At 43.1% G+C, this 60,948-nt stretch overlaps 3 protein-coding genes across 8 annotated transcripts; 2 read left to right on the top strand and 1 right to left on the bottom strand.

Moving 5' to 3' along the window:
• The first annotated feature begins 3,539 nt into the window (after positions 1-3,539).
• TP53INP1 (tumor protein p53 inducible nuclear protein 1) lies at positions 3,540-15,326 on the top strand. 5 transcript variants are annotated; one of them, XM_063172240.1, is made up of 5 exons: positions 3,540-3,622; positions 6,707-6,988; positions 7,498-7,849; positions 9,502-9,535; positions 11,878-11,978. In XM_063172240.1, exons 2-5 carry the CDS (start codon positions 6,877-6,879, stop codon positions 11,893-11,895), a joined length of 516 nt encoding a protein of 171 aa, XP_063028310.1. In that variant the 5' UTR covers positions 3,540-3,622; positions 6,707-6,876; the 3' UTR covers positions 11,896-11,978. The 5 variants fall into 5 exon arrangements, with proteins under 5 accessions (XP_063028310.1, XP_063028330.1, XP_063028293.1 ...); XM_063172260.1 differs by having other exon boundaries at positions 7,501-7,849; XM_063172223.1 differs by lacking the exon at positions 9,502-9,535 and having other exon boundaries at positions 11,878-15,326.
• Positions 15,327-25,622: 10,296 nt separating this feature from the next.
• On the top strand, positions 25,623-38,965 carry CCNE2 (cyclin E2). Of its 2 annotated transcripts, none has more exons than XM_063172285.1 (12): positions 25,623-25,690; positions 27,166-27,204; positions 27,293-27,401; positions 27,581-27,640; positions 29,569-29,720; positions 31,461-31,596; positions 33,411-33,557; positions 34,780-34,875; positions 35,612-35,746; positions 36,373-36,484; positions 37,135-37,289; positions 37,668-38,965. In XM_063172285.1, exons 2-12 carry the CDS (start codon positions 27,191-27,193, stop codon positions 37,767-37,769), a joined length of 1,218 nt encoding a protein of 405 aa, XP_063028355.1. In that variant the 5' UTR covers positions 25,623-25,690; positions 27,166-27,190; the 3' UTR covers positions 37,770-38,965. The 2 variants fall into 2 exon arrangements, with proteins under 2 accessions (XP_063028355.1, XP_063028364.1); XM_063172294.1 differs by having other exon boundaries at positions 27,584-27,640.
• A 15-nt stretch (positions 38,966-38,980) lies between these two features.
• Positions 38,981-60,109, bottom strand: INTS8 (integrator complex subunit 8). Its single transcript, XM_063172272.1, has 27 exons — positions 59,939-60,109; positions 58,523-58,697; positions 56,458-56,598; positions 55,967-56,038; positions 54,782-54,833; positions 54,374-54,556; positions 53,737-53,844; positions 52,929-53,084; positions 52,287-52,387; positions 51,804-51,945; positions 49,962-50,032; positions 49,648-49,823; positions 48,753-48,886; positions 48,039-48,149; positions 47,168-47,369; positions 46,498-46,619; positions 45,292-45,476; positions 43,855-43,888; positions 43,143-43,199; positions 42,998-43,059; positions 42,228-42,346; positions 41,153-41,256; positions 40,460-40,510; positions 39,757-39,830; positions 39,617-39,681; positions 39,467-39,510; positions 38,981-39,193 (listed from the first exon to the last, which is right to left on the bottom strand). Exons 1-27 carry the CDS (start codon positions 60,066-60,068, stop codon positions 39,077-39,079), a joined length of 2,988 nt encoding a protein of 995 aa, XP_063028342.1. The 5' UTR covers positions 60,069-60,109; the 3' UTR covers positions 38,981-39,076.
• Between the last annotated feature and the right edge of the window lie 839 nt (positions 60,110-60,948).

Consider the following 60,948-nt stretch of genomic DNA (forward strand, 5'->3'; position numbering starts at 1 on the left):
TTCTGTGTGGGAACAATGGGCGTGTTTATGTAAATCAGAGTGATATCAAACTGGTTTTTACACATTGTTTGGAAAGAATTCTTATTTATCTTTGTCTGGAGGATATATCTTGTCCAAAGTTTAGAGGGAGATTATTTTTTTAGTATGTGCAAGCTCTGTTTGGTGTGGTTCTCCCTCCTGCTACTCAGTATTTCTAATGCAGAGCCAGATCTGCATTCCCACGTACCCCTGAAACAGGCACGGCTGTGGAGCAGGGCCTCTCCCAGAGGCACAACACATGGCAGTGCTTTGTTGTAGGCTCAATGCACCCATTGTAACTCACAGGTCCTGTGGTAGGAAGGTCACTCTCTACTCCATGGCTAGACACACATTGTGCCTGCTAAATGCTGCTGTAGTATTTCATCCCAGTGGCAACCCAGACAATAGGTCATGCCTTGCATTAATGGGTAGGATCTTGAAAAATCAATATAATTCAAATAACAGGGGACTGCTGCCCAGCCATTTACTGTTCCCAGGTCTCACAGAGCAGCAATGGCTGTGCCATTAAGCTGCCACTGAGCACATAGAAAGTACAGTGTGCTCGCTGCTAACTCATACCAATAAATCCAGAATCATGCACGGGCACGTGTTACTGCAAATATGGATGGTTCCCTTCCTCCAGGCATCTCTTCAGAATATTTTTTCTAATACAAATATAAACATCAAATTCCTCAAAGGAAGGCCAGTTTCTGAGTAAATTTTTGTGTCTAAGCAACTGTATCTCTTTTGCTGAGGGCCTGCTCTAACAACCATTAGAATCAATAGAAAGGCTAATTTATTTTAAAGGCTTTGGATAAAGCACCTAAGGCCACAACGTGCCCCACTGCAACCACCTGAAAATTTATTGTTGACCTCAGTGAGTGCAGGATGAAATACCTGGGCTCTTGCTCAGCAGGTATTTGAGTCCACACACACAATTCATTTCCTTATAAACCATTCATATGCTTAAGTACTTGTCAGATATGGAACAAAAGTGTGATGGTTGCCAGGCTGAGAAAGAGAGTAGCTTTCAGAACTGCCTTTCTCCTGCCAACAGCAATGATATTTGAGAGAAAGAATAAGCAAGTTCATTGTTTCCACCATTTTGTTACAAGAGAGAATTAAGAAATAAGTGAAATGAAAATGGAAGAATTTGAGAGCAACACTACAGGAAGAAGAGAGCTTCTATTCCTTCAATTACTTCTCAGGGGGCTTTCAAAAATATAAACAGTGACTTTTTATCATCATTAGGAGTCTGTGTCTCAAATAAAACCCAAGCTTTCCTAGGGCTTGCCTACACTGGAAAAATACATTATGTTAATTGATTAACATTTAATGCTTAATGTAACAGTCAGTACAAACAAAGACAAAGGCTTTGACATTTTTTGTTGTTGTTGACCCAAGGTAACCCAGCTGCCAAACATGACAGTTCTTGTCTACACTAAGAGGTTTGTATCACCTTAATTAACGTGTTCTAACACAATGTAATTTTGCAATACAGATTAGTCCTTTGGGGCATTTATTCTGTACATTTAATTTTCTGTCTCGCCTATCTTGAATTTGCAGATATGTGCTGCTTCTCCCCTCCCCCTTCCTGCAGCAACTATCATTGAAAACTGAAGAGACTTTGTAAGCATTCTCATTTCTTGCTCAACTTATAAACTGAAACTCAATCAAATATACTATTTGTTTATGTCCCTTGATAGTGCTGATGTTATAAAAATAAAGTTGATCTTTTAGTTCAGGAATGGCTAGTTCTGCATGGAAAAGTATCATCAAATGCTAGCTAATTGAAACTTTTGCAAAAATATTGCAGATTGTACAGGCAGTCTCTTGGTCAACTCACACAACCTATTCCCAGCCACAGGAAGGCACTTTGCAGCATTTTTCCAAAGTCTACTTTATTTTGTTTTACATAGAGAAGCTTTGTCCTTACCAGAAAATGAAGGGAAAAAAAAAAAAAAGAGAAAGCAAAAAAGTAGACAAAAAAGATGTCATTAAACATTGAGGTTAAAAGATCAAGTTTATCTGGACTCTAGCAACTGACACACTCGTGCTGCATACGTAGTATTTTATTACAAAATGCTATTATTTTGTAATAAACCAAGTTCCACAGCACAACTGAAACTGTGAAATATCCTAAATTGGTAGGACATGTTGCATGTAAAATGCTCTATGCCTACATATCACTGATTTATTTCAGCATCTTCTGAAGGACAGATCTCTGCCCATTCAGCACTCACTGCAGTGTGAAGTGACTACTAACTTTCTGATATACCCAGTTATATTAAGTGGCTGAAGGTGTGCAGCACAACCACACCAGCTCTCCTGGACTGTAATTTCACTGTCTGGAAATTCCTTTCTGAGAAAAGAGCAGCTAAAACGAAAAGTGCTGCATTTCATTCATTTCCTCTTCTATCTTTTTCCTAAAAAGATGGAGTAAGTGATCTAGTGCATGAGTTCTCTAGGGCTTCACAGCCCAGCTAAGGTGCTTCAGCCTAATAAATGTTGAGAGATGTAACTCTTCTCCTATACTCTGCTCCCCTAAGACCCCACTTGGAGTCCTGGATCTAATCCTCAGGAAGGACATGAACCTCAGGACAAGAGAGATATGAAGTTCCTGGAGATCTAGCAGAAAGCTACAAAGGCGGTCAAGGGACTGGAGCATCCTTCTTATTAAGAAAGGCTGAGAATTGGCCTGTTCAGCCCCAAGAGGAGGCACCTGAGAGGGGACCTCACCAATGTCCATCAGTCTCTGAAGGGGGGGTGACAAGAGGATGGACCAGGCTCTTCACGGTGGTGCCCAGCAATTGTACAAGGAGGCAATGGGCAGAAACTGATGCACAGAAGTTCCACCTGAACATGAGGAAAAACTTCTTAACTCTGTGGGTGACTGAGCATGGGAACAGGTTGCCCAGAGAGGTGGTGGAGTCTCCCTCACTGGAGATATCAGGAATTCTCTGCACACAATCCTGTGCCATGTGCTCTGGGATGGCGCTGCCTGAGCAGGGAGACGGGACCGGATGACCCTCGGTGCTCCCTTCCAACCTCACCTGTTCTGTGATTCTGTGACCTGTTGGAGCAAGTTCAGAGGAGTAACACCAAGGTGAGTGGAGGGCTGGATCACCTCTCCTGTGAAGAAGAGGCAATCCCTGACAGAGCTGGGATTGTTTAGCCGTGAGAAGGCTCCAGGGAGACCATGAAGTTTTCCACGGTGGGGGTGGTGAGGCACTGGAACAGGTTTCCCAGAGGAGCTGTGGCTGCCCTATCCCTGGGAGCGCTCAAGGCCAGGTTGTAGGGGGCTGCGGGCAGCCCGGGATGGCGGAGCTGTCCCGGTCCAGGCTCCGGTAACGCCGCCACGGCCCCGCTCCGGCCCGCCCGATCCGCCCCAGTCCGCGGGGGCGGGGCGAGGGGCGGGGCGGAGCCGCCGGGCCCCGCCCCCTGCGCTGCCCGCCCGCCCGTCACGTGCGTTAGCGACAGGCGGCGGCGGCGCCCATTGGTGGAGGGGCGGGGGGGCGTGGCCGGCGGCCGGTCCGTCAGCTGCGCCGGGCCCTGACAACAAAGGGCTCCGCGGAGGCGCCGGGGCTGGGGCGGTGTGGTGTCGGTGAGTTCGGTGCGCGGGGGGCTGCGGGCACCGGGCGCGCTGCCGGTGGCCCGGGTGGGATGGGTTCCCGCCGTCTGAGCGGTGGAGAGCAGCAGCGGCGGAGCCCCCGTTTTCCCGTGCGCCCATCCCGGCTTCTCTCCGCTGGGACGGCGCCGGGGCCGGGGGCTTTTGGCGGTTTCCCGGCTGTGGAGCAGCCGGCGGTCTCGGCCGCCCGCCTCCCGGGCAGCCTCGGAGCGGGGCCGGGAAGGTGCGCAGCCGCCGCGGCTGTGCCGGGTCAGCCCGCGCCGCGGCCCGGCCGTGTGGAGCCTCCTGGCGGCGGCCGCGGGGCTGCGGGCGGGGGGCGCGGGGCGTCGGCGGCTGGCTCCGGCTCGGGGCTGCTCTGGGACCGACTCGGGGGTGGCTTCTTTGGTTGTGTTTTCTTTTTGCTTAGCGCATACCTCATCTCCTTTGCTAGGTTAGAAACAAACAAAAACCCATAAAAAAGGGAAAAAAATACTTTTTAAATTGCAGCGATATTGTTGACATTCATTCGGTGTGTTATCTGTAACAGCCTCTTAATCATTACTGTCGCTGAGTCAGTTGTTCCCAGGCTTGTGTTTTCCTGCCGCTGACAGCTCCTGACTAAGAACCCGAAAGCCTCTCTCGGTCTCTGTCCTGTTTTCCTCCCCGGACGATGGCCCTTGATAGCAGCCTGACTTCTCTTGTGCTGCCTGGCTTGCACAATAGCACACGAGCGTGGCCTTTTTAAAGGCGCTTGTCCAAAAGGATGTCAAAGCATCAACCACTTTCTAAATGTGCCGTGGTTTTAAGCCCAGCTGGAGATGAAACCAGGACAAAATGATTCAGATGTTTTTTTGGATCCTCCTTGGGGTGGGGGAAGGGAAAAATGGGACAAACTGCTTTTGATCTACAGAAAGTCATTTGTGGGTCAAAAGCTGAGCTTTGTTTAGCTCACATTCTCAGGAACAGGGATCTCTCTCTTAACTTGTTAGAGGGTAATTATTTTACGTTGCTGTGATGCCTTGGGAGCCTTACTAGGGGAGTGTGAGCTCTCATCTTGCTCCACTCTGCACAGAACAAAAAGGCAGCCTCTGCCTGAAGGTGCCTCCAGGCTTGATGTAGGAAAGAGACAACACACGTGTGTGGGAGTACAGGGAAAGCCAGTGCTGATCAGCAGCCACACAATGGCTTACTAGTTAGCCTAAAGAAAAAACAAACTCATTTTTTCATAGGCCTGGTGCCAGGAGAGAGTTAGGGAAGGATGTGGAAGGTGACTGGAAAACTACAGACTGAAACTTCCACTTAGAATTCATTTCCTTATCCATAGTAAGCTCTGCCTATAACTGAAGCACTCAAACCTTCTCAAGAAGGTGCTTGGGAACACTGTAGGCATTTGGCATTTCCTTAGGTAACGCATCCAGGGCTTAGAGACCTTAATGGTTAAATGTGTTTCCTGCTAGTAACCACTGAAAGTTGAACTTTACTGCAGTTAAAGCCACTTCTGCTTGCTCTGGGTATAGAAGAAGACAATAAATGTTTGCCTCTTTCTTCACATAATTGACTACTGTTGTAATTTTTTCTTTCCCTCTATTAAGCTGTACCATTTTTTAAGTTTTGTTGATTTTCTTTTGACTTCTGATAATTTTTGTAGCTCTCTTTAGGAGAGACCTAATGTTTCATTTTCAAGTGTGGTCCTTAAAAATAGACCTGTATCACTATTGCAGCTGAGCCTGTTGTTTCTAGTCTTGTGTTTTCCTGCAGTCAGTCATTTCTCTTGAGCATAACTTCTTGAGTTTCACTGTACCTTTTCATATTGCTCCTGAAGACTACTTTAAATTCTGCTCCTCTCCTCCTGTGCTGTCTGAAGAAGGAGGAAGCTGCATAAATGTGTACAGGAGCAGTGCTGCATGTAGCAAGTGCTTGTCCTTCCCTTGAACAAGTGGGTGATGGGGTCTGGTTTCCTGGGGTAAGATGACACAGGAGGCCAAACAGCTCTTTGGTGTGGCCTTAGAGTTCTAGGGTAAAGCAAGGTATACTGATCTATATATAAGTAATATTCTTCATGAGTTGTATCTTTTAGTATCTAGGTTTGTCCACTGTCAGGTGTCTTGCTTCCTTTCTGAATGCAGGCACTCATACTGTCTTACATGGATATATTCTTTCCTATTTAATAATCAAATAGGTATTTAATCAGTAATAATTATGACCTGCTGTGATGATTCAAATTTTGCTATGGGCAAAAATAACTTGTTGTTAAGTTGGTGAATATTTTTCCTCACGGTTTTTGCTTTTTTACCTGCTTTAATGGCTTCTATTTACTGGCTCATACATAAATATCAAAGGCAGTTCTGGGGTGTTTAAACATTCAGTTTCTTGGTACTAATGGGATTTTTCATCTTCACTGCCAAATGCAGAGGTCAGGCTTACAGTGACCAATTACATGTAGATTTAGGGGAGTGAATTGAGAAATAAGCACTGGGTTTAGTTAAACACATCCAATACTTTTCCATGTTCCTTCGACTCAGGATACCTGACTAGTTGGGTGGTTGCTGTGAACATGGTCTCGCTGGTAACTCTGTGGTGTACTTTGAACCTGAAGACAGGATGTGCCTTGCTACTGTGTTAACTTGCAGTCAGGGTGGGACAGAGAAGAAGCACTGCTTTGGGCTTGCCTGGGAGCGCTCACAGGGCTCCTCTGTGTCAGCAGGGGAGGTGAGTTGTCTGGAGCAGAAAACCTGCCCTTGCCCTTGGTGTCTCTCTGACATGGAGGGAGCTGGGGGAGTGTAGACACAAGAGTCCTATACACCTCCTCCCTTAGGAGAAGGGGGGACTGACACCTACACAGACCTTTTTTGGGGGAGGAGGTCTGAGACAAAGGCACTCAGCTCCCAGGAGAGACCTAGGATTGTGCTTTTTGTTTGTATCTAGCTGGGAGGGGATGGCAGATGCCACTGAAGCTGCCTCTCTTCAGGGAAAAATGTTCACTGGTACCTCAGACTGCACTAACAAGGGGCTTCTAATTTGTTTCCCTAGGGATGTTACCTGTGGTTTTGTCATTAAGATGCTTGTCATCATTTTTTCCAGGTTTCACGTAAACTGTTTACAAGTCATGCTTTTGCATGTCCTGTACCTAAGCTGATAAAGCATCTATGCACTTTAATCTCAAGTCTGTGCCACTCTGCTAGTAGTGTGAGCTGTGCCTTGAACCTTGGATATAAAGACCTACCAGCCAAAGTCTTGTTCCTGCCTTAGTAATGTTCCAGAGGTTAAATAACATGCTCATGGGAGAGATTGATAGCTTGTCCAGCCAAGAGCCAGAGTTCAGTGAGAAGGAAGATGACGAGTGGATTCTGGTTGACTTTATAGGTAAGATGTCTGTCAGACATGAGTTCTGCCTTTGTCTTGCTCTGGCTCTTGCTTGTCTTACTTCCATGTGAACAAACCAGCATATTGGGGAAACTTTATATCAGCAAAACCAGTGTGGGATTAGAGTGTAGGGTTGTCTTCCAAACAAATATTGCATGTTGTGTAAATTGGTGAGAAGAATGATGTCAGGTTTATAAGCCTGACACAGGCTTCAGCAGAACCGCTTGGACAAATAAAACCTATTTGACTTATTTCGCAATTATATAGCTTTACTGATAATGTTGTTTCACATGTCTAACATGGCTTGTCTGGGAGCTCCCTTTTCCCCTCCCCTGCTTTTAAAAAGTAAAAATTTGTGTATGTGCTAACAGGGCTCTTTTTTAAATTTTTCTTTTTTTATTATTATTATTTCATATCCCATTTCTGGCTGTGTGCGACTGTGTTGTTTTTGACCTTCTGCTATCACCAACATCCATGGTTCCTCTCCACTGATGACTGGTCCCCTGCAGCAGACACTTGCACTAATTGCTCCGTGGAGGAAGCAGACCTCGTTGAAGCATCGGCCACGGACAGCTCGCCCGTCTTCTCTTGTTTATCATCTCCCCTGGAACACTTGCCGGAGGCCAGCGAGTCCTGCTTCATCCAGTTTGAGTCATGTCCTATGGAGGAGAGCTGGTTTATTACCCCTCCCCCATGTTTTACTGCAGGTGGATTAACCACTATCAAAGTGGAGACCAGTCCCATGGAGAACCTCCTGATAGAGCATCCCAGCATGTCTGTGTATGCTGTCCACAACACCTGTCACAGCCTTAATGAGGCTGCATGTGGGGATGAGGAGTTTCACAGTCCAGGTAGCCCCAGGTATGTCTGAATTCTCTTGTCAAGGAGTTCTGCTGCTGAAAATATCTGGTTTCTCCTTGATCAGCTTAGACACTTAATACTGAATTTTCCAGCTTATTTCAGGGGAGGTGAATAAAGCATGAATACCACACAAGGTGTGTAGAGTGGTCAGGTGCCTGCCTGCTCAGAAAAGTGTTGTACAAGATGGCAGCGTTGGCAAACAGCTGGGTATGCATTTTGGCACTGCAGTGAATATTCATGGAGCCTTGTTACTTCCTTGCAGAGTATGTTCCAGTCCTGTATAGACTGGTGGCAGTTAACTGTATAGCCAGTAATGTAGATATGAAAGCACTTTGCCCCCTTCACGGCTATGTGTGTTTTTCATAACTGCTAGTCAGTATTCTTTCAGTCACCTTGTGAGATGAAACACAGAACTTTAATGATCCTGACAGGGAAGTAGCTTTGGGTTTAGGTGAGAGGCTTCTATGTTTTTTTGTTTTTTTTTTTCATTCCTCAACCTAGTGATAAGGACAGGATTAAATTTGCCCACAAGTGGCTTGTGGAGCAAAAGTAAACTGAAAGATTCCACAAAACTTAGTCCCCTCAATGTGAAAATCTGTGCTGCAGCCTTCTACTTCTAGCAAAATAAGTGCTTTTGGGTCCTGAAAATCTATCCATGTGGGTTTATTGTAGAGGCATGTTTGCCATGCCCTGCCATTCTTTGATGTTGGTGTATGCAGCTGTACCAGTACAGTGAACATGGCTGTATGCAAATAGAGGATTCCTTTGCCATTATGTCCCCGTGTGTTCATTGGGTTTGAAATAATTGGGTGTTTTGTGAATCCCAGTTAGTAACAAAGACTGACTTTTCATACCATCTAGTTCTTAAGTTTAGAAACAGTAGTACTAAAGAAAAAAAATCACAGTATACTGAGCTTTGATATACAGGAAGAAATTAGTGTAGTGCTTGAGTTGCTGTAGGTAGATGCCTATTGACTTGTCCAATCAGCCCCTTGCCATATTTAAGTTTTTAGCTCAAAGAAACAGGTGACTTTGAAATGACATACTGCTGTATAATGTTGAAATATAGTGCTGATACTATTGATCTTGGTGTGGGATCTGTATAATTATTTGGGGAGGACAGTTTATGATGTTAAGCATCAGGGTCTAGTTTAAGTTAAATTGGAGGAAACTATGAACAGACAGCACCTTTAAAATGAGAGTGAAGGAATCTGCAAGAGTGCTGTAGGCTGTAGGACATGCCCTAGCACTTTATCGAAAATACAATTTTCAGTGAATACTAACACTCAAAAGTTGGATACTGACTTTTCAGTCACTTGACCTGGGGATCCTGATGTAAATTCAGCCAGAGAAGAATCCTGTCTTGTGTTACACAGCACAGTTAAGCTGCTTCAGTGCCTGGGGAAGCTAGAGGTGTGCTCTTCAGCTGGTGTGTAATTAAGTTTCTTCACACTGAACTCTGCGCTGTTGCTTTATCAGAGGATCCAGGCTCTTGTACAGGATATTTTGTGTGATAACTGGGGTGAGACTTGGGTCTAAAGCTGAGGTAGACTGCAGAATTTGGGAACATTGGTTACACTAATACTAGAGTAAGTTTCAAAAGCTGTTATGAAGTCTCTAGTGGTTTAATGGTTGGCCATTTAATATTGTAGGGCCAAGAAAAGCTGCTTAAGGCACACTGGCACAGTAAGTACTACTGTTTTGGAACAGTGCTTTTTGTTTGATCAGGCTGCTAGCAACACTGCTTCCTTTAGAGCCTTGTCTGCCAAAGCAATACTGGTTTTAGGACTAACCTTTGTGCCAAATGATTACTTGATCAAGCCTAACTACATCTGCTTTAACAAGCCAAAATGCTAAGTGCAGAAAAATTACTGAAATGATTGGGTTGGGTGTCTGAAGCCTTTAATGTTTGTTGTGAGCTGTGGTTGTGTAGCACGATGAGCAGGACACTTCTGCTTTCTGGCAAAGTAGACACTGGAAGCACAGCAGCAAGTGCATGGTCTGGCTTAAGACACAGCCCCTCTAAAACTGCATTTTGACAATGTGATGGAGTCTCATCAACCCTGTTCTCTCAGTGCATGGAGCTCACTAGTGCCAGCCTACCAAATGCACCTAAGGTACTGAAAGGCTGCATTTTGGAAGAACCTGTGGATGTTTAGCTCATTCAAACCACCTCTGCTATCCCAGTGTCACTTTGATGACAAATAAAGTGTTGGTTTGCAAAGCATTGCTGGAAGAGTATTTGATAAGAGGGGGGGAAAAAAGCTAAAGTATTTTCAGCCAGCAAGTTTAAACCAGTTTTTCTCCTTTTGTGGAGGAAATCTCTTTTTTCATTTTAAATTCCTTTCAAAGCAAAAGGATGTTGTATAAACTTCCCTATTTGTCAGATTAGTCATATTTTTCCATAACAAAACCACAGCAGTTTGTATTAACAGTTGCTGCCCTTTGCTAGTTAAGGGTATACTTAGGAAATACAGGCTGCAATAACTGTGGTGTGGCTTCCTGCCTCTGTAATAGCTTTCCCTAGAAAGGCTTCACTTGCAGTTCCACCTCCAGCACTGTTGGATGCACTAAGGGATTGCTCCACAAGGAAAATAGTAGTCCCATATTTGCAGGTACCCTCATGTAAATTAAACTGGTGTAATCTGCAAAGAATGTCTTTACCAGGCACTGTGAATTGATCTGTGCTTGTTACTCACTTTTTGTTTGGTATTTCAAGTGCTAGGTATAGGATAATAACCCGTGAAAAATAGGGGAAGACCAGCATGTCACATATGACTGTTCTGCAGTCTCTACTCTTCAGTCATTCATATCAAACTACCTAAGGATCCAAAAGCAAGATTGGGATATTTGAAATAAGAAAAAAGTAGAAGGGAGGGAGTATTCCCTTGATGACAAGGAGTATTTCCCTCCAGTGTGCAGTGGGAGGAGGCAGAAGCGTTTACTTCATGTCAGGCACCTGCAGCCTCCCAGAGTAAGGCTACAAAGGGTACCATGGGGGCATGGCAGACCTGACTTATGTCTACAGAGACATCATACAATAATTGCTAGTTAAGCTCTTCCAGAAGAGACTTTATATGACAAAGTCATGCTAATGTTGACAGACAGATTTCCCAAGAGACCTCTTGCTCATGCCTGGACAAGTTCCTGGTCTTGCAGCCATCTTTCCTGGGCACCACTGACCAGTTGACAGCTGGTTGTTGGGCCCTGAGTGGGGAGAGAGAAGGCAAGAAACTCTGCTGCCACTGGTCTCACACCAGTTCTAGCACTCAGATTAGGGTTTTGCTTTATTTTTAAAAGGGCTAGGCTATTTTTAACTTTACTTTGGAAGTTTCAGGAAATGCCAGTGATTGTTCTGTCAAGTAGGGAAGTCCTTTTTCAGTCGCTGCTTGCATAGGCTGCTGTTTGTTTTTCACTAGTGCATGATGAAGCAAGGGTTTGCCAAAACTGCTGACTCACTGCTCATGACATTTAGGGGGCTGGTTGAGGAAAAATCTGAGTTATTTTTCATGTGTGTCACGACTGGTCTACCTTTCCATTCCTCTGCATGAACATTGTTTATTTGGATTTACTTGTGTGGCTGGCAATTGAAATGCACTTTTGTTAGTGTGCTTCTGTTTTCAGGCTGAACCACCAGTGTTCAAGACGATTTTAAACCAAACTTTGCCTAGTAGAAAACTCTCAAGTCTTCTAAAGGGGGAGCAGTGTGACACACATTGCCTTACATGTCTGATCTCTTGCATCTTGGGCTTAGGGAGGTGGTGTGGGGAAGAAAGAGCACAGTAGAGTAAGAGCCAAAAGTCCTAAGGCTGTTGTGGGGCCCCCACACAGAAAGTGATTTAGCAGCACTACAGGTTACTTACCAGTGTGGTAAGTGGCTTGACCTTACCTCAGCCCAAATCTCTGTCCAGTAGAATGAGGGTTCCCTTTTGAAGTGCTGGATGCTGATATCCCTGTTCTCCCCTTTGTTTTGCTTGTCCTTCCAATGCTCCTCAGTGGTGACTGATACCTGCTTGTTACATTTCTAGACAGGAGGCCCGAAATGAAACAGGACAGCGTGTTCACTGCTATGTCACGGCTCTTGCTACTAGTTCAGCTTTTCTGGAAAAAAGCAAGAGCTTTCGTCCTACCCACTGGATAAAAGAACATAATGAAAGACACTGTCTCAACAGGAACAGTCTCCGTCGCCAAAACCTCGCCAGGGATTGCCACTCTCGGCAAATCAAGCACAACGGACTGTTGATTCACCAGCCTTGCCAGCGTCAGTTCAATTACTGATGGCTCTTGTGGTTTTAATCTATGGCCTAATTGTTTCTTAGGTTGCTTTTGTTTTCATGTGTAGGTAAGTGTGGTCAATCTGAAGCTGATTGTCAATCCCTCAAACACGATCATAACTAGTGTTGCATTATTTTCAAAAGACGCGTAAATCTCCGAACATCTTGCATCAAGGTCTAAATGTTGATGTTAAATATCAATGTCTTGGAAGCCTATCAGTATGATAGTTTGTGTGCTGTTTTATAAACTTTGATGTATAGATGGGTTCTTAGTTGGTATTTTAAAGAAATTTAACTGAGATGGAAATCAGTTACATTTTGCATTAATCAAAACGAAGTTAGAAAATTTGAGGTTAGCCATGTGCTTTAATGACCAGTACTTGACAGCTTGTGTATCTGTCTGTATTCAGCATAAATGATTACTTTCTGACAAGGAAATTCTACAGCTGCCAGTGGATATTACATAGCTGTGCTGAGCTGTTTCAAGAAGGACATCTCATCTAAATTCCTAGAACTTACTTGTGTTAGTGGGGGCTGTGTAGGTGTGCTGGGTACTTGGTATGGATATTGAAAGAGGGTTAAATGTCCCACCAACATTGTAGCAGTACAATATGGCACCAGTGTTACAGATGTAGTACCTCACATGGAGTGGGAAGAAAAGTGAACCCTTGGGTAACATGCAGATGCGCAACACAGAACTGAACTGGGCTTTACCAGATAAAGTTTGAGTTTCTCTATTTCTGTCTTTGAAGCATGTATTTCCCCTACCCTATCTCATTTAATCTCTAGTCTAGGTAAAGGAGAAAGATGGTGGATTGACCATTCTTTTAACCTATCAGTAGCTGACTGCTCTTCAAAGAAGTCAGACTGATAGACAGCAATTTCTGAGCTACAAAATGCTATTAGATTGTCTCATATTCACAGATTGAGAGTAGCTCAGAAGTCGCTAGAAGGAAGCTTTTATTCAAAGTTCTCCTAATTTTCTCTCTTTTTCTCTATGAAAATGAAATCCAAGTTAATGGGGACTGGAAATGAAGGGCAGTGTGAGGTAGGGGGAATTGGATGCTGAGCTAAATACAGTGATAGCAATATATAAAAATTGATCAATCAGCTGTGGTTGTTCTCCTAGCCCACTGGAGGCAGAAGGACTTAATAGCAATTCCACGGGCCAACAGGAAAGAAAAGCCATTCAAAACTATCAAGTAGTTTTCTTAAGAGCACTGAGCAAGATGTTTTGGGAGTTGGCAGGCAGTGCCAACTACAACTACAGGTAAAGTTCACCTGTTAACAAAAGCTGTGTTAAACAGCAGCCAGTGGTATGCTGGACCCTGCTAGATCAGTCTGGGAAGTGGATTGAATGGGAATGGATGTAAGGAAGCAGAAATCTTCAGTGAGAGAAGGGGGGGGGAACCAAAAGTAAGTTTCTCTTCCTTTCTGGCAGTGCTTAATGTGATTTGCTGTTTTCCCTGTGTTTAGTGCCTAGGGCATTACAGTGTTAACATTACACTCAGCTGTGTCTTCCAGTAGTCCTTACACAGAAATTGGTACAAGGAGTCATGTGAGGAGTCCTTGAAATAAGACAAGGTCGATAATGTGAATTGTTCCAGACTTAAGAAGTATTTAAATTCAGCCAGATGCTTCAATTTCACTGAAGGAAAGCCCCAGCAATTCAAATTGACCTTGATGTAGTGGTACTGTTGCGTGTTCTGCAGCTGAAATTGTTGTGGAACCTACTTAGCATACAGGGAACAGCATTCATAGCCTATGTTTCGCTGCAGATGCCCTGCTTCACTGCAATTAGGATTGTCACAAAGGGATGTTGAAAATAATTAAATGTACAAAAGCAAGAGGTGCTTTCCTGGATACGCTAGTTTTTGGGGTTTTGTTGTTTGGTGATTTTTTTTTTTTTTTGACAAGTTGAATTCACGTGGACACTGAAAGAAAACAAAATTGGTCACACCATGATTTTCCGAAAGAGATATCTTGTTACTGCTGTTTTAGCAGTATGTGCCCATGTCCATACAACAATTCTCATGTGGTCCAAATACTTTGGTTTATCTGCAAATAGCTGTAGTTTCACCAGTCTCTTATCTGTTCACAAGTACTCTTACTTGCCTCAGATTATCTACCTACCTTTATCACTCCAACTTTTTGTCTAGCTTAAACTTCCTTATCCTTGGTGCCAACTTTCTAGCTCAGGAAAATTCTTTGCTTTCCTGTATTACTTTTCTTTATATAAAAGTAACTACTTTCCTTCAGCTTTAATTTTCTTAAAGTGCAATGAAGGAAGATGGAGTCTCCACCTCCCTGTGATGGAAGGAGTAAGTAATCCCTTAACTCCTAATGGGGAGGTGGAGCTGAGAGTATAAGGCTCCCAGGCATTAAAACGAGAGCCTTGGTCTGTTCTTCTCAGTAGGCAAGTAAATGCAACTTTAGACTGCTCCTAGAATTGGGAGATACTGATCTTTTTATACTGCATTACTAGATGACTTTCTGGTGATGAAAACCTATATCTTTCAGGATATAAACTATTTTGTTGCACAAAGCTGTGCTTCTCAATTTGTAATATTGGAACCATATTATTGTGTGAGATAGTACTACATCAATGGCTTTTTGTTAATTTGTTTTATGTATTTATGTTGGTCTAGCCCTGTTTTGTGCCTGGAGCTATTGGGCAATTAGATTTGTTTTGGTTTACTGTTTTAATAGTGAGCTGTGTGGCTTTTTATATGGTTTTTTGAATTGTATTAAAGTGTGTGTTTTTACTTGTAAAAGTGGAGGCCTTGCACTGTCTCATACTGATTGATATTCATGAATCTTGCGAAATTGTATTTTCATATTGGTCAATGGACAGATTTGCATTTTAAACTGTGCCTTCTACACAGCAAACTTGAAGATTCAAAAGGGACATTTCAGTTGGGATTAATACTGTACATCAGTCTATGCATATATGGCAGCTTCTCTCCAGAGCCACTTCTCTATTTGTAGCAGTCCTTTTGATATGGAAGAATCTGTGGCTCTTATTTTTAATAGTTTAACACAAGCTGAAAACAGACAAAATACAGCACTTTGCCAAAAAAGGTAGCATTGCTTAACCAGTGTGTATTTACTAAAGTGATCTTCTGTATTTTGTTTTCATGGTGCGTTCTGCGCACTGTGGGGAAACATGATCTTAACTCTCAATAAAAAATGGCCTATTAAAAGTTGTCAGTCTGTTCTTTAATGTTATAGGTTAATGAAAATCCAAATGTCTGAGCATCTTGTGCAGGTGGCAGGTCCAATGTGTGTCTCACTGCTAGCTCTAGTACAGCAGTTGCTCCGGGCCTTGGCTTGCATTGCTGATCCAGTGACATCCAAGCAGTGTTGCACATCTCTGCTGACTGCTGCCTTTCCTGACCAACATGCAGGAACTCTGTAGGTGAGCAGGACAGAGATAAAACCCACATAAAACCCCCCCATTGTGGAGGGGCTTTTTTTCTGTATCTTAGCTGAACCTTTCTTGTTTCAGCTCATACCCCACTGCCTATCATTGCCCTGCCATGCACCACCATGAAAATCTGTGTGGAAAGCTGCTGGTACAGGTATCCTATGAGGGGGCAGAGACCCTGTGCAGATGCCTAGGGATGGGGTTAGGGAAGGCAAAGTAAAGCCACTTGCAGCTGAACTTGGCAAGGGATGTGGAGGGGACCAGAATCCATGTGACCAAGGACATGGAGAAGGCTGAGGTACTCCATGTCTTTGCCTTGGTGTCTACTGGAAGACCACCCTTTGGGACTGCAGGCCCCTGGCACATGTGGGAAATGTGAAAGCAATGAAGATCGACCCTTGGATGAGAAGTCTCAAGGTAAGAAAAGCTTAAAGAAATGCACCATACAGTTTTATGGGATGCACCTGTAAGTGTTGAAGGAGCTGGCTCAGAAACTCACAGCTTGCTGGGCTGCAGCAGGCAGGGTGTTGACAGCAGGGAGGAGGGAGATGATGTTGCACCTCCACCCTGGGCCAGGGAGACACATCTGAATGGCATGTCCACTAGGAGAGGGCATGGATGTGCTAGAGGGTATCCAGCAAGAGGCCAGGGCATAATAGGATTGAGGACAGAAATAACCAGGAGAGGATGAGAGCTGGGACTGTTTAGGCCAGGGAAGAAGTCAGAGGGGATCTTGTCAAGGTATATAAACAACTGAAGGGGCCAATAAAGGCAACAGAACCAGACTCTTTTCTGGTGGTGCCTAGTGAAAGGACAAAAGGCAGTGTGTGCAAGCTGAAATGCAGGAAATCCTTGAATGTAAGAAATGGGCTCCCAGATCTCCATGTTATTATGGTTTTTTCTGAAACTATAGGAATGAGTGGGGATTTTTGCCTCCAGTCATTGGGGATCCTTGATCTCTGTGGCTTTCCAATTTGAGATTGACCTTGAAATGACATCAGCCTGCTCTCTCAGCACATTGGATACAGGCTTCCATGGATTTGTATGAGCTGAGTTGTTAGAAGTAGTTCCTGATTTAATTCTCACCCACCAAACAAGCAGGGTGACAAAATGATCTGTTTAACTGATAGCAGTGAAAAGGTTTTGTGCAACAAGGCATCCATATTCCCAGAGCAAGAAGTGAGTAAAATCTCTCCCTTTGAAATGTAGATTTTGTCCTGTACATCTATCAAAGCAGCAAGTCTATACAGAGAGCTGTACAGTATTCTTCAGGAGAAGGTTTGATCAATTATGCTTGTATTATTGTATCTATGCAGATAACATAGTTAAGCTGATAGTATTCCTTTTGGGGGTGCTTATTTCAGACCCGATGCAACTTTTAAAATTTAGCTTGGACAGTCTCCAAAACACCATGAACTAGTGTCTTTTGTAACTTCTCTGTGCTGAAGCAAAAATGTTTGTAAGAAGGGTTGCATTAGTGTAACTATTGGCTTAAGTTCTCACTTTACACTCTAGTTTTCTGTCTATATAAATCCTTGTATGTCTCTGATACAGTGCCTTCATTGGTGTTAAATGTCAGAGAGAACCATAATTACTACTCTGGTACCTCATCAAGTAATTTGGTATCTGCTTTCTTTGTTCCATTGACTTCTGGTGCATGTTTATAGCCACAAAATATCGTGACTGTTATTGAGTGATACTTGCAAGGAAGGTTTGGAACATGTAGGAATGACTCTTTAAAAGAACATGCTGATGCTGCTGTGGCACTGTTGTTCCCATGGTGTGGTCATGATAAATCAGTCTTAGAGTAAATGAGACTGAACTTAGGCTTAACAGGATACCTTTTGCAGCCAGCTTTTTCTTGATGAAAATACTGTTCTGGAGTTACTGCTGTATAACTGATACTTCAGAAGAGTCTTGACTTGTTCAAAAGTTCTGTGGGCAGACTGATAGCTCAACACTCAAATACCTTAATAAGACAAATTAATAATTGCAATTTCATGAGTAAGCTAGGGAAAAGGAATAATAACAACAACAATAACAAAAAAATCCCAACAAATAGATAAGAGTAACAAAACTAGGCTAGTGTCCAGGAGCAGGCTTCAGATCTCCGCTTGCAGACATGGGCTGTGCCATAGGTCTATACTTTTTCCTCTATAGATTTCAAATTGTGTCCAAGCAAGGTGACTTAGGCAATATAATAAAAAAATACCATTATGCACAAGAATAAATCTGTCAGAGTGCTAAAAGAATTGTAGATTCCCTGAAATGAGGCTGTACAGAGAATCAGCAGCAGAGAGAGGTGGAAAAGGGAAGGGAGGCCTCAGGCTTTTGGGATGTGTGGTTATCATCCAAGAGCTGTCAATTTTTGCAAGGTAAACAAAGGAGATGAGATCTTGATCAAGAAAGGGAGGACTGACATGGGCAGAAGCATCCCCTTGTCTACTCCTAGCAGTCAATTTCAGTTCTAGCTCTTCTATCTATGGGACTGAGGAATGATTGATGGGCCAGAGCCAGTGGTCTGAGATACAGTAAGGCCAAGTGCTGGATCCTTCATTGGATCACAATAACCCTGTGCAGTGCTGCAGGCTTGGGGAAGAGTGGCTGAAAAGTGGCCTGTGAGAAAAGGACCTGGGGGTGCAGGTTGACATGTTTGGATGGTTACAGGGTCTTTGGGAGGGTTAGACATGGCAGAAGAGGTAGGGGTTGGCACTGTATGTAATGGAAGGGCTGGAATGTGTGGAGCTCACAGCTGGCAATGGCACAGTTGAGGGACTCTGCATAAGAATCAAGGGGCAAGCAAACAATGTGGATGTCATTGTGGGAGTCTACTATAGAGCTGTCAGGCAGGACAATGACATCAACAAATTATTCTTTGAAGAGCTAAGGGACACTTCCAAATTAACTGCTCTTGTCCTTATGGGGAAGTTCAACCTGACAGAAATTAACTGGTAGCATCACACAGCTGGTACAACCTGGGCCTGAAAGATGTGGACAACAATTTTATGGAACAGGTACTGGGGGAGCTGACTCAGAAAGGTGCCCTCCTGGATCTGCTGTTTGTCATCAGAGTGGATCTTGTGAGCAATGTGGTGACTGATGCCATCTTGACCACAGCAACTACAAAGTGATTGAGTTTAAAATCTTTGTTGACAGGAGGAAAAGTGCAGGAAAACCTCAACTCTGGACATAAGGAGAGCAGACTTTAGGCTGCTCAAGGACCTAGTTAGAAAAGTCCCCTGGGAAATGTTTCAGTAGTGCTGGGGTCTGTCAGTGCTGGTCACTTTTCAAACATCACCTTCCAAGGGCACAGGAGCAGCAATTCCCCAGTGTCAGAAGTCAAGCAGAAGGCTGGCTTGGTGAACAGGGATCTTCTTTTGGGTCTAAGGCAAAAAAGGAAGGTGTGTGCCCTGTGGAAGCAAGGTCAGGTGACCTGGAAGAATAAGAGATGCAGCTTGCCACTGTAGGGAGAAAATTCATGCAGTAAAAGGCCAATTGGATTTGAAGTTGGCCAGAAATGTGGGAGACAGTAAGAAGTTTTTTCAAATGCATTAATGGCAAAAGGCAGCATAGAAATAACATCACCTGTTACAGGATGTGGATGGGCACCTCACAAACAGGGACATGGACAAGGCAGAGGTGTTTAATGCATTCTTTGCCTCTGTCTTCAACACAGATGATGGACCAAGGGGATCTCAGTGCTCTGAGCTGGAGGACCATGGCTGTGAGAATGAGCAAATCCCAGCTGACCCTGAACTTGTGCAGGATCTACTCCTCCAGCTGGATCCCTAAAAATCTATAGGGCCTGATGGGATTCATCCAAGAATCCTCAAAGAACTAGCTGATGTCATCACAAAATCTCTCTTGATGATTTTTGAACTGGGAATCTAGAGAGGTCCCAGCTGACTGAAGGCTGGTGAACATTGGTCCGATTTCAAGAAGGGCAAGAAGGGGAACCCTGGAAAATACAGACCTGTCTGTTCCACTTTAGTGCTGGTAAAATAATGGAAAAAATTATTCTGGGAGGTATTGAAAAACACCTTGAGGTCAACACAGTCATGGGTCACAGCCAGCACAGCTTCATGAGGAGAAAGTTTTGCTTGTCAAACCTTCCTTCTGTAACAGAGTAACCCACCTTGCTGATCTAGGAAAGCCTTTTTGGACTTCAGCAAAGCTTTTGATACTCTTTCTCTCAGGATCCTTCTGGACAAAATGTCCAGCACACAGCTGGATAAACACATCCTGTGATGGATGAGCAGCTGGCTCAGGGGTCAGGCACAAAGGGTGACAGTGAGTGGGGTGACACCAGGCTGGGGACCTGTCACTCGTGGGGTTCTGCAGGGCCCCATCCTCAACCCAGTTCTCTTCAACAACTTTATTAACAACCTGGACACAGTGCTTAAAAAAATCCCAAGTAAGTTTATCGAGGACAGCAAACTGGGAGGAGCTGTTGACTCTCTTGAGGTCAGGGAGGCCCTGAAGAGAGAAGTCAACGAGAGAGATGGGCAATCACCACAGTATGATAATACCACAGTTTAACAAGGACAAGTGCCAGATTCTGCATGTGGGGTGGAGCAACCCAGTGTAAGGACAGCCTGGGGAAGGAGAAGCTGGAGAGCAGCACCACAGAAAGGACCTGGGGGTCCTGGTCACTGGAAAGGTGAATGTGAGTCAGCAGTGCCCTGGCAGCCAGGAGGGCCAACCCTGTCCTGGGGGGGCATCAGGCACAGCATCACCAGCCAGGCAAGGGAGGGGATTGTCCTGCTCTGCTCTGAGCTGGGGCAGCCTCACCTCCAGTGCTGGGGGCAGCTTTGGGCACCACAACACAAAGAAGACATTAAACTATTAGAGAGTGTCCAAAGGAGGGCCACGAGGATGGTGGAGGGTCTGTAGGAGAACCCTTATTAGGAGCAGCTGAGGTAGGTTTGTTAAGCCTGGAGGAGACTGAGGGGAGACCTCAACATCCTCATGAGGGGAGGCAGAGGGGTGGGACTGACCTCTTCACTCTCATGACCAGTGGAGGACCCAAGAGAACAGCATGAAGCTGAGCCAGGAGGTTTAGGCTGGATATCAGAAAAATTCTGGTTCTTCACCCAGAGGATAGAGAACATTGAAATAGACTCCTCAGGGAAGTGGTCACAGCACCAAGCCTGACACAGCTCAAGAATTGTTTAGACAATGCTCTCAGGCACTCGGTGTGATTCTTAGGGTGCCCTGGGCAGGGCCAGTAGTGGGACTTGATGATGTGGATGATTTCTACTCAGCATAATCTATGATTCTATGACAGCAGCTGAACATCAACCACCACTACAGGTGCTCCTTCTCACTGCAGAGACATTATCCCTACTGGGGTATGAGTGTGGGCTCTGCTCAGGAGATTAGGTGTAAGAATTGTTCTTTAAAGGTGTTTCATCTTTGGTGTGTCACAGCAGGAGTTTAAATATTTATGTACAGGAAAGGCTATGGGTCTCTGACATGAATATGAGTTCTCATAGATACAAATAAAGTGCCTTCTGCATAAAAGGGCTTTCAGAACAAGAGAATGGTTTTTTCCAAGCTCCCTTCTGATAAGAAAGGTGCATGATCTCAAAAAGAAAGAGGCTACTAATAAGAGCCAGAAGGATATAGTTCATTGGTTTGCTTTCTAACTGCTGTGAAGTGACAGCATCTACTTTCTGAATGTGAGTTTAAAAGGCTGGTGACTCTGATTCCCCACCTCCTTTAAAAGTGTGGCTTCAAAAATTTAATTAAAAGAGGAAATCCTTGTATCATGCTATACCGTTCAAGGCTTGACACTGTAAATTGTAAGGGAACTAGTAACTTATTCTTGGTCTCTACTTGAGTTTCCTTCCTCTATTATTAAAATAATTCTTAGTTAATATCTTTTAGTTAAAACTCTTGGTTTGGATGTCTTAAGCTGATTTGATTGTCATACAAGCTGCTTATCAATAGATGGTCTTTGCCTATGCTCTCTGTTGCTGGTATTTGCCTTAGAAAGAGATATTCATTTGCTTATGACTAAAGGTTTACTCAGCTATGTTTTAGCTAACAGGTTCTTAATAACAGTAATATGAGCTCTTTCCCCACCAAATCAGAAAAAAAAAACAAACTACAAAATGAGTTCATCTTGTAGGGTCCTAAAAATACTCCTTAATGTATATTAAACTGCATCATGCCTTGTTTAAAAATAAAAAGGTTGTGAATATCTCTCGCTGGAGATACTCAAGAGCTGTCTGAATGCAACGCTGTGCCATGTGCTCTGGGATGGCCCTGCTTGAGCAGGGAGGCTGGGCCACATGACCCACTGTGCTCCCTTCCAACCTTGTTGATTCTGTGAAAAGATCTCTGAATGAAATGAGCAGGAAAGCAGAACATTGTATGTTCTAATACAAAACAAGAGGTTTTTAAACCTCAGAGTTTCAAGCTGTCTCAGCCTGTTCAACATAAAAAAATACCTTTATGGAAGGGTGTAACTTCCTGCTAAAGTATTTCTCTTTAGGAGGTATGAAGCTTTAATGGTTCTTTGTTTAGGCTATGTAGCTGAAGCCATAAATAACCTTAAAACTCCTCTTAAAAACAGTGAAGTTCATCCACAGAAGAGCAGGCCTTTCCCTTAACTGCCTTACAGAACAGCTTTGACAAAATGGCTGTGACTGAGAAGGACAAAGCCTGACAGCACAAGCAGATGACCATAACAATACACTTACTGCAAGGTAGGAGGAATATGGGACATGATATTCCATGTTATTTTTGTGCCCAGATCACAGTGGAGCTGTGTACAAATGTTCTAATGAAATCCTACTCCTTTCCTTGGGAGCACCTGAATGGATTCAGAAAGCCCCTGGCAGAAGAGCAGTATTGAGCACACAGTAATTGGATTGATCCTCATAGCTTTAGATCTGTGCATTTTAGATCATTTAGATTCCAGAGTCCTTCTTTAGATCATTTAGATTCCAGAGTCCTTCAAATAAATTCATAAAAGGATAACCAAGAAACACAACCTCAGGTGTGTAAACTTGTAAGGAAGGCCTTAACACCTTCTCTGGAATATACCTACAAGTGGTAATTGGAAAAAAAGAAAAAAAAAAAAAAAAAAGAAACCCACTAGATATCTAAAAGGACTTGCCAGATCCCAACACAAACACTGCTCGGCAGTAGTATCTTTCTAGAAGCTTAAAAAATCTTCTTTTACATTCATCCTCCCTAAGGAGGCATCCTCATAGTGGTGAAAGAGGATGTATTATGTGTCAATCCACTTGGAAATGCCCCATTGTGGACTAACCCACTTCAGCTTTATTGCCACATCAAAAGGTCAGTGTGTTAGCTCACATTAAAATCATAATTTCATTGTCTGCTGCAGGATTCAATTGCACATTAGCTTCTGGGGTTTTGGTTTGGTTTGGTTGGTTGTTTTGTGGGATTTTTTCACTGATGAAAATTTATGGGAAATGTTGCTGGCAGGATGAGGAATGCTCATGGGACCTGGTGCATATTCCACTGCTGAATCAAAACCACAACAATGTGGCAGGCGACCTGCAGCAGCTCACGTCAAAAGGTCCAGAAAAATGAGCAGCATAATCATTACAGTCTTTCTGCTGAGACCTCTTCGTGGCCATCCTGACCCATTCAATTTTTAGCTACTATTCCCTTTACAGTGTTCTCCTTTCAGAGTTTGCCATGGAATTCATTCCTGATGTACCAGCTTTGGTGATGTACCAAACCCACTTTGCTGTGTGGAGCCTGTTTGCCAACAAACCCTAATCAAGCATCTCTGAAGGGTAGAGGACTTTTAGGGAAAAATTATAATTTGTCTCTCTTCTCTTGCTAGCTGTTTCAATTGTTTCAAACAAATTAGCTATGGTAGTATTTCAACTTCAACAGTCAGCTAAAGGCAGGAGGTCAAGTTTGCCCAAATTCAGGGGACCACCTTTCCTCTGTAGTCAGTGGAGTAGGAGATGAACTTCCAGACAGCAGGATGCATCTTGCTGGCAGATTTCAGTGGAAGTCAACTAAAAGAGATACCTGCATGCCGACTGCAAGCATCCTGAACTATGACATGGGTTAGATTTCTTACAATGAGCTGATGCAATACATTCAGTTGACAAAAGACTGCTTAAATGACAGTGTTTTGGGCTTTTTTTGCATTCCTTTTGAGCCACAACTAGCAGATTTTCTTCATGACAAGGTCTAGAACAGATATTTTGCAGAGCTGAGGTGGCTGGCTGGCTGCAATGCCCATCTTGCACATGTCAGTGCTTTACTTCAAGTTTGCAGGTATTGTTGGCCCCACTTCATCAGGTACTGTAAGGACACACAGCTGAGAGATGGTCCTCGGTGCCCAAAACTTGGGACCTGTTAAACTGCTGTCAGTGACCCTACTGTGACACCTCTGCCTTGGTGGGCTGCACTGCTTTTTCTCTTGCCCCCTTTAAAATGGCAAAGCTACCAGAGGAGAAGCACCTGGTTATTGTGTTTAATTATTATAATACATACTTGGAGGCAAAACCTACTCTTACTCTTCAATAATGTTACACTTGGGAAAAGAAAAATAAGAACAAAAAAAGAAGAAGATGTGGATTTACTTGAAGACAGACATGGCTTCTCTTTATGCTGTTTTGCAGGACACGTGCTGAGCACTAAGAGAAAGTGCCAGTTGTTCCTTATTAGCAAAATGGCTGTGGGTGCCCTGCATTGGGTGTTTTAAAGAAAAGCATCTGCTTACAGCATTGCTAGGTATGTGGTGTTGTGGGGTTTCATTGCTTTTGGGATAGTGTGGTTTTTTGGGGGGGTTGTTTTGGAATGTGTATGAAGAAAATTCCAAGCAACCATTGAGCAATGTTAACAGGAGGTGTGCTGGTGCTGAGGGTAAGATTCAGCATCATCTGCTGGAGAAGGGGATTGCAGGGTGGGTGCTCCTGCAGTGGGCCCTGCTGCCCTTGGACACAGTGGGAGCCTGAGGGGGGCCTGGCAGGAAGGTGTGGAAACCTGCTCTGCAGGGAATAGGGCTTGTCCACGCGATGTCATGGAGGCTGTGCTTGGGGGAGGCCTGTCCAGCTGGCACAGAATCACAGAAATAATTAGGTTGGAAAAGACCTCTGGGATCATCGAGTCCAGCCTCTGAACGAACACCACCATGTCAACTAGACTGTGGCACTAAGTGCCACATCCAGTCTTTCCTTCAACACCTCCGGAGATGGTGACTCCACCACCTCCCTGGACAGTCCATTCCAATGTCTAATCACCTTTCCTGTGAAGAAATTCTCTGTAATGTCCAACCCCAACTTCCCCTAGTGCAGCCTAAGACTCTGTTCTCTTGACCTGTCCCTTGTTACCCGGGAGAAGAGGATGTTCCCTGCTTGGTTATAACCTCCTTTCAGGGGGCTGTAGGGAGCGATGAGGCCACTCCTGAGCCTTCTCTCCACCCCGCCATACATCGTGCAGCGGGGTGTATGACAGCCTGCGGCTGCCGGCGGCCACCCCCGTGCACGGTGCGGGGTGTCGGGGCGGTACGGGCCCGGCAGGGCGGTGCGGCGGGGTCCCGGCGGGGCTGTGGGGATCCCGGCAGGCCGGTGCGGCGGCGCTGACAGCCGCGGCGGCGGCGGGCGGGGCGGGGCCGTGTTTACATCCCGGGCCGCGCACGCTGCCGCCGCTCCGCGCGCTCCCATTGGCGGCTCCGCCGGCGGCCCCGCCCCGGGGCGGGCGCGCTGAGCCCCGCTGGGCGCGCGGGGCCGCCGGCGGAGCCGCCGCTGTCTCGGCGGGTCCGGGGCCCGATGGAGCGGACCGGAGCGGGGTGATGGTGCCGGGGGTGCCCCCCGCCAGCGGGGCAGGGCGGCGGAGAGGTGCAGGGGCAGCGGGCGGCGGCAGCGATGGCAGCGCTCCCCCCGGCGCTGCCTGCCGCTCTGCCAGCGGAGCCGGAGCGGCCGGGCCGTTCCGAGCCGTTCCGGGCCGTTCCGGGGGGCGCGGGGGTCGGCGCGGCCCCACCGCACAGGGGCGGCGCTGGGGCGAGCGGGGCGCGGGCGGCGGACGGGCGGGGAAGCCGCCTGCCGCCCTCGCACATGCGCAGCGCGGGCCCGGCCGCGCTATATAGCGGGTTGGCGCCGGCGCCAGCTGAGCAGCGCGGCCCGGGCGGCAGCGGCGGAGGTGAGCGGGGTCCCGCCGGGGAGCATGGGGGCTGGCTGGGGGGTCATGATAATAATAATAATAATGATGTTGTTAATAATGATGGTGTTAATGATGATATCAGTGATGATGGTAGCGATGATAATGGGAGCGGTGGCCGTGTTGAGGATGGTGGTGATGATAGTAGTGGTGGTGGCGGTACCGGCAGACACGGTGCCGGTGGTGGGGGGGTGTGAAGGGGGAACTGGCAACGGTGACCGGGAGCGGTGAGGCGGGAGAGGTGGCCGGGAGCCGTGACCGGGAGCGGTGAGGCGGGCTGCCTGCCCGCCCGCCCGGGCAGCATTTTGGAGGGAGAGTTGTTAAGGAGAGCCTGGGGGGAGACGTCCCCGGGGGCTGCCCCATCCGCAGGGAGCGGAGAGTAGCGATGGCCCGGACGGGCATCCCCGGAGGGAGCGGTGCGGTGGGCCGGGGTGCCGGCGGGATCCCGCCATCGGCTGCCCCCCGCCCCAGAGCGGAGAGCCCCGCGGGAGGCGGGCTGCCCGGTTTTGGAGGGAGCCCGGCGCGCTGGGGGCGGGGATGCCGGCCGAGCAGCTTGGCGGGCTGACCCCCACCGCCCGCCTGCACCGCACCCCAGCGGGACCCGGCTCCCCGCCCTGGCCCTTGGAGCGGGGTGCCTGTAGGGACATCCCCTCACAGCCCCGGTCCCTGCACGGGGGGGTCCCGCCGAGGGGTGTCCCGGCGGGGGGTGGGTGTCCCCGCGTGTGAGGCGCCGTCCCGGCCGCCCCTTCCTTCCCCCTCAGGTTTTGGAGGGAGCCGCGCTCTCAGCCAGGCGGGAGCGCGGAGGGGGGGGTGGGGGGGGGGAAGCGGTCCTGCCCCTCCCGCGTCCCCTCAGCACCCTCGGGAGCGGGTGGGTGTCGGATCGGCCCTTCGGGAGGGGAAGGCGGGAGCCGGCGGTGTCCCCAGCACAGCCTGACCCCGGCACAGGCCGCCGCCGCCTCCCCGCTCGCTGGAAATTGGCGCGGAACCGGCGCGGCGGGAGCGCGGGCGGCGGCGCCCGGCCCATCGCGGCCCCGCCATCCCGGCAGGTGTGGGGGGCATCGCCCCTGAGGGAGCGGCAGGGTCCAAGCAGTGTCTGTGTGGGTGCCTGGAATGGAGGGTGCGGGGAACTAGAGGGGTCACAGCCCCAGGGACCCCTCCACATCCTCTTGTGTGGGAAATGTCCCTTTACAACTTCCCTGCCCCCACCCCCAGGCAGCCTGAGCTAAACTGCTGGCATACCTGGGCACCCTGCAGCAGGACATGGAGCTGCGTGTGCTTACATACCACAGTCATGCTCTGCTTGGGCATTCCTCAAGCCAGGGGAATACTTGTGCCCTTCTGTTTGAGCTGTGTGAACCATGCTGCTCTTTGTGATGAGTTCATGACACAAAGTAGGGAACTTGGTTCTAATTTTGTGAGGACGCACTAACTGAGCTTGTCTTATTACTTTGATCCAGGTAGAGATCTCATAGCCCAGAGAAGATGTCAAGGCGCAGGTAAGCTGTTAGCATTGTACTAAGAGTATCTGTACTAATCTAACAACTGCTGCTCTCCTAACATCTCATGTCTTTTTACTCTTTGCAGTAGCCGTTTGCAGGCCAAACAGCAGCAGCCACTGTCCTGTCCAGAAGAGGCTCCACAAGAACTGCAAGCACTAGATTATCTCCAGACCAGAAAAAGGAGAACAGCAGAGGTGAGCAATTTGAGCAACTTGGAAAGCTGGATGATACTGAAATCTCTCCAGTGAATTTGGATGGGACAGTCTTTATTTTGCCATGTTACAAAGTGCAAGGCAGGGGTAGCAAGAGATTTTCTGAGCTGTAGGAAGGTGTGCTAGTCACTGTCAGTGTATTGATGTGTCTCTCTTTTCAGCAGGAGATTAAGAAAAGAGAAGATGGAAAAATTGCAAAAAAACATCAATATGAAATTAAGGTAATTCAATTGTGAATACCATTTCAAACTAGGTAAGGGAGTCTGGTTTGTGTTGGTGGGTGTGAAATCACGCATTCCACACCAGAAGGTATTGAATAGGGGAAGTTTGTATTTTTAGATATTAGAAACTATGGGAGCTTAGCACCTTTTTATCTGTTTTACACGACTTGAATGCAGATAAAAGATCCTTCAATGTAAAAGCCACTGCAGAGTAAGATTAAGTGAAAAAAGAGAATCACCCCTGATATTTCAGAACAATTCCATATGCAGAGCAGGTTAGGCCTAGAGGCAAGTCTAAACAAGATCACTGCCCTTGTTTTAACTTTAGGTGTGGTTTCATGGCCATTTAGTTGAGATTCATAACCATGCAGGCCATCTTTAGTTTCATTTAACAGTTCTTTTGATTATTTAAATCAATTTAGGAACGTGTTTTCACTAACACAGTAAGCTCTTAAAACTGACAGGCCTTATGGTTTTCTGTTGTAAAGCAGACTAGTAAAATATTATAACTTTCTCTTGCAAATAATATTGTTTGTAATTATTCTGTTTGTAAAGTGAATGAGACTAACAGCTATGGTGAAGCAAAACTCTTCTGATTGTGAAGTTGTCTTTGTAAATCTTGAGTAGGGAAAAATGCTGCTTAAGTATTTCAGCTGTACCTGGGGTGAAACTTAAGTGTTAAGTGTTTCAACTTTGCTGAAAGGGGGACATCATGTGTCCCTGTCTCCCTGTCTCCTTCCTTGAAGGGCTGTGCAGTCCATCTCCAGCCTTGCTCCATTCCTTGAACAAAGCAGTAGGCAGGTTCATCTTGCTAATTTGGCATTAGAAAATAAGTTAAAGTTCTGCCAGGTTAGTGAATTAAGTCAACCCAGCAGAGGGTCTGGCAAGCATTGGAGTGGAACTTGGGCAGTGAGGCTCACAGGAGAGAAGGAGGAGTAGGACCTCCCTTTTCTGTTGGTTGTGTTCGTTAAGGTCAGTTCTGCTGCAGTGTGTAACTTCACTCTTGGGGTACTTCAGTCTGGCTATAAATAGGTTGGGATATACTGAGGAATCCTGTGTAGCTTACCTTGCAAGTCAGCTGTATAGGAAAAGCTTCTGTGTTCAGGGACAAGTGTTGCCATTCTTTGTGACTGGGATTCCCTCTCAACTCCGCAGGGAATAATTTAGGTTGTGTGACACCATTTTGAAGGCTGTCAGCCATTACAGCATTGCATGTGCTCCAGGGATTTGATACCCCCTTACTCATTGGTTACTTACAACCAAATAAGCATTAGTGAAACAAGTTACAGTTAACCAAAGTAATCTAGAATTCCTTCTCTAAGGCTTTCTGCAGGAATACCTTTGCAGTCTTCTCATTTGGAGTCACTGCATCTCATATTTGGCATTGGCAAGCTGAGAGAGAGTTCACAGCTGCTGCTTGCTCAGTGGGTATCTAGCTCTGGAGCTGAGATGGGTGGCTCCTCTCTGGAGCACTAAACTGGAAGATAACAAGTTACTGAATTTCCACTGAGAGACAGTAAAACCTCCACCCCCTCCTTTCTTTTCCTCTGAATAGATAAGTAGATTGGACTAGTAACCTAATGTCCTGTGTTTTAGTAGCAATTAATATCTTTGCCTTTTGTACTGTAACTGAGCTTTTCAAGCAATGGATAGGCTACTTGTGGGTTCATAAACTAAAGATGGTCATCTTCCTCAAAGCTGAGTTCCCAGATGCATCCAATTTATTTATATATGTTCCAGCTTGGCTATGGAAGGTTTTGTTGGCATTTAATTTTCTTCTTTCTTGGTTTCAGTACTTGAATCAATGCTGAGATCTAGAAAGACTAATGTACATTACATATATTGTTGCTGTTACTGTAATCTACTTATTGCCTTTCTTGCTCTCATAGTAAACACAGCATTTAAAAGACACCTTGTTTATTTTGCAGAGTTGTTGGCCCCCCACGATAACAGGAGGTATCTCACCTTGCATAATTATTGAAACACCTCACAAAGAATCAGTAACCACTGACTTCTCAAGATTCAAAAAATACAGATTCAGGAATCTCTTCATAAATCCATCTCCTTTGCCAGAACTCAAGTAAGTTTAACAGAGGCAGTAATTGTTAATGTGTGAACTACTCTAATAAAATCTTGTTATATGTGCTTATATAATACATACCTCTACTTGTCTCCTCATCTCACAAAAGATTTTATGTACAAGCAAAAGAGAGAAATTCTTGAGTTTGGTTGTTTGAATATTTTTTTCCTGATCTTATAAACACACCAGACAGTTTTCACATTTCAGAGCTGTCCTTTTATAACTTTACAGTGGACACTCTAAGGGTTAAGGCACTCTAAAGGTTAAGGGTTAAACTAAACTTCTTTCAGTGCTATTGGAACTGTGGCTAAAAAACATTTAACCAAATTTGCTTAAAGAACTTAAAGTGTTCAAATGAACTTGTGGCAATACCACTGTGCAGGTAGCCTGCTAGTGCAATGCAATGTGCTTGGTGCAGTCACAGTTCAGACATTTGCCCTTCTGCAGAGAGATACCTTTGATCAGGCTGTGCTAGAGAAGTACCCAGCTGCTGTTTGTATCAGCCTGGACTTTGATGAAAGAGGTGGTAAATTTACTGCAATGTGTTGAGGAAAACTTCTGCCAAGGTCAATGAGAAGAGAAGCAGAACAGGTAGCATTGCTTTAAGAGAACTTTTCTATAGATATACCTTGGTGGTTTTTTGTGCTGGCCCAAACTGGATCAGAACTTCAAGATGCTGCCAGGTGATGCTTTACCTCAAAGACCTGTTCAGATACAGAGTTCCATGCAAGGTGCTTAATCCTGTTGTTGACAGGCATCTGGTGAAGCTGAACTCCATCCTTTCTGATTAGCTGAATTAGAGGATAATTTACTTCTCCTGCCTTCTCCATCCTTCCCTAACTGCTGTAAGAAGATCATAATTCATTTCTCAATGCCTGCCTGCTTAAATGGGAGGAGTTGTGTATTAAACAAGCAAATATCTCCCCAGCTTCTAACTTAGGAGGGCAACACAATGAAACTGACCTGGATTAAAATTTGTAGGCAATACCAGTGATCAGCTTTCTCTCCCCTTCTGCTTGAGGAAAGGTAAATAACTCCAAAAATTTCAGTAGGAAATCGTGATTTCATTGGTTAACATGCTTTTCCTCTTAGTACCTGCAGGATGAGAAGAGCATCTAAGAAAAAGCCCATATGGATTGATAGTAACAATTACAAATAAAGCCATATTGATGGTATGGGCATCATCTTCCCAAACAGACTGGAGCACTAATAATTTATAAGTTAACAATAAAGAAGAACATATTTTTTTCTCTAAATAGCTTGCTTCTGAGCTGTGAAGTAAGCTAGGAAATAAAGGGATGGATGAGTGAGTTTTAAACACTATCTCTAGTTTTTCTCAAGCTAAGCTTATGTATGCTTTATGTTTCCTGAGGAGGAGTATATTTTTTTTTTAGGGGGAGGGTTTGGTTTTATCTTGCTCTCTGAACAGCCACCAAAGTAGGCAAAATAGGGAACTCTAGTTGCACGTACAGCTTTGAGTGGCACATGTTCAGTTTTACTGCCTGTTCTGTAGAACTGGGCTTGTTGGTGAGCTTGCCAAGCTGCTGTTGTGGTGATGTAAAATGTTCCAAATGTTCCTGCAGTTTTCCAATTGCCATAAGGATCTTATAGTGTGGAATTTTTCTTTTTGAATGTCTGTAAATAATAAATAATGTGTTTGTTTGGTTTTTTTTTTTTTTTTTTTTTTTTTTTTAAATTGTGCATATACTTACTAATGCTTTGTGTAACTTTATTCCATAGCTGGGGCAATTCCAAAGATGTCTGGCTCAACATCCTGACGAAGGAAAACAGATATGCTCACTGCAAACACTTCACATCACTACATTCTAGTTTGCAACCTCACATGAGATCCATACTGCTAGACTGGCTCTTAGAGGTGTGTATCTTTAGTTACTTGATCATGTGTTATGCCCGTGAAGTAGGCAGGTAAAAGCACAGCTTTTACATAAAGGTCTCATAGTAACATGTGCAGTTGTAAAAAATGGCCAAACTATTTTGCAGCAGAACAAATGACTGCTTTTGATGCTCTTGGTGAGCTACACCTGGGCCTTCCCAGGCAGGAGGCACTGAACTTCCTCTCCCCCCAGGACAGTAAGCAGCAGTATTTTAACTTTTGCTCATGGCATCCTGCAAGAGAGAGAAATCTGGTTTTGAGACACTTGTATTGAAATTATGGATCTCTAACTTATGGGGTAGACTGTATCTAAGCCATGAGAAAACTGCATCTGCTGAGGATTTATGGCCTGACCATATCAAGAGTTCTTGAGTGTCAGCCCATGATGCTATTTTCTGATTTCATAGCAAATTTTCAATTTTATCATAGGAAGAGAGCAGAGAAGAGTTGCTTTTTTAAAAATCTTGAACTAGGAAATCATCCAACTTCCAAACAATCATCAGGGGCATTGCTTTTGTCCAGCTCAGGGGTTCTATATGCCACAGCAGATTTAAATCCCAGCAACTTTGAGACCTCTTCAGTAGTTCCTAACAGTCTTCTGTAACATTATAACAGATGCTGCTTAACATGGCCAAGTGTTATTATGTTGGGAAATTACACTTCTATAGAAATTCTGCCATTTATTTATGGGCAGGCCTGGTCTATGCAGTTTTAGCTCTGAATCTTCTTTAGAGCAGTCATTAATAGTATCAGAGTAATGCATTGTTTATCAGGTTTAAAAGAGTGGGGCTGTGCTATTTCTGCCAATCAGTTGCATTTTTGGTGGTCAGGAAGGGCTTTAATTTGCAAATGAGCTTCCAACCTTATCTTGAGAAATAGCTTGTAGTAGCGAGATTATATTCTGATGTTGTATCCAAGTAAAATAATGAAGTGGCTGGGATCTATTTCTTGGATGTTCTTTTCTGCTCTTGTTCTTTACTGCAAGTAGATTGTAAGTAATTAATGGATATCTAACTGCTTTCTAGTTGTGAAAGGGGGATGGAGTTGCAGGAGAGCTGGAAATGTGGTAGCCCCTCCCAGTTCAATTAGAGATTAGATGAAAAGTAGGGCTCTCCCTCAGATCTCCAGGTGTGGGCACTCTCCTTTCTTTTTTTGTTGAACTGGCGTTTGAAACACTTTGATACAATGCGAGTATTAAAAGTTCTCCCTGCCAGGGAAACCAGCAATGGGATGGAGCAGATGGCGGCTCCTGCAGTTTTGTTCCTGCTTAGTGAGGCTGCTGGTGTGCCTGAGGGGCTGCAGGCAGTGCTCCTGGCCTGCCAGCACAGCCCACTCCAGCAGGAACTTCCAGGCTCCTTTGCTGTAGAGCCCAAGATTTTGATTTTTTTAGTGGCTCTGCCCTGGGACAGACGTACTGGGAATTCAGCGGGGATTTGACTTCAGCTTGAGGCTTGAGAGTATTCTTAATCAAGATAATTAATGTGTGTGTGTGTAGGTGCTGCTGTTTTGTTGGGGTTTTTTCCTCCACGGGCTTTCTTCTTCCAGTGGAAAAATGGTTGCTATTTAATTTGGAAAAAATATTTCTTGAAAGTCTTTTAGTACCTCATAGGCAATTCACTTTTAGGTGGGAGCATGGGAAATACCTTTTCCAATCCCATGCTAACCACTGCATCACACCATACCTTGGTATGTGTGTGCAAAAGATGAACCTGCATTTTGCTGTTAAAGCTTGAATACTCCTGTGCATGTACACAGAGTTTTATAACAGAACTTTTGGGTTTTTCCCCCTGTTGTAGGTGTGTGAGGTGTATGCACTCCACCGGGAAACCTTCTACCTAGCTCAAGACTTCTTTGATAGATTCATGTTGACACAAAAGAACATTAACAAGAGCATGCTTCAGCTCATAGGAATTACCTCATTATTTATTGCCTCCAAACTTGAGGTAAGAAGCTCTGTTACAGGGAGGAGGATCTTGAATTTGGAGTGACTAAAAAGACAGTTATAACAATTATTTCATGTCTGAATCTTTTGAACTTGATGGTGTATGTACAACACTGAAGGTCAGAAGGGGAGATTTTTTTCTCTTCCTTCAGCTGTGCATTTGTCAGTCTCTCAGAGAGTAGTTTTTGTCCTCCCTTTCTCCAGCAGTAGGGAAGAGACCACATAAGCTTGAAAGGCATGCAAATGTGCTAGAAGTAGTTTTGTTTTGTCTAGTCTTTTTCCAAACATACTGCAGTTGGCAGACAATCTCAGGAATGGGTGTGGGACTTGAACAAAACCAAGCCTAAGTCTCAAACTGCCTGTATATCAGGCTGATACCCTTACAACATCCTCCATTTAGTGGAGTGTGAGTCCTGAGTGCAGCGATGGTGAGACCTCACATTGTGTGCTACATCCATGGACCAAGAGCTTTTGGGTGATGCATAGTGGGCTAGACTGACAGGAGAACTTGGGTTTGTTATCTTGGAACCCCCAGATCTCACTGTGGTTCCCAAAGCAAGGTTGTACATATGAGCAGTCATTCCTGTCCTAAGGAATCTCATGGGGCCATGGTGGTCACAGAGCCAGCTGGTAGGGAAGCACTTTTGCTGGCAAGCTCTCTTCTACTTACCAAACTATGCTTGGCCCCAGCTGGCATGACTGGCTTAGCAAATTTCCTTGACCATCTCTGCACCATGGATTTTGACAGTTGCAGTAGCTGGTTGTGGGATTTTCTCTCTTCTTTTTTTTAGCTTTTCTCTTTGTTTTTTTAAATTTTTTAATTTATGCAATTACATCAGCACTGACAATGCAGGTAATCTGTACCAGTCAGCCATCTGTAGGAGAATTGGGATGATGTATGTTTTTACAGCATTGGAATGGCCGAGTAGAAAGATCTAAAAATGAAAGGGTGTTCTGATTTGCTTGGTCAGCATTTATTTCCCCAGAAGCTCAAAGGGTTGCAATAATCCATTGCATTGTACAACAGATACTAAAACCCAAGTAGGTTATGTGTCATCTCCTTATCCTGTAAGTTTCATGTCAGTTCATATAATGAAAAAAACTCTGTTATAGCATAAGAAAAGTTAAAATGTCAATGTGGACAGAAAAGTATTTCCCAGTATCTTCTCAACCTTTCTTAGAACTGTAAGATACACTCATCTTCGTTTTCCCTCCCTTTAAAGGAAATCTACGCTCCTAAAATACAGGAATTTGCTTACGTCACTGATGGTGCTTGCAGTGAGGAAGATATTGTAAGAATGGAACTTATTATGTTAAAGGTAATAATTTGCTGTGTTTGTAAATGCTGGGTGAAAGACCCTCCAGCTGAGCTTTCTGTTTTAATGTCACTTACTTGCTTAGGAAAAGGAACCTGTCCCTGTTTGTGCACAGTAGTGGAGCCTTTGTTGTGTGCGTGTGGACCTCTGACACCCTAGCTGGGATGCAATCCCTGACTGGTAGAAGAGGGCAGGTTTCTCATGCTTGTGTGAATTTAAAAGCTCTCAACAGTGCAGGCAGCCACAGGCAGGCTGGAAAGCTGTCACTGTCATGTACTGCACTTGCCAACATCCCCTGCTGTCCAGGAACAGGGACTTCTGGGGAGACAGGCAAAAACTTCGCTCTGCTTGGTGCTCCTTGTGTTGGAAAGGATCTATCTTTACCAGCACAGGACTCTTTATATTTACTCTTCCTTAATAGATATGAGCTGCAGGTTCATACAGCTGGCCCAAAAGCTTGAGGAAATAATATTAATTTCCCAGCTTCTGAATGAAGAAGACATATAAAATCCAACTGCACAGGTGAAAGGATACAGATTTGTGCTGATCCTAATACAGCCTTTTCAAAAAGCAGTAAGAATGCAACTCAAAAAGAATACTTATACTTGAAACTGTAAATATTTTTTGGTGTCTTTTAAGGATATGTGCAATAATCTCAGGAGAGGCATAGGAAGAAATCGGAGCACAAAACTATCCTTGAGTGGTTTATGGCACTTAACTGTTTGTTAAATATTTGCAGGCTTTAAAATGGGAACTCTGTCCAGTGACAATTGTCTCTTGGCTGAACCTCTATCTTCAAGTGGATGCTCTGAAGGATGTTCCAAAAGTACTGCTACCTCAGTATTCTCAGGAAAAATTCATTCAAATAGCGCAGGTAGGTAGTAAAACGTTGGAAAATGGTTCTTGGGGCAGTGACAAGTGCTACTGAATGTTGCACCCTGAAAGCCACTTCGTCCTAAGTGTTCCCTTGTTTCCCCCTCACCTGTTACTTTGTTAAGGAGCATGCAAGTTTGACTCTACCAAAGAAATTCAGTTTTGAGGACAACTACCCCTGTGTTTCTCATCTCCCTGCTTTCACATACTTTAAGACTTTTTCTGTGTGCTGGAAAAATAAAAACTCAATTTTATTTCTTTAATCACTCCAGCATTCTATAAACTGTAGTGACAGCTCTGAGAGGAAGGTGGATCATTTCAGGCTCGAGGCTGTTTTTTAACTGCCCTTAACAGTGTGTCTGTGTAATTGCCAAGACAGCAGCCTGGGGAGTGTTTTGACTATTTTGGAAGAGCTGTGGTTCTGTTGGTATGGGCATGTGTTGTGCCCAGCCTCAGAGAGGTAGCTCAGTGGTGTAAATGCTGCACTAGGTAGTATTTAAATTTAAGACACCTTCCTGGCGCTCAGCCCTGTTCTGGCTGTAGGACTGCTGTGTGCACAGTCCTCTCTGAGAAAGGATCATGCTAAAGTATCAGCTTGTGAACATTTGTTACTCTTCATGTCCTCAGCTTTTAGACCTGTGTATTCTGGATGTGAATTCTTTGGACTTCCAGTACAGAACACTAGCTGCTGCAGCACTCTGCCACTATACCTCAATTGAAATAGTTAAGAAAGCTTCAGGTAAGATGCTTTGCAGAGCTTGGCCTTGTGGGGCAGGGAATTCCGGGAGATGTCACAGACCCAAATTTGCTCAAGATGGTATTGGTTTACCAAGCTGCAAAGACCAAAACCTACATGGACACTAATATTTGTTCTGTGTGCTTCTTTTCCTTCTACTTTCACTTCCTACCACTATTTCAGATGTTACAAAGACTCAGAAGAAGGAAACCCCAGCAGTGCAGCTTTTGCTAAGGAATTGAAACATTTATTGTTCTTGCTTTTGGGCTAATATTTGCTCAATGGCTTCCAAGTGTTTGGGGAATCATTAGCTATATATTTAGCCACTTTTTCTCCTGAAATGTAGTTTTCAAGTAGTCGTGCATGTCTGTCAGCAACACCCAGTGTGTTTTTATAGCATGACCCACAATCTTGTGTTCAAGCCACAAGTCACTTCAGCCTCCCCTGGAAAGCAACAACCCTTGTGACCTCCATTCACCCTCCAGCCACCACCCTTTTAAGTAAAAGCATAAGGAATGTTGGCTGTTTCTGGGAGGATGTTTCTGAATTTTTATCTGCAGTGTTATTTATTGTGTTTTTTAACTCATGGTCATATGGGAACACTGTGCTACATCTCATGATTTCTAAATATATTCTGGTGTTCTACCTTTCAGGCTTAGATTGGGACAGCATTTCAGAGTGTGTACAATGGATGGTTCCTTTTGTCAATGTGGCAAAAAAGGTCCCTGTGAAGCTGAAGAACTTCAAGAAGGTTGCAGCGGAAGATCGCCACAATATCCAGACCCACACAAATTATCTGGACATGCTGGTAAGTGGTTTGTGGATGTGCAGTTTGGGCAGCTGAGAGTTCATTACACATTCCTTGTCCCAGGGCAGCTTTTGAGTGGCCAGAGCACCTCCTTGCTCACAGCTGGCCTGGCTCACCTCAGTGAGGGAGTGCCCACCACCAGTGCTGCTGTAAACAACACTTGCTTCACCCTAACACTCGCAGCACACACTTGCATTACCAGTACAGGGGAGCTGTTTGTGACTTTGTTATGCAATGTCACTTTGGTTTTCTCAGTACCCTGACTCTAGAGCACTTGAACGGTGTGAGTGGTGTGAGGAAGCACTGCTGCCTCTTCCTGGCACAAAAAAGGAGACCTTGTCACAGGTATTAATTGCTGTCTTCTTTCCCAATATGCAGGAAGAAGTGAACAGTGCAGTAGTGTCTACTGCCCCAGGGCAGTTATCACCTGTGTCAACAGGAGGAATAATAACCCCTCCCAAAAGCACAGAGAAGAAATGAAATACAGTCAATTATCACAAATGGATTCAGAAACAGGACTTGGTGCTTCAGAACAAGACCACACTAAAGGTGACTCATGCTCTTTACTGCTATTAAAGACTTGGGCAGTAAAAGACACAGCAGATGGAAACTGAGACCAGCATCCTCCTACAAAAAGACTTGACAAAAAGAGCTCAGCTGAGCATTGCACCCTGCTACCACAAGAGCCTGGACCACTTTGGTCCATTCTGACAAGAGTTAATGGTGGGAACTGAATTCTTAACTTATGACTTTCAAGAACATCCTTAAATAGGGCTGGGTGGCAAGATTTGTCCACTCAAGCTTATATATATAAATTAAAGCAAATTACTTGCTTTAATTTGGGTTAGATGAGCAGAATATTGACAGCTTGTATGTATTACCTCTTCTTGACCCTTTTTCTTTTCCTGGGAAGGTCAGAGCTCACTCGTGTCAGTCAGTCAGTCCCCTCAGGTGCAGTATTACAGGGACCCTTGGGTAAGCAGTTCACATCTCTGAAACCACTCTGTGTGTGCAGGACACTGCAGCCAGCCTTGTACCAAATCCCAGCTCCACAGGAGCCTGATGTATTTAACGCCCTTTAGGCCTGCCATGAACTTCAGTTTAGTGCATCACTGACCTCAGGTAAGAGTACCAGCAAAGAAGCTGCTGCTGCAGTAACCCTAACTGGAAGAAGTACAGCCCCCAGCCAGCCACTTGCACCAAGAAAGAAAAGCATGAGAACTGGAGGTGTGGAACAAAGGGAGCCGCAGGTACTCTGCAACCACTCGCATCATAGGAACAGTATTTTAAACTGTGGAGCTGGATGTCAGCAGTGCTTATGAACAGCATTAACTACTGTGTTTTCCTCGGAATACTCACTACCTCTGAGTCACTTCTGTGATGAAGGGCAGTACTGGGAAAGAAGGGTATCATTCCTCTTCCCTCTTTCATGGTGCTCCAATCCGTGCTGCACACCCAGGGACAAGTGTTACATTACACTGAGCAGCCCACAAAGCTGCACTAGAGCATCAAGTGCCACCCACATCCACTTTACACTCACAACAACTTTGTAAACTTGAATTCATGTCTTCTCAAACAAGCCATTGTGGAACTAGCTGCAGTTGCTTCCAGCCTTCTGTACAGTTTGTAAAAATAAGGGGTTTATTGTAAGATTTCATCTATTTCTAAGAAGAAAGATACTAGACTGTAAATGTTGTACAAAAATTTAATTGAATTTTTAAAAATAATAAAGTCTTGAAAGATTTTTTTCACTTTTATACATTTTGTAATCATCTTCCAGCATTAGCCTAAAAGTAAAGTTTTGCCATTGCTTGAAGAAACTTCTTTTTCCTTCTCTGAGCAGCAAGCTGTAGGACTTCCTCAGGATTGCTGGCATTCAGCTCTGTCTGGCCAATGGCTTTTATCTTGAAACAAAAGAGTAGACACAAGTAGCATGAGGCCTTCCAGTAGAGCTGTTTCATTTCAAGGCACTTTCAGCACTAGTTCCATGGGTGATTTATTTCTGTATTAATTTCCTGTATGCCCCATCACCCCACCCCTTCAGCCACAACTTGACATAAGCACCCAGATTCTGAAAGAATTGTGTGATGGAATTAACTGGAACAGAAACCACCTTTTCAGAGGTGATTTCAGGGAGGGAGACTCTAAAGAAGTCCCAGCACCCTGAGTTAACTCACTGCTATCTGCCGCTTGTCTGTCTCGCCTCTTTTGTGGTGGAGATCTGAGGATGAGTCAAGAAAAGTCAGTAGGCAATGGACTTAAGTAGGTAATGGACTTTTTCTCAGCTGTCAACATCCAGCATGTGTGGTATTCCAGCAAAAGGATACATGTCAAGTATTCCAAGATGGTGACATCCCAGATGTATTCATAGTAAGAATCCATGGCATCGTGACTGAAAGACAAGGCAGGTTAAACTGACAGAGTCACATACTGTGTTTAGGCATCTATAAACTGTTGTACCATTTACCTGTTCTGTTCCTGCAGTGCCTTAAAAGCAGTTTTATAGTCTACTTCTCGGAGGAACTGGCACAAAATAGCTACCTGTAAGGAAAGACTCAGTGATTCTGACAGCCTCAATTCCCCACAAACAAACCTTCCACACAATGCCTTGTTCATGCCACTCCTTTTCTAGACCTAATCTAGACCTTGTTACCAGGGCAAGCAAGTTCTGAGCACCTGAACACAGATCATTCTCACACAGCAGTGGCAACAGCTACAAGAAAAGGGGATTGACTCAGATCAGAAGGGAGTGACTTGGCTTCCAGGTTTCCAAATGCACTGAGGAGCTTTAGAGCGCAGTACAAGTGCTGTTACTTCTTGGAGAATGACTGACCCCATGGATCAGCAACAGAACCTGAGTTATGAAAAACAAGGCCAGGTTCCCAACACCACCCCATGGATACCTCCTCTCTTTAAAAAAAAAAAAAGTCTATATTGCAGAGAAAAGTAGAACAAAACACCCCCAGACTACTTCTACTTTTTACATTTCCAAGTATGTCTTATATTTACTAATTTTAGTCCTCTAACTGTCCTAGAAGCAAACATAACAAAGCCTACTCTACTGCAGATTGTATTTCCAAGGGAAGTTGAATTTAGTATTTTTTAAATTTATCCCCTATATAAATATTTATAAGCAAATGTTTAAGTTAATGCCATGTTTCACCTCTTACCTGGGTGTGACAATTGAGTAAAGAGCAACACTTGATCATTCTTTTTATCACCTACAGAAAGGTTTAAAACAGAACACGTTCTGAAATGCATGTTTTGGAACACAAACTGCAGTTTTTATTATTATTTTCAAGGGACCACCTAAGTAGCTATCTACATTCTTCTGCCCCCAAGGAACTCCCAGGCTTCAGCACATCCCTATTTGTCACTATAGAGATTCCCAGCACAGTAGGAGCCAGATGTTTTCAGCAGCTGGAGCTCAGGGGAGCACTGCTGGTGAGGCAGGGCTGCTGCACTGTCCTGAGCCCCTCTGGCCCCAGCCCTGCCCAGCACGGTGTGGCTCTGCAGGGATGAGCTGGGGACGGTCAGACCACACACTGATTGTGCTCTGGGCTGTTCCATTTGCTCTCCACGCCCCTGGTGTCCCACAGTGCTTTCCCAGCACACAGCTCTGCAGGCTCTATGAACTAACAGAAAAGCCTTCTGTGATTCAGCAGAGGAGGCTCAGATTTCCTCTGGCTTTCAAGCAACAAGCCAAAAAAGAAAAGGACTGATGAGGACATCTGTTCCTAAATGCATCAAGATACACCTCACATGCTACAGGAAAGTGTGTGTGCTGGACACTTTTGTCTCTACATAGAATCAGGATGCTGTCTGAATCCAAAGAGATTTCTGCAAATCCCACTTTAGCTCACCTGGTCTGTGTACACATCTGGTGGCACCATCTTATTGAAGAAGTCCGAGCATACAGCTCCTGCCTGCAGGTAATAGTGAAGGGCTGCTGAATACTGATTAGTTGCTGCCAAGGGAAAAAAGCCAAATAAGGTCTCAAAAGTAAATACAGCAGTTATTTAATACTCAGATCAACTGTTTATAGAATTATTCAGATACATCTCTCATAGCTGAATTCTACTTGTCTTCAGTGAGCTGAGCACACACAGGTAGTGAAGGAGTTGGTGTGAGTGAGAGAACAGCACCCTCATGGCTCAGCACTACTTCACTCCTCTGCAGCTCAGGAAGGGCTTCCTGGAAGGCAGCAGCCTCCAGGCTCTGTGGCAGAAGCAGAACAGAAATACAGCCCACTGCCACTGCTCCAACCACTGCTCTTTTAAACACCAGCTCTGAGGCTCCCTACATAAATGTCCTCCTTCTGGGATGCTGCTGCACTTTGTACAGGCAATAAACACTGGAAAACAGGTTTATAACCCTGAATCACTCTCCCACTGTAACATGACAGCACTGAGCACTGCATGAAGACTCCTCCTCTTACCCCAAGAGTTATAAAGCTGTAGCTATTCCTCATTTACAAACCCTTCCTCATTTACAAACCCTTGATACTTCCCTATATAAAATACAGATCCTCTCCACTCTGCTCATCTTGTGCTCCAGGGAAGCTGATCTCCACATTTAAAACCAACCACTGTTCACAAGTTTCCATTCACTTATAAAACACTGAAGTGCCATGGTTTTGCACAGTTACACCAGTCAAGGACCAACTGCACTAGAAGAGGGAAGTTAAGGGTAGCTCAAAGTTTCCCTTCCCCTAAAAGCAAGTCTGCATGACCTATCAGAAGCTCAAGCTATCTGTGGGCTTAGACACCTTCCCAGACAAACCCACCTACACCACTGCATCTGAAGATTTGAACCTCATATATCACTTAAACTTCTTTTCATGAAAGGAAATACAAGGAGGGTTATGTCAAACAAATCTCAGAGCAGCAAGGTTCCTCTACACATGTTATGTTAAACACAGACATTGGTTTCACTTACCAAAATAAATATCTGCCTGAATAATTAACCAGAAGTGGTTGTTTGCATTGATAGTCAAGGCATAGCTGACCAGCTCTTTTACTGTGATAGCCACAGCTTCAAAGTCCACTGATTGAAGACTGAAAGAAAAAAGAAAGAAAAATAATTCCTAACTTACTGCTTTGTTTTTTTAACCACTAACTTGATTTCACCTCTAGCTGAGGTCCCAAGCACCTTGCCCTAAGTGTGAAGCATAACTAACTCCAGAAAGGATTTTGTGTTGAGTAATACTACTGTTGTTACAATACAGTAAATCTGAATGAACAAATACAGCCTTCACAGGCTTGAACAAGATGCCAGAACTAAACCAGATTCTGAGATCCCACCCCACAGAGCCTCTAAATTTCAGTAGAGAAATAAAATTCAATTCAGTCAGAATAAATCAATACATACCATTTGCTACTTCCTATTTTGGCTATTATTCAAACACATCTCAAAAAATATTAGTGATTTCACAATAAAGTATTATATGGTTCAGATAAAGTGAGCATATAGTTCAATAAAGCACACAGATTAAAAGCCATATCTTTTCTTCTCCTCTTTCTTGTTTCCCCTATCTCCACCAGGACCATCAAACTAGGAACAAAACTCTCCATGTCCTCAAACCAACCTTCCCAGAGACAGAATGGGGGCAGTGATGCCTTTACATGGAGAAACCACACTAACAGTAACTGGGACCAAACCCATCACATACAGTATTTTGAAAAAAGTGTTCTTAATCGTTATCTTACTTGGGGATGGATGAGGGCCAGATAGAAATGTGTTCTGCTGCAATATCATTCACAATGTCTTCCTAAGAGAAGAAAGATGGTGTGAGAAATCAGAACAAGAAACATTTCAAGAAAACCAAGAAAGACTTTGATGATATATACTAACCCGAACATTATGAAGCTTGACAAACAGGGACAATATTGTAGTTAGAACCAATGGTTCCTGTAGGGGAAAATAAATATTCCATGAACTGACAGAACTCCACTTTCTTCCCTAAGCTTCAAAACTATGTAAGAAGTCAAGCAATCATTATAGTTTCCTATTGAAATAGGACAATATTTTGTTAAGAGATCTGCACCACAAGGATACTGCAAGAATGTTTCTGTAGAAAGTTTTTAATTACTTCATATTTTCCTGAATAACTCCTTGGATATAAACTTTACTTTTGTTTTACAGATCTTTATGTTGTTTCTGTGATTACTACCTAACCTTAAGCTTAAGCTAGGTTTACTACAACTTTCTATGCATTTACAAACCCAGAAGCTATAAACAATTTCCCTCCTTCTTACTTCTGCTGCTTAGTATGATGCATGTAGCAGCTTCTGTCTCCCTCCAAAAGGAATGCTTTGCTTCGTGACAGCTGCAATAAAATACACTCCCAATGTAAACAGATCTCCACCAGAATTCAGGGTAATTTTTTTACAAGCTATTCCACACTGCTGTATGCCAGGTATAGCAAACTCTGACGTTTTACAGCCATACAAAGCACCCATATAACTGTTAGATTTTTTGGAATTTAACACAAAAACTCCAGAAAAATACTACACCAAAAGGATGTTTTGGTTGCAAACATATTTTCAACACCACTGTGACTTACCCGAAGCTTTTTGATGAAGGACAACAATTCACTCCTAAATGAGGGACACAAATACCTATGTAAGTAATCATCCACAATAAAGAATATATGCACACTTAAAACAAAGTCAGTAGAGCAAATTCTTCACCTGCTAAAACACCCTTTCACCTCTAAGTTTACAAATATAGGGCATGTAAATGAAAATGACCAGCCCATTCACTTTTAATACAGTTACTAGCAAATTTTAAACCAAAAATAGGTTAAGTATGTTCTTCTATCAAACTATAAAAGGCATGAAAATCACAGAAGTCAACCACTGACTCTAAAGGGGAAATCAATTGAACTGTACTGCAATTCCCTAAGCTAGGTTGGCAGCAATGACCTACACACTTACAGAACACAGTGTAAGTGTTCTGTAAACAGTGATCACTTATAATGTACTTCAGTTTCCTTGTAATGAACATCAGAAATTGTCAGCATAGGACAATCCAGACAAGGACAACCTTTGGAAAAGTTTTCACTACTTCTTTGCCATAATAACAACAGGGTCACTGCCCTTTACTTGAATCAGAGGGATGAGGAAAGGTTCAGTAACCTGGAGTACAGCTGTGCTCCTTTTCCTTGCCAGAGTACATAACTGGAAGCTGCAGCACGTTGGTACCCCCTACACCTGCCCCAGAGCAGTGTAGGCAAACACAGCTGGCCTTTGGCACACCTTAACCTGATTAGCTCAAGGAAGGCAAAGACACAGAGGTTTGACAGAGGCACCTCTCCCACGGCTTTAACGTGGAAAGCTGTTCAATACAGTCACACAAACCAAACTATACCATATTAGACAACTTATACTTAGGCTCAGACTTCAGAACAGGCCAGAACTGGACAAATCAGGTGCCAGCACTGACAAATCAGAGAGTCCTGAATCAGTCATTTGAGGCTAAGGCTGCTAAGGTGTCTGACAGAGAAGACTCTTGACCAGAGTAATTTGATTTTCTTACTCTGCAGAGTTTAGCTGAATTAGAATTTCATTTCAAGACTCAGTAACATTTAGCTTTAGACCCAGATACAAATCTAAGTATAGATACCCATGCTGTGAGCTATGTGCTTGAAACAGCTATAAAAGTACAAAACTGATACACAATAATTCTATTTGCTGCAAAGTAGACACCTCCAGCTCTACTGCCCTCTAGATGCATTGACTTTACTGGTTATAATGGGAGCACAGCCATATATGCCTCAGTTTCTGCAGGGAGAGCTGCCTCCCACACACTCCTCTTCTGCCTCTGAAAAGGAAAGCCAGCACATCCCTACTAAAACCCAACTCCCACAGTGGACAGGATTTTTACCCAGATCTTTAGCTGCTGCCATCACTCTGATAGTGGAATCCAGACAATTTCTGACGAGAACATGGGATCAAACAAACCATTCAAGCCATCTTCAAAAATAATTTTAGAACCATACCTGTACATAATACCCAATGTAGACTCCCTGTGTTTTATCAAACTCACTCTTCCATCATTGCCACGTTTGTGCTGGTTGGATACACTGCAGATTTGTACGACGACTTCCCAGAGATCTTTAGCTGTGCGTCTGCTTTCTTTGGGACCTGGCAGTTCCTTGCACGTGGCAGCCAGCAACTGGCCCAGCTACACAATGCAACAGAAAAAACACAGCAACTAAGGCTCCTCTGCATATCATCTACAGCAAAGGAATTACTGGCCTTTAAAATGGCAAAGCAAAAGTGATTTTAAATGATGAACTACAAAGGAACGTGACTAAATTTTGCGGCAGAGAACACTGATGAGGAAGCTGGAAAACAGGAATTAAACAGAGCATTTTGCCATTTATTAGCTTCCTTGGTGTCTATTTCATTATTAAAAGCTCCAGAAAACAAACATATATTACATAAAACCTAACCCCCATAAAATATGGTTTAATAAAGACTGGCTCTTTAGAGCTCATTTAACTTCCATATAGTAATTAATCTTAACTGAAACTGGCACAATGTTATACAAAAAAGCTGAACCTCAGAACAGAAATTAGGAAGTATCATAGGTAAGCAGAGCAGGGTAAAAATGAACCTGTCCTGTGATACAACCTGCCTTCTGCTCCATGCCCTAACTGTGAAGTAGAAACATTGGAGCAAAACAATTTTGAAAACAAAGTTTCAAAGAAGGCAAGGCTTGAATGTCTCCAAAAATTCAACACCAGTGTTGGGTAAAAAACAGAACTCTTACAGTGCATTTGGAACATAAGTATCTCAGGAACAGAAAAGAAGCCAGACCTGAAAACAGAGATCTGCACACTTCTCATACCTCCTACATCAACCTAGGCTGAATTCCAGCTGAGAGGAGAGTCCTTTAGGAAGTGCTACAGCATTTCAATCATGGATCATAACCACACACCCCTGATGGAACCAACCTTAGCTGGCAGCCAACAAGGGCCAAGATTTCATGTGTTGCTGCAGCACAGCTTCCATGTTTTTGGTCAAGTGCTAAACATGCTTGTTGCTTAGCCCTATGTTCTACCCCATACTCAATTCATTAGAGCCACAAAGCCCCACACACTTAAGCAGAAGGGTACTTGCTTTGAAAAGTACAAAATACTTCAACAAAAAAAAAAAGCCAACTACAGTCTGAGAAAGCCTTGAGAGTGAGCACTTGTTACCTTCACATAAGGATTAGTCTGAACCAGAGGTAATGGAACTTGCATGGTCAAGTACTCGTTCTCACACCAGTTCAACAGGAAGGCAACACATTCTTCAGCTATAACTTGTCGAAGAGGAATATCTAAAAGGAAAGGGATTCTTTGTTTAGCTTTTTATTTTTGAGAAAACAGTGTTGTAAATGGTGTTGTATGAAAATAAGCATATCCCATTCCCTCTAATCAGCTGTTTTTGCTCCACTGCTATCACAGGAAGATATGATGCTTAGCCCAATGGGAGACCTCACCTCTGGAAATTAGAAGCAACAAGGGTTTCACCTAATCACAACAGTACAATGCTACTCTCTTATTGTGAAACCAGGAGGAATCTTTAACAACTGGCAAAACCCTCTGGCAGAAGTGCAGACATCTTAATCCTGTTCAAGTCCTTTAAGAGGCACTGAATAGAAACTGTCAATGTTTAGCAACAGGCAGGCATCATGCTCACTTCAAAATCCTAAAATCTAATAAAACTTCTGAATACTTACTAAAACCAGCAACAAAGTCACTGTTTTGCCATTTACACATAGTGGTTAATCTGCAATACAAAGTTGCTTTATTTTGCTGTGGATTTTTTCCCCTTCTCTCAAGGTTCGTGCTTTACTGCTCCTCAGAAAGACAGTAATGTACTTACCAGGCACTCTCATTTCCAAATACCCTCGGACTCTGCTTATAAGATCAGAAGGAGGACGCTCTCCAGAAGCACCAGCTCCAGCTTCGTGAGTGTAAATGTCCAACAGCAGCATTTCATTGAGCATGACCTGACGGAGCTTTGGAGAGAACTCAGTCACAAGCTCCAAGCAAGCAGCAAAAAGCTGTTTTGCATGGACAAAATCCTGCAATAAAAATTATATGCGTTAATGATTCCTAATAAATTCATAAGGGGAAATACTACAAGCTAAAGTGCAATCAGCTCTATCTTGGCTGAGCCAGACTCAGCATCCATTAGCATCAGCATTGCTCAAGCATGTCACAGTGTCTACTTATGAGTCCTTTGGACTTGCTATTAAGCTTAAGAGTTCCAGATCTTCTGAAAACAAAACAAGGAGTTTAAGCAAAAACATGCTAGAATCAACTACTGGTATGCTTGCTACAATTTTGTTTTAGCTGCAGTTCAGCAAATTTGTCAATTACAAGGAAAATAGAACAGCATTTCCAATAAATTCCTTATGTAATACACTTATTCAAAAGAATTGCACTTCATATCAGTAAATCAAATCACCACTGGATGTAGATGCCACATGATGTAGAACAACATAATCAAAACTTTATACGAATTAAATTATCTCCAGGCCCAACTCATTGGAAAGCCATTATCTTTGCTCTGCTGATGAAACTCTGAGGGACAGAAATCCTTATCCATTACACAACACATGGAGCTTGTCACAATATCTCCCTCACCATACAATTTTTCAGTTCTTTTTCTAAAAAAGGGCTTTCAAATTTTCCATTTCATTAAGATTCAATTGTCCAAACCAACCAGTAAGCTCATATGGCTTGCTCACCTTAATGGCACAGCAGTGCAATCCCTTGGCCATCAGGATGTAGACCAAATCCCTAGTCAGACTGTCTTTGATTCCTAAAATAACACTGCCGTAAACATTTGGTACTTCCCACTGGGAGAGAAATGCATAGGATATTTGCACAGAAACAAGTTTTAGAATTCACATCACTGTTTAAAACAACATAAACAAACCCCAAATATTGAAAATTACTGCCAATTCCTGTCTTTACATCTCATCACAAGCAATGTATGGTTCATTTAGAACTATGATAAAAACGCCCGATAACCCTTTGCTCACACTCTGAATATGCAGTAATTAAAGGGAGGAGCTAAAAAGAGACAAGAAATCTTTACTTAAACAAAGTCCTCCTCTCTCCTGCTCCCACCTTCTAATGACAGAAATTTAAGCTAAAACTATATTGCTATCTAGTCAGAACACTAAAAGCACAAGCTACAAAAAAATCTTTTCTCATAAGGAAAGCTTGTGATACAGCCAGTGATTCCTTAAAACAAAGGTTATAGGTTTTTTGTAACACTCTTCATACAGGATGTGTGTTAAAATATGTATCATCCTTCTTATAAAACCACCACTATGCAGAGAAGGAAAAGATAAATCACCCTGAGGATCTGTAAGAAAATGCTTCTTGTTCACTGCAGTATGATACCTCACCAGTCCTTGAATTACAGTCTCTTGTGAGCACATGAGCTAAGTTACCTTATTAGAAATTGTCCAGAATTGGCGTTCTGAGGTCATACCATGCAACTCAATCAAGATCTGGCGAATCCTCCATGGATCCACCGACAGTATGAGCTGATGCTCAAGCTGGCCAATATTGACACTTGCTGAAGCTGGAAGAAAAGCAACCAGGGGTCTTCAGCACATTTCTTCTCCATGTAGATACTTCCAATTCTTTAGTATATAACACTTCAATCAGAACATAGTAAGAACAGCAGATACATCATGCTTCCATAGGTCCAGACATCCTTTTGTGTCCTCTGACAAACACGTTGGGCTACCTTCACACCCTGACCTAAAGGGCTGCTTGCAATCCCTTTCCTCACTCCAGCAGCTCTGACCACTCTTGCTATAGCAGAGCAAAGATTCAAGATGAGAAAAGGTAAGGCCTTTCCAGCTCCAGCCACCATCTGGCTCCTCTTGTTAGCTTTGACTTGTGCAGCTGCACAGCCAGCCAGCTGTATTGGGGAATTTAACTGGTTTACTTTGGTAGGTTAAAAATTTCATTCAGATGCACTCCTGTTCCAGCTTACCGCACAGTCACATCATCATTAATGTATGTAAGTCCAGAGGCAGGGTTCCCTTTCTGGGAACAGCTGCCACAGCCACATTTTGTTCAAACTAATGCCATGCTCTCTCACTCTGTCACCGAGGACACGTTCATCTGGGCTTATGTATTACACTCACTTCAGAAACAAGCAAGTAGCAGCCAACTTCTTGAACAAGCAGGACATGCGCCAACCAATAACAGGAAGTACTCTCTCTAAAAACATTATAAACTTTTTTGAGAACAGACCTGCACTTTGTAACCTCAAGGTACTCATCAAGGAAATAGGACACTAGCTGCAGTTAATGAAAATGCTGTGAAAGTTACCTGGGATATCATAAAAAGAAGTGACAGGTTTTGTGCACAGATTGATTCGAGGAGATCTCTTCCGCATTTGGTCAATGAGCAGCTTCCGTTCATCGTCTTTCAGCAGTTTTATGAAAAGCTCATGAGATGAAATCATGAAGACAAACTGAAGATCTTCCATACCCAAACACAAGTTTCTAAGCAAATAAAAATGTTAGTACATAAGTAGGGAAAAAATGCTTATTTTTCCAGTTGTAAGTTCTTGAAATTTTTATTGTGTTGTATTACATTGCTTACAAAGTGCAAATTCATGTTATCTTAATATGGGTACATACTTGAGAAACGCTGCCATTCTTCTCTTCAATTCTTCAGAAGCACTTTCCAAGTTTATTGACCCTGAACAAACCTGGAAAAGAAAGCAGAAAATAACTAAGCAGCCACCTTGCACATATTATAATATTTAGTTATAGCCAGTGTTACTGACCAGCTTTCTGTCTCACAAGTAGTAACAGCCAGTAAACTTCTATCTCAGGTGAAGCAACAAGTTATGGAATAGTTTTGGTTGGAAGGGACCTTAAAGATCATCCAGTTCTAAAAGCCCTGCCACGGGCAGGGACACCTTTCACTAGACCAGGTTGCTCAAAGCTCTGCCCAGCCTGGCCTTGAACACTTCCAGGGATGGGGCATCCACAGCTTCTCTGGGCAACCAGTTCAAGTGCCTCACCACCCTCGCTGTAAAGGTCTTCCTAACATTTCATCTGCCATTTTGAGTAGGAACCTATTACCCTTGTCCTGTCCCACAACAAAATGCAAAACAGCTTTCTTCTAGTCCCCTTTAGGAGCCTGTAAGTTCTCAAGCATGCCCTTGGAGCCTTTGCTTCTCCACCCAGAACAATTACAACTCTTTTTGCCTGTCTGTTGTTTCTACTTTGTAGAGCAATTTTTGAATCTGCTCAAGTGCTGTTAGGTGGGAACCAAGTGCAGCATTGCTGGGTGGTTACCCTAATTAATCTAGAATCAAACCAGTATTTCTGTTGTGCTCTGTGTAATCCTGTCATGACTCAGTTACTCTAATTGTAGAGATGAGACCAGCTCTCAAGGGTTTCTTGTAAGCCAAAGAAAGTAAGGTAAGATTTGACTGACAAAGTTTGATACAGAAATTTCAGTACAACTGTGTGAAATAAGACTGTCTCTGAAGTAAACCTGATAAAAGCTACTGCCATCACACATGGATCAGTTTCCTTCAACTTGTACACAAGATAGGATGCTTCAGACAACTGTCATCTTCTGTCAGACATAATGCACATTCCTTTCTCCTACTTCTCTGGTATACAGAAGCACTGACACTGGGTGCCACACAAGATCATTTAGCACATGAGTTCAAAAATGAAGTATTTCTAAGTGCAAAATTATAAGATTCACTAGGACCTGTTTTTTTTTTTTTAAACCAGAAGTTGAAAAATAACTAGACAGTTGAATTTATCAGCTTGCAATAATTTTTTTAGAAGTACATTCCAGTTCCAATATGAGCAGTTGATGTAAGCTTTTAGTTGCTCTGCAGTACAGAGCACTGTCAATTAGTTTTTGCCACATGACTGAAGAGACAAGCAAAAGAACTAGGCTCAAATTAATAAAATACATTAAAATAACAGCAAAGCAATAAAACTATTAAGTTTAGCTTAAGCAACATTCAGTTTCCTAAAAAGCTTCACTAAGGGTAACAGTGCAGGTCTCACACGTAACAGTAACTCAGGATCACTGCATCCCATGCTAACTTCTACAACAAAGCTAATAAGGGAAAAGTGGTCCTCTTCCACAGGTATTTTTTCTACTCATTCTCTCTGTCTTGGAGAATTTGATTCTTTGTTCCACTAGAACAAATATTCAGCAATATCGCTACATAATTTAACAATGTCAGGAATAGCAGCAATTTCAAATACAACCTGAAGCAACAGCTCTCCACTGGACCCTCCCTGACAGATGGAAACAGAGCTCTGAACAACAGATGCAGAACTGATCACTGAGTGGAGCTGCCCTAACTGCAAATAAGTTGAATAATGTTTGACCTTTCTCTGCTTCAGAAAGCAGAGCATCCCTTGCAATAATAACAGTTATGTGGGGAAAGAAATCTCTCACTGAGTATCATTTTCACTTCCAATTTTAGGTTAATGTTTTACCTCAAGAAGGAAGTCTATTTTCTCTTTGCTGGGTTTCAGGAACAGTTGACAAAACTGAATATCAATGATTCGCCCTTGTAACACATCACAGACTGTATTGCACACGCAGACTTTGAAACACACTTCATCCAGAGCCTCATTCCTGCAAGAACACAAAACTGAAGGTCACAGGACAGCTCTGACACACAAAGAGTGGTGTCACAACAGGTGGAAAAAAATTTTTTAAAGAATCAGTCAAGTGATAAAATCAACTGTTAACGTGCATTACATTTTTTCCATCTATGGCCACAGGGAGATACAACCAAGGAGCTGTGGTGTGATGTAAAATGTAGTTTAGACTACTGCTAACAGAAACGAAGGCTGAAGTTTCATGGATGTAAGTAGGTTGTTGTGAAAAGATTTTACATACTTTCCACCAAAAATATTACCAATGAAAATTACTCTTCATCATCACTGAACATTGATTATAATCTGATGTCTCACCCTTGCTGAGCTTTTTGGAAGAGTTCTCTCAGCACTGATTGTCTGAACTGTTCAGGTAAACTGAGGGTTAGGTTATCTTCAAGGAATATCTTCACTAAGTCCTGTAACAAAAACAGTTGGAATACTCAATGCATAATGCAATAGAACCAGACAGAAAATTATTTTACCTGGTAAAAATGAGAAAACTAAGAGAAGCATCTCACATCCATATTTAATACTAAAATTAATTGATCAAAAAGGAATCAAGTAACAAAAGAAGTTCTTTATTATCAGAAAAATCAAAGAAAAAACAACAAAACCCCAGAACAAACTTGCACATCTAAGTAGCAATAGTCTCTGAAACCCAAGGAATTAGAACCCGAGAATTAGCTGAAAGAATAATTCTCAATACCCAAAGAATTATCTGAAAAGCTCTTATGTCAGCTGGCAGGAATTATTTAGCATTGTATGGAATCCAAGATATTTTAATCCAATATGTACCAGATTATATTATATTCCTAAACACATAGAACTTAAACCAGTATGTAAACGGTTAAATTGCCATTTAACATTTCTTAAAATCCATACCAGTTCAAACTGAATGTTCCACAAAGAAGGATAAACCCCCCCTCAAATATACATGGGTTTGTTTAGGCATTCTACCTGGTATTTGCCAGATTTCATACAGCTGTGGATTTTACTGTAAGGAGTTGCCTGTTGAGATGCATCATCAGAAGATGAGGTGAGAACTTCACAAGCTTGACAATACCCAGCTAACCGTGCTTCATCTATGGTAAAATGAAGTGATGATGAGCCATTCTGAAAAGTAAGAGTTACAGCAGATCTTAGTAGCCAAAGCATTATGAAATATATGCTTAATTCACAAAACAGAGACTCACAATTTCCAACAGCAAAAGAACAAAAGAATGTACATGCACACACTTCATTTAAATAAAAACTGGAATTCTGAAGTTTTGAAAATATGAATATGAAACAAAATAAAAAAGGAAGCAAACCATTCTTAAAAAATAAGATGTACTTTTTTAAAAGGTTAGAACATAGAGAATCTGATTTCCAAGGGAAAGTTAGGCTAAAAAAAAAAAACCAAAGAAGTGCTGTATGGTTACCTTCCTCAAAAACATGTCATCACCATGGACCAGGATGTACTGTTCAGTCAAGTTACTATTAGCATTGGAGCTGTCATTTCTACGTTTTTTGCATCAATACAATTTGTGTAAAAGACTATTCATTACAAAAGGTAGAACAAAGCAGCAATATACTGCAAACAATTAATATAATTTCAAACCAGGCACAACGTGAAAAAAAATCACTCTCAAAACTTCAGGAAGTTTCTTTAAAAACTCTGTGTACCATTAAGAGTTATTAAACTGCTAAAGAAGGAAGCAATAATTTAGACAAGGCATTTTTTTAGAAAAGAGTTGAATACACATACTAAAAGAACACTTCTTACCTTTGCAATCAACTCCTTTGTTTTGAAAAACTTTTCCTTAGCCTTTTCATGAACAGCTGCATTTGTAGATCCTTGTTGGAAATAGATTGCACCCAAATCATAGCAAACCTGCAAAGAGCACTCATATCAAACACACACTCTTGGACATCATGTTCCAAGTCAAGATGAAGTATTTCAGCTTTGTACTTTAAACTACTCCTACTTTTATCTAATTTACCAACATACACTGCACACCTGACCCCACATACTTCAATTGCTTCCCCTTTAACTGCAATCTAAGTAACTCTGCACAAGCATAACAAAATTAAAGAATGATTTCCCCATAATCATTGAAAACAATGCAATAAGCTATCCTTGTCATATAATGGGTTATTTCAGGGGACTGAGAGGGCAAAAGTGAGAGGTTAGTGGGAAGTAACAACAGTTACAATGATTAAAAAAGTTCTATTAATGTAAAAATGAAGGCAGTATTATTTCATTGTATTACAAAAGAAACCAACAGACAAAAAAACCAAACCCAAAATAATACAAGGAACATTAATAGAAAAAAACTGTGATTTACCTCAAAATTATTACTAAACACTTTTTCTAAAGAAACAGATATAAACTGAAAGCTTTAGTACAAAATGTGAGCTACCTGGCACTGTATCTCCTCTGTACTGATTTTCAGTCCAGCTGTAGAACTCTCTGTTTCTCCATTCACCATCCCAGGTTCCATGGCCAATAAATCCAGAGTTCTTGTAGTATGGACATAAAGATCTTTGTTCAATTTAAGTGCTCCTTCCAGGACCAGGATGGAATCAGCAGCCTGCTCCTTCAACTGTAATAGTTCAAATGCATTAAAAGAATTAACCTCTTGGTCTTGAGTTCAACTCTGGGTGTCAGTTAATGCTACATTTTAAACAGGTCAGTAAAATAACAGTTTTTTAAGAAGTCCTTCAAAAATTCTACACAATGTAGAATTGGCTTTTGTATTTCTTGTACAATAAAGAAATTCATATTTACATGCAAATTTGAGTAAAAATATGAGGGAAAAGAGTCTCACCACTTTCAAAATATTTTCAGTTAGTTCCTTTTCTTGCTGAATATGATTCATACTGCAAGTTAGATACAAGAGGTCAAGCATTCAGTTATAAGGCAGATCTGCACAGTACTTCATGTTCTAGATCACAATAATTCATTCATGCTTGGTTTTCTTAACTACATTTTGAACATCATAATGCAGGACGACTGACTGCTCTTATCTATCTCTATCTGAAATACAGAACTTCATAATGAAAAGATAGTTTTGTATGAGAATGTGGTTCAATAAAACAAAAAGTTGCAAAGTTATCATTGCCTTTTTCCAAGATCAGATTGCTAATACCAATTCAATAGCAAAACGATAATGAAGAAAGCTTCCACAGCCTCAAGTCTCATGAAGCTTCAACATTTAAACCTCAAACATGTCAGGAGCAGAAGCATGCCCACATGTTTATGCAAAAATTAAAAGTATTTTTCAATTATTTTCCCACACAGATTTTTTTTATTCAGGATCAGACTCAGATACATATAGGACAATATAACATCTATAGTAAAATAAGGAGGAGGAAGAAGAGTATGTTTAATCAACATATTTAACAGACTCTGTCAAACAAGTATGGTCTAATACTTAAGTGTAAAATTAACATAAAACATATGAAAAGCACCACTTAGATACTTCCAAATTTTGGAGATAACTGTAACATAAAAGTCAAGGACAAGCTGTTACTAAAGCCTCACAGCTTCTAGAAGGCAAAATGCAAAATTGATTTTAAATTACAAATTATTGCCTAATGAAGCAAATACTTCATTATTTCTAAGGTTATCACACACAATGCTTCCAAATGGTGTAATAAAACAACAATATTAAGCAAGCTACTGAAAGTCGGGGACGCAAAAGAATGCAAGAAATGTACCCCAGCTAAACTAGAGCATAAGCATTCTGTCAAGGGAAATTGCCACCTCTCTTCCTCTCTTGATTTTTCATGCCATGACAAAGTCACAGAGATTATAACATTGACAGAGTGGAACAACAGACAAGTATATGTACCAAGCATGTCTGACAGGAAAGTGAGAATATACTTGAAATAAATCCAAGTTATCCATGTAACAACTAGACATTTTAGAAAAATTATTTAATTCACTTAGAAATTACATTTCTGATTATAAAATACCTATGACATCCAAATTAATGATATCTGTAACTTACACATTTAACTGAGGTGGACCAGGTTTCACTTGCTTTACAGGAAAACTACTTTGAACGATGGTCCTTATGGCCCTACACAGGGGAAAAATTAAGCAAAGAATGGTATTAGCCTCAGAAATGTAATAAGCAGATTACAGGCCTCCTGATAATAGCAGTTTGCCATTTCAGAAACATTACACCATTAGAACACATCCCTTACTCAAGAGCACATCTAGCAGCTAAGAAATGCTTTTATGTCCATAAAAAGCTGAAAGATGAAGATTTTTATATTTATAAGGAGAGAGTTCAAATCATTATCTTGACTATTTTTTAGAGAAGAAAACCAGCTCTAGAATAGCTTTTCAGACTCTGCTCCTTCACTATAACCTAGCAACAGATCACAACACTTAGTACTTTAGGGTTCTTTCTCCATCTACATACAATTATACAGATAGAAGAAAGCACTGCTTTGTTCCATAATGATTTTATATTATTGCCATGTAGTAGTTTACCATCTGTTGTAGAGTAGTATTGCCATTGCAGTGGTTGGGGGTAAGCTGGACAGATCTACATCCACATGCTTAGTTCCTGGGGGAACTTTGCTGATACACAGAAGTTCATTCAATAGCATGTTCAATACAGGAACAGACAAGCTATTAAAAAATAAAAGACAGAATCAGATATTTCATAGAGTAAATCTATTTATGGAATGTTAAACAATGTACACTACTATTCGGTACTGGCTGCTGAATACCATTAAGTACTATTCAGTACTTAGCATCACAGGGATGTTTATTCAGCATTTGAGATCAGGTATGTAAAGCAGTTACCAGTATTAGCTGCATGAATTAAGCCCAAGAGGATGGGCCCAAGCAGCAGTTCAGCCAGCCAGACAGCTGAAGTGCTACTCTGCACCACTGCATTACCCACACAGGGACCTTACCAGAATAATCCAGTCACCTGTAACAGCACGACCCAGCTAGTAAGAGGTTCTTTCAAAGCAGCCCCAGATCATACTCCCTGAAGGTAAGCAACCCCATTTCCATCACAAATGAAATTTCACTCACAGAAAGTGAAGTTAAGACTAGGAACTTTTTGAATAGTGGTAAGTACAAGATACATTGGCTGGGACAGGACTCTCCTTAATAAAATGAGAAGACAGGCAGGCTGGACTGCACTGCTCCAAGCTTTTGTGGTATAATTTAACACAACTAAAATATTATTACTAATTTAGACATTTTTTGAAATTAGATCAGCGACTGCCAAAGTACCTTTGATCTTGTGAAAAATTTGTATGCTTTGCAACAAGTATTGAAAACAACCAGTGAAACTACACTTTTAGCAGCTAAAGCCAGGATTTCTGTTTAATAAATTTCAGGTCTTGTGTTCTATCAGAAGCATTTCACAAGCAGTGACAGAGGCAACTGGGGGTGTTTAGCCAGGAGAAAAGAAGGCTCAGAGGGGACCTTATCACTCTGTACAACTCCCTAAGAGGAAGTTGTAGCAAGTGGGTGGCCAGTCTCTTCTCCCAGGCAAGTGACAGGATGAAAGGAAATGGTCTCAAGTTGTGCCAGGGAAGGTTTAGATTGAATTTTATGAAATTGATTACATTTTATGGAAAGTTTTTCACCAAATGGGTGGTCAGCCATTGGAAGAGACTGTCCAGGGAACTGACTGAGTCACCATCATACCCTGAAGGTATTTAAATTATATGTAGATGTGGCACTTAGGGACATGGCTTAGTGGCAGGCTTGGCAGTGTCAAATTAACAGCTGGCCTCAATGATCTTAAAGCTCCTTTCCAGCCTAAATGATTTTACAATTCCATGTGAGTTAGAACCAGGGCAATTATTGTCCCCTTAAGATTTTACATTAAATTACAGATAAAGGGGGCAGGAGACCTGTGTGAATGAATAAGGAACTTCTGCCATTACTTAAGTGCAAACAGGAAGCCAAGTGTAAACAAGAGTCACCTGGACACAATCCTGTGCCATGTGTTTTGGGATGACCCTGCTCTAGCAGGGAGGCTGGATCAGATGACCCACTGTGGTTCTTTCCAACCATACTCATCCTGTGATTCTGTGAGTGCAGCTCCCTAACATGCACAGCACTGCCAAAGTGAAGTAGTTCTTGACTGTTCTAGCTCATCAGACCATCTTTTAGCTGAAATGTCCAAAGGAAAGATGCAAAGCTGGGGTCTGTCTACTTCAACCACAGTCATTTCACAGACACATGGAGCTATTCACATCAACAACAGGGGAGCGAGACTTCCAATTTCAAGCATGTCAGAATGAGGAAACTTATGGTAGTTTTGTCACTGAAGAAAACATAACCTCAAATTCATCTTTATGAAGCTTACATGTACACATCTTAATGTCTAAGACATGCTGGTTTTCCTCTCTAGACACTGTTGATTTGTTCAGACACACTGACTTTATCAAAACTCTTTTATAACTTACAGCTAAAATAAAACTAAATTTCAATTATCACACCCAAAAGGGAGCAAGAGAGACTTCCATTTTTTAAAATAAGTATCTCAAGCCACATCAATTTAGTAAACTTAGCATGAAGACTATACCTTTTCTCTAATACATCCAAATCCCACTTCAGATGAGCAGCAACTTTGAGAGCAAGAAGTTTTAGAATGCGGTTTCTTTTGTTATCAGGTGGTGGCTGGACTTGGTTCTGTTCATTCACTGATGGTTTTGAAGCTTGCTCCAAGAACTGAACAATCAGCTGCACAGGTGGCGGGTCTGCAAGAAAACACAGCCACTCCTCAAATTCTTTATAAGCCCAGAAATTAATTTTTTTTCCCTAGCTATGAACACGGTTCTTTTATCCTTGGTGTTTATAGTGCTGACATTGTTACTTGGTAGATTCTAATCCCAAATGGTGTCCTGCATGTGCTGACTCAAAAAAGAGTATCAACATATCTTTGCTAAATGTTAAAATTCACTTGACCATGGTAACCACACTCTCACACTTTTATTTATTTTTCACTATTTTGTATTAATTATGTTTTGATACTTGCATCTACTGAAAATAAATGCTGCCTAAAAAATTACAAGATACAAAAACTATACATCTACTTGTAATTATCCTCTGCACATAAAGTAAATTTACAAGCAACTGCTGGTACTTCTGAATACATTTACAAAATACTTTCCGATTGGTTAAAAAACAGCATCAAAAAAGCACCCAATCTCTCCCTTCCAATAAGACAGCCAATACCTTTCAGCTCTTTTGAAAAAAGAGGCCAAACCATAGCTATTACAATCTCACTGAACTCTGTGAAACATAAAGCAAGTATTATCAAATTACTTAATTCATTAAGTATAAAATCTTAAAGTATAAAATCTAAGCATAGATCTAAGATAGATTACGCTTAAATTGACTTTTTGTAGAGGTAACACTAGCCCAGGTTTTCCTGTTTCCTCCACCTCCTCGCAGAATTCAGGTGCTGGAAAAGATGACTACCACTTATGACTTACGATCAAAAGATCAGATAATTTTAAATACGGCCATTTTCTTATAACATACCAGACGAGAATTCTATTTATTCCAGGTCCAGAGAGCAATCTCAGCACTGAACCTTTCGGAAGACTTCAGCTCCTGCCACTAACAGGACCCCAATGGCAGAAAACCAGCTGCCAGCTGCAATGATGCATGAGCAGCGCTTCCCACCGAATAAACAAACTACAACACTTCCGCCCACAACATTCACACACGCGAAAGGAAAAGCGATCTACCAGACAAGAAAGACAGTGAAATGAAGTTATTAAATAGGAAAGATAAAGTGAAATGAAAAAACTCGCGTTACTGCCGGCGGTAAATGCCGCCGCACGGCCGCGGGCAGTGCCCGGCTCCCCGCTCTCCCCAGCACCGCAGCAGAGCCCCCGCTGCCGCCCCTCTGCCCCCGGGACGAGCCTGCCGCAGGAGGGGCCGGGGAGCGGGGCCGGCCCCGAGGGGAGGCGGCGGCCAGCAGAGCACGCACCGGGAGAGGGCTTCTGCAGGTGCTGCTCCAGCAGCGCCTCCTCCAGCACGAACTCGAACCACGACGTCTGCGGCGGCGTGCATGGCCGGCTGGAGGTGGCTGCCTCCCGGTCCGCCGCCTCCGCGCTCATGCCGGCCGCTCGGCAGGGACCCGCACAAACCCCGCAGCCACCGACGGCCGCACAAGATGGCCGCCGGCCGCGCCCCCTCGGAGGCGGCCCGTGAGCGCCCCGCCCGCCGCGGCGCGGGGAGCGCGGCCCCGTGGGGCGGCCCTGCGGAGCGGGCCTATCGGCAGAGCAGTCTGGCTCCCTTATTCCATCGGTGGTTTTCTTTCCCAAGTCGCTAGTTCGGTGCATATCCCTGCCTGTCCCCGCAGCCGTCCCTCTGCCTTTGCGTCCATCGCCGTCCTGTCCCCGCAGTGCTCCCTGTGAGCCCTCAGGCCGATAAATGGCTCACTCTCCATGCTCCTGCCCATGAGCCTCATGAAAGAATAAAGAAATTAGGACCTTGGTCCATGGAGGCAGATTTAAATCATGGAATCATAGAATGTTAAGGGCTTGGAATGGACCTTAAGGATCATCGAGACCCAACCTCTCCTGCCGTGGACAGACACCTCCCACCAGAGGTTGCTCAGAGCCCCGTCCAACCTGGCCTTGAACACTTCCAGGGTTGGAACATCCACAATCTCCCTGGGCAACTTGTTCTAGGATTTCACCTCCCTCACAGCTGATAGGAAAGATGGGTGCTAATGTCTTTACAGATTATTTGATCAGAAGATGATTTAGGAGATTTAGGAGAAATGGGTGTTAACTGTCTTTGAAATGTGTCTCTAGGAGCATCAAGCTGTGTGGGTTTGTTACAGAACCCAGGTGTTTTGACCAGACATTTTGAATTCCTGAACTTCAGAGTATTAGGAGAAATGCATCTGTGCAAAGTCTATTGCAGAGCCCAGATGGTCTGAACTTTTGGTGGATCCACAGAACCTAGACAGTCTGAACTTCCCAACTTTAG

This window comes from Melospiza melodia, chromosome 1, assembly GCF_035770615.1.
Source record: "Melospiza melodia melodia isolate bMelMel2 chromosome 1, bMelMel2.pri, whole genome shotgun sequence".
NCBI classification, from domain to species: Eukaryota; Metazoa; Chordata; class Aves; order Passeriformes; family Passerellidae; genus Melospiza; species Melospiza melodia.

Excerpts from the sequence above, each read along its gene's own strand:
- TP53INP1 (XM_063172223.1), top strand. The coding sequence starts at position 6,877 with ATGTTCCAGAGGTTAAATAACATGCTCATGGGAGAGATTGATAGCTTG. Across the intron at positions 6,989-7,497 it reads GATTCTGGTTGACTTTATAG|CAGACACTTGCACTAATTGC; the intron begins GTAAGATGTCTG and ends GGTCCCCTGCAG. Across the intron at positions 7,850-11,877 it reads CACAGTCCAGGTAGCCCCAG|ACAGGAGGCCCGAAATGAAA; the intron begins GTATGTCTGAAT and ends TTACATTTCTAG.
- CCNE2 (XM_063172285.1), top strand. Across the intron at positions 27,402-27,580 it reads GAAAAAGGAGAACAGCAGAG|CAGGAGATTAAGAAAAGAGA; the intron begins GTGAGCAATTTG and ends CTCTCTTTTCAG. Across the intron at positions 33,558-34,779 it reads TTATTGCCTCCAAACTTGAG|GAAATCTACGCTCCTAAAAT; the intron begins GTAAGAAGCTCT and ends CTCCCTTTAAAG.
- INTS8 (XM_063172272.1), bottom strand. The coding sequence starts at position 60,068 with ATGAGCGCGGAGGCGGCGGACCGGGAGGCAGCCACCTCCAGCCGGCCA. Across the intron at positions 45,477-46,497 it reads AGACTAATCCTTATGTGAAG|CTGGGCCAGTTGCTGGCTGC; the intron begins GTAACAAGTGCT and ends TGCATTGTGTAG. Across the intron at positions 39,194-39,466 it reads CAGACAAGCGGCAGATAGCA|ATAAAAGCCATTGGCCAGAC; the intron begins GTGAGTTAACTC and ends TTTTGTTTCAAG.